Source organism: Piliocolobus tephrosceles, chromosome 12, assembly GCF_002776525.5.
Source record: "Piliocolobus tephrosceles isolate RC106 chromosome 12, ASM277652v3, whole genome shotgun sequence".
NCBI classification, from domain to species: Eukaryota; Metazoa; Chordata; class Mammalia; order Primates; family Cercopithecidae; genus Piliocolobus; species Piliocolobus tephrosceles.
The window spans coordinates 100,527,346-100,597,511 of NC_045445.1; the positions used below are offsets into that span (position 1 = coordinate 100,527,346).

Sequence of the window (70,166 nt, forward strand, 5' to 3'; positions counted from 1 at the left end):
AAGAAAGGAAGAAAGGAAGAAAGGAAGAAAGGAAGAAAGGAAGAAAGAAAGAAAGAAAGAAAAGGAAAGAGATATACCAAATAAATACTGATCCAAAAAAGGCTGATATAGTTACATTAATATTAGATAAAATAGGCTGTAAGGGTAAAAAGAAATGCTGTCTATCCTTGCTGTCTCCAATTATTATCCTTCTACTTTCTCTCTGCCCCATTCCAATGAAGATTCTGTCCCTTTCACTATTCAATCGGTTTTTGACAATCACCAATGACCTTCATGGTGTGAAATCCAATGGTAATTCCTCATCTTACCCGACCTGTCAGCATTTGATAGAATTGATCCCTCTCTTCTTAAAACATACTAATCACTTACCTTCCTAGATTCGATTCTCTTCTTTCTCCTACCTCACACGCCACTCTCACAATCTCATTTGCTGGTTGATCCTCATCTCTGCCACCTGGAAAAGAGGGAGTATCACAGAGGTGAGTTCTCAGGCCTCTTCTCTTTGCTCCCTCTATGCACTCCCTAGGTGACAGTATCCAGTCTTGTGACTTTAAGTACGATTTACATACCCAATACCCTCGGATTTATATCTACAGCTATACCTCTACATCCAGATTCATGGAAAACAGCACACAGACATTTTCCACTTAGATGCCATGCAGGCAATGTCTAACTTAACATTTCAACAACCAAATTCGTCTCTCTACCACCAGCCAAGTCTCCTCCTTCCACAGTGTTTCTACCTAAGGCAATGGAAACTATGATGTTTTCATTTGCTCATGTCATAAACACTTGGCCCCTTTCTTTTGTGTCATTATTATTATTTTGAGAGAGATGGTTTTGCTCTGTCACCCAGGCTGGTGTGCAGTGGCATGATCAAGACTCACTACAGTCTCAACCAGCCAGGATCAAGCCATTCTCCCACCTCAGCCTCCTGAGTAGCTGGGACCACAAGCATTTGCCACCATACCCTGCTAATTGTTTCCTTTTTTGTAGAGATGGTATCACTCTATGTTGCCCAGGCTGGTCTTGAACTCCTGGCCTCAAGTGATCCTCCTGCCTCAGCCTCCCAAAGTGCTGGGATTACAGGCGTGAGCCACCATGCCCAGCCTTATCTCATTCTTCATTTCTTTTTCCCTTATATACCAGCCAACCCATCAGAAAATACCATCAGTTCTATCTTGAAATTATATCCAGAATCTGACAACTTATTGCCCCCTCCATTGCTGCCACCCTGGTTCAAACCACTATTATCTCTCATCTGGATTTCCTAGCAGTCTCCTAACTGGTCTTCCTGCTTCCACCCTCATCCCTCTACGGTCAATTTTAAATATGATAGCCATAAGGATTCCTCAAAAACATAAGTGATATCACTGATATCTCTGATCAAAGCCCTCTAATGCATCCTTACCTCATTGATAGAAAAAGGCAAAGTCCTTAAAATGACTTACAAGGCCTTATCAGATCAAGAACTGCTACATCTCCGATTTCACCTTCTTCCATTCTTGCCTTTATGTGTTCAACTTTGGGCTCACTGATGCCCTTGCAGTTGCTGGAACATCCCAGGCACAGCTTCAGAGCCTTTGCTTTTTCTCAACTCACATGGCTCTCTTTTCAACTATTCCTTAACTGAGAGGTTTTCCTTGCCCACCCTGTACAGAATAGAAACTCCAACCTCCACACTTTTCTGTCTCCCACTACACACTCTTCCATTGCACTTGCTTGTTGGTTTATCATCCATCTCCCACCCTACCCCCACCACTCCTGCTACTAGAATGTAAGCACCATGAGATCAAGGACTTTGTCTTAGTCACTACTGTAGATCCATTGCTTTGAATAGTGCCTGGCACAAAGGAATTGTTCAACAAATTGCACATCAGTGAAGAGCATGCACTATGGGGCTAGAAACCCAGCTCAAATCTGGGCTCTACCACTTAGTAGAGTGGCTTCAGTCAAGTTGCCTCATTTTTCTCTGCCTAATCTTCCTCATCTGTAAAATGGGGATCATAATAGGGTTTTTGAGGGTATTCAATGAAATAATACATGGAAAGCCCTTGAAACAGTGCCTGGCAAATACTTTCTTATTACAAATGAATGAAAAGTTATTGTTAGTGCAAAAAGATGATTGCTGCGTAAGAATAAAAGGAACAAATACAAAAAGGGGAAAAAGAATAAAAAGAACAATTAACCAGAAAGAAATAAAATGTCTAAACTTTTATTCATTTAGTCGCATTGCCTCAAAAAAATAAAGAAAAAGACATCAGGATTATCTAGAGAATTATTTTAAAAATTTAACAACTCATAGTCATTAGAGAAGATTCTAACATGTCTAGCAGTAAATTACACATTATGTCTTAAACCATGTGGTCATTATATTGTATATCCTGGGTTCTAAATAATCCTATTTGTATTATCCATAAGCAAATTTGCTTTCAAAGAATATTTGCCAGTAATCTGAAATATTTTACTTTATAAAGTCAAATAATTGCTATTTTTGTGTTTGCACAAAAACTAAATTTTAAAAATCATTTGGCAAAATCAAATTTTCAAATGAATGTACTGGCAGACTTTTTTTAAAAGCAATTTTTTGATGAATTAACCAAGTGTTTAGTTTCAAACATAATAAAAACATAAATAAAAATAATAAATCAAAAAATGATTTGTATATAACCATTACAGATGGCAACATTTTAAAAAGGAAACAAATTATAAATCATTTATAAAGCCATAAATTGAGACATTTGTATACAAATAACGTCCATCAAAGCATTTTCAGAACTTAAACATGTTGAATAGACTATTTAATGAAAACAGAACTAAGATTCTAAAATTCATGAGTTATGAATTTTAAATATTATAAGATAGATAAGGAAAATCTGCGCCAGGTATTTGTGGTGACAGGAATTACATTTGGCTGAGTGCAGTGGCTCATGTCTGTAACCCCAACACTCTGGGAAGCTGAGGTGGAAGGATTGCTTGAGGCCAGGAGTTCAAGACCAGCCTGGGCAACATGGCAAAATCCTGTTTCTAAAAAAAAAATTTTTTTTAATTAGCCAGGCATGGTGGCACACACTTTTAGTCCTAGCTAATTGAAAGGTAGAGGCAGGACAATCACTTGAATCCAGGAGGTAGAGGCTGCAGTAAGCTATGATCATGCCACTGCACTCCAGCACAGGTAACAGAGCAAAACCTTATCTCAAAAAAAAAGGGAATAATATTTAACTTCTATAAAAACAACAACAAAAAATTTCACCTATGTTAGTAGGAGAATCGTTTTAGACAAAATCATCTTAGAAATAACTATTTTTTAAAAATTAGCTGAGTGTGGTGGTACGTGCCTATGGCCCAAGCTACATGGGAGGCTGAGGTGGGAGGACTGCTTGAGCCCAGGAGGTCAAGGCTGCAGTGAGTCGAGATAGCACCACTGCACTCTAGCCTGGGCAACAGAGGGAGACCCTGTCTCTAAAAACAAGAAAAGAAAAGAAAAGGAATGACAACTTTTAACATTAAAGACTTAAAATTTTTCAGAACATACTAGAATGGGATATGACTTATTCTTTCAGTTGGTTACAGAAAAATAAAACAAAAAAAATTATTCCTGTTACCTAATCTAAGGTAACTAAGAAATTAGTAGTGCAGGAACCTTAAAGTAATGTCTATTTATGTAAGTATGAATATATTTTAAACACCATCTGACTACATTTGTCAAGTTACACCAATGGATTAACCACAGATGTCCATGGTAAGGATGCAATATTTCATCTGCTATGAGGGATACTGTATTAGTCCATTTTCACACAGCTTTAAAGAACTGCCTGAGACTGGGTGATTTACAAAGGAAAGAGGTTTAAATAACTCACAGCTCAGCGTGGCTGGGAAGGCCTCAGGAAACTTGTAATCATGGCAGAAGGCAAAGGGGAAGCAAGACACTGTCTTCACGAGGTGGCAGGAAGGAGAAGTGCCAAGTAAAAGGGGAAGAGCCCCTTATAAAACCATCAGATCTCGTGAGAACTCACTCACTATCATGAAAACAGCATGGAGGAAACTACCTCCATGATTCAATTCAATTACCTCTACCTGGTCTCTCCCTTGACACGTGGGGATTATGGGGATTACAATTCAAGATAAGATTTGGGTGGGGAACACAAAGCCTAACTAAGAATTAAAGAAAGAGGAAAGAAAAATGAAAGGTGGTTCAACAATCAAGCACAGGTTTATTTTAGAGAAAACAAACCTGATAGGGGCTTCTGGCCAAGTGAGATCAGAGCCCACTCTCTTACAGACTAAGAGCTTTTAAGGATTTAGGGTGGGAGGGTTTATCAGAGGCTTGGACTGCTTCTGTGTCTCTTCTTTTGCTTATCTGGGAGGGAGAGTTGTGTGTCTGTTCACATACATCTTCCTGCAGTTGCAGGCATACCCCCCAGTCTACTTTTAGCTTCCCTATCTTGGTGCACCTGAACGGAAAGTAATGTGTTTAGTAAGGCCCACTGTTTTACTGGGGCCCCTTGTATGAGGGTGAAGTTCAGCAGTTACCCAAGAGACTACCTCCCCGCCTCCCTCTATGCCTGAGCTGTCTTATTTGTGTTTTACTGTCTGCTCTTTTCTGGCTGCTTGTAGTTAGAACAGAAGTGATTTCCTTGAAATTCATGAGGCTAGAAAGGGAGCTGGAACTTAAAGTGGCGGTGTTTGTCCGAGATGATGGTGCTCTTGCTCTGTCATTAACTGTATCAGATATTAAAGAAGAAATACATTTTTTTCTAGAAGTGAGAAAAGACTATTAAACAAAAGTGATGGGCAAAAATGACAGAGAACATCATCACTGAAATAAGGGTACCATTAATAGGGAGAGCAATAATAGTACTCATCTATTGCTGCTTCAAACCATTATCTTCTATTGTTGGGAATAATGCAATAACCATTCTTATGTGTCACAATCATCACATATATACAAATACACATGTAAAAATACAGACACTGCATGTTGACTAAGTATGTTTGGAATAAATCAAGAGTCTAAGTCACAACATGCATAAATCGTTTACATCTAAACTGCTAATTCAAGACAGGCAGTGTAGTGTAATGGTTAAGAACATGAATGCCGGAGCCAGATATGTATTCAAATCCTGCCCCTTAATGGCTTCTTAGATATGGCACAAAAATCACACATAAAGAACTCTTACACTTCGCTAAAACAAAATAAATAACCCAACTAAAAAAAATGGGCAAAGGGGCCGGGCGCGGTGGCTCAAGCCTGTAATCCCAGCACTTTGGGAGGCCGAGACGGGTGGATCACGAGGTCAGGAGATCGAGACCATCCTGGCTAACACGGTGAAACCCCGTCTCTACTAAAAAATACAAAAATTAGCCGGGCGAGATGGCGGGCGCCTGTAGTCCCAGCTACTTGGGAGGCTGAGGCAGGAGAATGGCGTGAACCCGGGAGGCGGAGCCTGCAGTGAGCCGAGAGCGCGCCACTGCACTCCAGCCTGGGCGACAGATCGAGACTCCGTCTCAAAAAAAAAAAAAAAAAAAAAAAAATGGGCAAAGGATGGGTGCGGTGGCTCACGCCTATAATCCCAACACTTTAGGAGGCTGAGGCAGGTGGATCACCTGAGGTCAGGAGTTTGAAACCAGCCTGGCCAACATGGCAAAACCCCACCTCTACTAAAAATACAAAAATTAGCCAGGCATGGTGGTGCATGCCCGTAATCCCGGCTACTTGGGAGGCTGAGGCAGGAGAATGGCTTGAACCAGGGAAGCGAAGGTTGCAGTAAGCCGAGATTGCGCCACTGCACTCCAGCCTGAGCGACAGAGCAAGACTCCATCTTAAAAAATAGATAAATAAATAAATAAACTGCTAATTCATATTGGTACACATTTTTGTGAAACATACTAATACTTTTTAAGTGACACAATCAAAACTCTAGTTACAAGAAAGGGAGAGACATCTGGAAAAGTTGACTAAGGAGCTCGGCAATCCTCTCCACAAAACTCAAGACAAAAGTGGACAAAATTGCCAAAAACAACCAGTTAAAGATTCTGGAAATTTGCCAAAGTAATATAACAAATTGAGAAGTGGTTATTCAAGAAAATCTAGTGAGGCTTGGAAGCAGAGCAAGATGGCCAAATAGAAGCCTCCACTGATTGTCCCCCGACAGGAACACCAAATTGAACAACTATACACACAAAAAAGCACCTTCATAAGAACCAAAAATCTGGTAAGCAATCACATTACTTGGTTTTAATATTATTTTAAGGAAAGAGGCACTAAAGAAGGTATGAAAGACAGTCTTGAATCGCCTACAGTATCCCTCCCTCATCAACTGGCAGTGGCCACTTGGTGCAGAGAGAGAATCTGTGTGCTTGGGGAAGGGAGAACACAGTGAATGTGGGGCTTTGCATTGGAACTCAGTGCTGCCCTGTCACAGCGAAAAGCAACATGGGGGCAGAACTCAGCCGGCGGCTATGGAGGGAGCATTTAGATGAGCCCTAACCAAAGGACATCCATCCCAGCAATCAAAACCTGAGTTCCAGCAAGCTCTGCCATCACTGGCTAAAATACGCTGGGGTTCCTATTTCTCCACAGGCTCACCAGCATCTACTGTTTCTTGACTTTTTAATAATCACCATTCTGACTGGTGTGAGATGTCATCTCATTGTGGTTTTGATTTGCATTTCTCTAATGATCATTGATGTGGAGCTTTTTTTCATATTTTTGTTGGCCACATAAATGTCTTCTTTTGAGAAGTGTCTGTTCATATCCTTTGCCCACTTTCTGATGGGGTTGTTTGTTTTTTCTTGTAAATTTGTTTAAGTTCCTTATAAATTCTGGATATTAGACCATTGTCACGTGGGTGGATTGCAAAAATTTTCTCCCATTCTGTAGCTTACCTGTTCACTCGGATAATAGTTTCTTTTGCTGTGCAGAAGCTCTTCAGTTTAATTAGATCCCATTTCTTTGCTTTTGTTGCAACTGTTTTTGGTGTTTTAGTCATGAAGTTTTTGCCCATGCCTATGTTCCAAATGGTATTGCCTAGGTTTTCTTCTAGGGTTTTTATGGCTTCGGGTTTTACATTTAAGTCTTTAATCCATCTTGAGTTAATTTTTGTATAAGGTATAAGGAAGAGGTCTAATTTCAGTTTTCTACATATGGCTAGGCAGTTTTCCCAGCACCATTTATCAAATAGGAGATCCTTTCCCTATTGCTTTTTTTGGTCAGGTTTGTCTAAGATCAGATTGTTGTAGATGTGTGGTTTTATTTTACGCTGTTAGTGGGAATATAAATTAGTTCAACCATTGTGGAAGACAGTATGGCGATTCCTCAAGGATCTAGAACCAGAAATACCATTTGACCCAGCAATCTCATTACTGGGTATATACCCAAAGGAATATAAATCATTCTACTATAAGGACACATGCATGTATATGTTTATTGCAGCACTATTCACAATAGCCAAGTCATAGAACCAACTCAAATGCCCATCAATGATAGACTGGATAAAGGGAATGTGGTACATATACACTATAGAATACTATGTAGCCATAAAAAGGAATGAAATCATGTCCTTTGCAGGGACATGGATGCAGTTGGAAGCCATTATCCTCAGCAAAGTAACACAGGAACAGAAAACCAAACACTGAATGTTCTCACTCATAAGTGGGAATTAAACAATGAGAACACATGGACACAGGGAGGGGAACATCACACACCAGGGCCTATCGGGGGGTGGGGGGTGAGGGGAGGGAACTTAGAGGACAGGTCAATAGGTGCAGCAAACCACCATGTCACATGTATACCTATGTAACAAACCTGCACATTCTGCACACGCATCTTGGAACTTAAAGCAAAATAAAAAATAAAAATATAAACTCTGGGGTTTTAAATAAACTTGAAAGGCAGTCTAGGCCACAAGGACTGCAATTCCTAGGCAAATCCTGGTGCTGTTTTGAGCTTAGAGCCAGTGGACTTGGGGTGCATGTGACCTAGTGAGACAGCAGCTGGGGTGGCCAAGGGAGTGCTTGTGTCACCCCTCTTCTAATCCCAGGCAGCACAGCTTGCAGCTCTGGGAGAGACTCTTACCCTCTGCTTGGAGAGAGGAAAGGGAAGAGTTAAAGGGACTTTGTCTTGTAACTTGGATACCAGCTCAGCCACAGTAGAATAGGGTACCAGGCAGAATTCTGAGGCCCCCATTCCAGGCCCTAGCTCGCAGGCAATTTAGACACACCCTAGGCCAGAAAGGAACCTGCTGCCTTGAAGGGAAGGATCCAGTCCTGGCAGGAGTCATCACCTACTGACTAAAGAGCCATTAGGCCCTGAATACTTAGAGGTGATAGCCAGGCACTGCTCACCATGGGCATTGGGTGAGATTCAGAGGCATGCTGGCATCAGGTGTGACCCAGCACATTCCCAGCTGTGGTGGCTATGGGGAGAGACTCCTTCTGCTTGAGGAAAGGAGAGAGAAGAGTGAAGGGGACATTGTCTTACAGCTTGGGTACCAGCTTAGCCACAGTAGGGTAGAGCACCAACTAAGCTCCTGGGGTCCCTGATTCCAGGCCTTGGCTCCTTGACCTGCCCTGGGCCAGAGGGGAGCCCACTGCCCTGAAGGAAGAGACTCAGGACTGGCAGCATTCACAACAAACTGACTGACAAGCCCTTGGGCCTCAAATGAACATCAACAGTAGCCAGGCAGTACCTTCTGCAAGCCTAGAGTGGTGGTAGCCACAGGGAGAGACTTCCTCGCTTGAAGAAAGGGGAAGCATGAGTAGGAAGGACTTTGTCTTACGGCTTGGGTGCTAGCTCCACCACAGTAGACTAGAGCACCAGGTTGATTCCTAAGGTTCCTGACTCCAGGCCATGGCTCCTGGATGGCATCTCTGAACCTGCCTGGGGCCTGAGGGAACTCGCCACCCAGAAGGAAATATATAAGCCTGGCTGGATTCACCGCCTGCTGACTGTAGAGCCCTTGGGCCTTGACTGAACATAGGCAGTACCCACGCAATGGACACCATGGACCTTGGGCAAGACCCAGGGCTGTGCTGCCTTTGGGTCTGACCCAGCGCAGTCCTAGTTGTCGTAAACACAGAGGTGCTTGTGTCACCCCTCCCCCAGCTACAAGCAGCTCAGCACAGACAGAGACTTCATTTGTTTGGTACCTCTACCATTCTGCAAAAGTCACAGCATTACTGAGGTCAGGGTGCTCTCTAATGCAGCTATGACTGCAGTGACCAAAGACTTAGATCACAAAACCCAAGTTCCTTCAAATACTTGGAAAGCCTTCCCAAAAAGGACAGGTATAAACAAGTCCAGGCTGCAAAGATGACAATAAATACCTAACTTTTCAATGCCCAGACACCAATGAACATCCTCAAGCATTAAGGCCATCCAGGAAAACATGACCTCACCAAATGAACTAAATAAGGCACCAGGAACCAATCCTGGAGAGGCAGAGATATGTGACCTTTCAGACAGATAATTCAAAATAGCTGTTTTGAGGAAGCTCAACAAAATTCAAGGTAACACAGAGAAGGAATTTGAAATTCTATCAGATAAATTTAACAAAGAGATTGAAATAACAAGAATGAAGCAGAAATTCTGGAGATGAAAAATGCAATTAACATACTGAAGAATGCATCGGAGTCACTTAAAAGCAAAATTGATCAAGCAGAAAAAAGAATTAGTGAGCTTGAAGACAGGCTATTTGAAAGTACACAGTCAGAGGAAACAAAAAACCTTACAGGCCAGAAGAGAGTGGCATGACATATTTAAAGTATTGAAGGAAAAACATCTTTTACCCTAGAACAGTATATCCAGTAAAAATATCCTTCAAACATGAAGGTGCAAAACTCACTGGTAATAAGTAAACAGAAAAACACAGAATAGTATAACAATGTAACAGCAGTATGTAAACTACTCCTATCTTGAGTAGAAAGACTAAAAGATGAACCTATCAAAAATAATAATACCACAACTTTTCAAGATAGAAACAGTATAATAAGCTATAAATAGAAACAACAAAAAGTTTAAAAGCTGGGGAATGAAGTTAAAGTGTAGCATTTTATTGCTTTTTGCTTCAATTGTTGGTTATGACAAAAACCGTATGATCATTTCAACTGATGATAAAAAGCATTTGATAAAATTCAACCTCCCTTCATGACAAAAACCCTCAAAAAACTGGGTATAGAAGGAACATACCTCAATATAATAAAAGCCACATGTGGCAGACCCACACCTAGTATCAAACTGAATGGAGAAAAACTGAAAGCTTGTCCTCTAAGATCTGGAACAAGACAAGGATCCCCACTTTCAGCACTGTTATTCAACATAGTCCTGGGAGTCCTAACTAGAACAATCAGACAAGAAAAAGAAATAAAGGGCATCTGAATTGGAAAGGAAGAAGTCAAATTATTCTTGTTTGCAGATGATATGATCTTACAGTTAGAAAAGCCTAAAGACTCCACCAAAAAAACTACTAGAACTAATAAACAAATTCAGTCAAGTTGCAGAATACAAAATCAACATACAGAAATCAATAACATTTCTATATGCCAACAACAAACCATCTGAAAAAGAAGTCAGCAAAGTAATCCCATTTATAATACCTACAAATAAAATAAAATAACCCAGGAATAAACTTAGCCAAAGAAGTGAAATATCTCTGCAATAAAACTGTAAAAGAAATTGAAGAGGACACAAAAAAATGGAGACATGTTCCATATTCATGGATTGGAAGAATCAATATTGTTAAAATGACCATACTACTCAAAGCAATCTACAGATTCAAAGCAACTCCTGTCAAAATACCAATGACATTCTTCACAGAAATAGAAAACATAATCCTAAGCCCGGGCAAACATGATGAAACCCATCTCTACCCAATATATATATTCTAAATTAGCCAGGCATGGTGGTGCATGCCTATAGTCCCAGCTACTCAGGAAGCTGAGATGGGAGGATTGTTTGAGCTTGGGAGGTCAAGGCTGCAGCAAGCCAAGATCAAGCCATTGCACTCCCACTTCGGTGACAGAGTGAGACCCTATATGAAAGAAAGAAAAGAAAAAAGAAAGAGAGAGGGAAAGAAAGAAAATCTGTATATCAAAGAGATATCTGCACTCCCATGTTTATTGCAGCACTGTTCACAATAGCCAAGATTTGGAAGCAGCCTAAGAGTCCATCAACAGATGAATGGATAAAGGACATGTGGTACTATATATACACAATGGAGTGCTATTCAGCCCCAAAAATGAATGAGATCCTGTCATTTGCGACAACATGGATGGAACTGGAAGATATTCAGTGAAATAAGACAGGCACAAAAAGACACACTTCACATGTTCTCACTTATTTGTGGGAGCTAAAAATTAATGCGATTGGACTCATGGAGATAGAGAATAGAATGATGGTTACCAGAGGCCAGGAAGGGTAGTGGGGTTGCAGGAGAAGTGGGGATGGCTAATGTGTACAAACATATAATTAGATAGAATGAATAAGATCTAGTATTTGATAGCACAACAGGGTGACTACAGTCAACAATAATTTATTGTACATTTCAAAATAACTGAGACTATAATTGGATTGTTTGTACACAAAGAAAGGCTAAATGATTGAGGTGATGGATACCCCATTTACCCTGATGTGATTTTTATACATTGTATGCCTGTATCAAAATACGTCATGTACCCCATAAATATATATATCTATGTACCCACAAAAAATAAAATATTTCTAAAAATCAATATATTAAGTGTTCTGGCAAGCTCTGATAGGAAAAAGTAAAAGAAAATCTACTGAATCTCAGATCTCAGTAAGAACAGTAGGTGCCTGTGGTGTTTTAATCTAGAGCTGTTACTATCCCCTCCAGCTCTGAGGCACAGAAGCTCCACCAAGAAAGGACAGATTCAAAGAACCAGCAGCTCTGCTGCAGGAGAGGGCTGACTTTATTTAGAGCAGTGAGGAAAATTCTACGCACAGAAGCAACACTTAAAACAACAGTGATCTCAGGCTGAGGCAGAAGAATTGCTGGAGCCCAGGAGGCGGAGGTTGCAGTGAGCCGAGATTGTGCCATTGCACTCCAGCCTGAGCGACAGAGACTTAATCTCAAAATAAAAAAAATAAAACAAAACAAAACAAAACAACACAACACAACACAACAGTGATCTCAGGCGGGGTGCGGTGGCTCACACCTGTAATCCCAGCACTTTGGGAGGCCAAGCAGAGGTGGATCACTTGAGGTCAGGAGTTCAAGACCAGCCTGGCCAACATGGTAAAACCCTGTCTCTACTAAAAATACAAAAATTAGCCAGGCCTGGAGGAGCACACCTGTAATCCCAGATACTCAGGAGGCTGAGGCACGAGAATTGCTTGAACCCAGGAGGCTGAGGTTGCAGTGATCCGAGATTGCGCCACTGCACTCCAGCCCAGGCAACAAAGTCAGGCTCTGTCTTAAAACAAACAAACAAACAATAAAACAACAGTGATCTCAGTGGCTAACAACCAGGAAAGGTCAATATCAGAGACATTCTGAGGTCTTGATACTGACTGGGGTAAGTAATAAATCAACAGTTCAGTAATAAATTTAACAGGGAGATCCAGCGAATGAGACAGACAAAAAAAGCCTTGATAAGATCCTACTTATCCCAAGTGGGCTGGAAGACTGTACATGAACAAATCTGCATGCATGTTCAGGAGAAAATGGAGAGGGCCTGCTATGGTCTGAATGTGTCTCCCAACATTCATAGGTTGGAACTTAATCCCCAATGTAGCAGTATTAAGAGGTGTGGCCTTTGGAAGATGATTAGTTCACGAGGGCACTGCCATCATAAAATTTCCAAATGAAAATTTTAGAGCTGAAAAATACTGTCAACTAAAGAATAAAATCAGGCTTCTAAAAAATAAAAGCTTGTAGGGTATCTCTGTATATCAAGACAGGGTCTCTGTCGCCCAGGCTGGAGTGCAGTGGCACAATGTTGGCTCACTGAAGACAGACTCCATCTCCTGGGCTGAAGTGATCCTCCCACCTCAGCCTTCCGAGTAGCTGGGACTAGAGGTATGCGCCACTGCAGCCGGCTAACTTTTGTATTTTTGTGGAGACGGGGTTTGGCCAAGTTGCCTAGGCTGGCCTTGAACTTCTGAGCTCAAGTGATCCGCTCACCTCAGCCTCCCAAAGTGCTGGGATTACAGGTGTGAGCCACCGTGCCCGGCCTAAATTAATTTTATTCAGAACTCTTACTGAAGATTGCAACCGGGGAGAGTCTTTCAGAGAGTTTCTGTTAAACTGCTCCAACTGTTTTAGGCCACAGTTTATACACAGATGGTGGCAGGTCTGTATGTAGCTTAGAAGTTACATCAAAAGTGCTCAGAAGTTACATTAGAGCAAAGTCACATTAAGGCTTGGGTATGAGGGCACATCTGGTTGTAGATTACAGAGGCCTAATTATTAATCCTGTCAGACGTTATCTTCTGTCTAGGAAGAGGCAAGGATTGGGATCGCTGAACTTATCTTTTCTAAAACTGCCATGATTCACACAAGAGACGCGGCAGGCTGTCCTCCATCCTGCTGATCATCTTCAGAACATTCTTCCAGCGGGTGGTGCTGAGTCACTGAGTCAGGGGCTTTGTAAAATTCTACTGATAAGGGATTTTGTGAAATTCTGCTGGTAAGCAGAATGAGCAAACATAGCTTCTTACATATGGTACTTTGTCTCACAATAACTGAATCTAAAGCTCAATGAATGGGTTCAAAGGCAGAATGAAGAGGACACAAGAAAGAATCACAAACCATGAAGACAGAACAATAGAAATTACTCCAAACAACAGAGAAAAGTAGACTGAAAACCAATGAATAGAGCCTCAGGGACCAGTGGAACCAAAAATTCAATCATTTGTGTCATCAAAGTCCAGAAAAGAGAGAAGAAAGAGGAAAGAACTGAAAAAGCATTCAAAGAAACAATGTCTGAAATTTTGCCACATTTGGCTAAAAATAAACAGATTCAAAAGGCTGAGCAAACCCTAAACAGGATAAACGTAAAGAAATCCATGCTGAGGCACATCAGAGTCAAACTTTTGAAAACTAAAGTCAAAGAAAATTTCTTTTTCTTTTTCTTTTTTTTTTTTTTTAGAGACAGAGTCTTGCTCTGCTGCCCAGGTTGGAGTGCAGGGGCACTATCTCGGCTCACTGCAACCTCTGTCTCCCGGGTTCCAGCGATTCTCCTGCGTCAGCCTCTTGCTAGCTGGGATTACAGGCAGGTGTCTCCATGTCCAGCTAATTTTTGTATTTTTAGTAGAGATGGGAATTTCACCATATTGGCCAGTCTGGTCTCGAGCTCCTGACCTCAAGTGCTCTGCCCACCTCAGCCTCCCAAAATCCTGGGATTACAAGCCATTATGCCTGGCCTAAAGACAAATAAAAATTCTTGAAAGCAAGAAGAAATGACATCTTATCTACATAAGAAAAATAATTTTAATGACAGTGAATTTCTCATCGGAAAACACGGAGGCCAGAAGGAAGTGGCACAACAGTTTTCAAGAGATGACATAAAAGAAATACCAACCAAGAATTCTTTAGCTGGCAGAAATGTCCTTAGGAATGACGGTGAGATCAAGATATTCTCAGATGAAGGAAACTAAGAGAATGTGTTACCAGCAGACTTACCTTGAAAGAATGGCTAAAGAAAATCCTTACAACAGAAGGGCAATGATATAAGAAGGAATCTTGGAACATCAGAAAGGAAAACAACAACAAAAGGAGCAAAAATATCAGTAAATAGACTTTATTCTCCCTCTCAAGTTTACTAAATGGTGCTTGATGGTTGAAGTATAAATTATAACATTGAGATGATTCCCAATATATAGAGAGGAAATATTTATTTAACATTTAATGTTATAAGGGGAGAGGAAAAGGGACTTAAAAGGAGTAAGGACTTTACATTTTATTAAAATTGGTAAGAGAAATAAACAAAATGTGGTATATATGCACAAGGGACTATCATTCAGCCATAGAAAGGAATAAAGTACTAATAAGTGTTATAACATGGACAAATAAACCTTTAAAATATTATGCTAAGTGAAAGAAGCCAGGCATAAAAGGCCACATAGTGTACATGATTCTATTTATTGAAATGTGCAGAATACACAGATTTATACAGATGAAATTAAATTTGTGGTTGCTTAGGGCTGGGGTGGGGAGAGCACACTGAGGAGTGGGCACAGGAATTCTATTTGGGGTGATGAAAATACTCTAGATTGCTGGACACGGCGGCTCACGCCTGTAATCCCAGCACTTTGGGAGGCCGAGGTGGGCAGATCGATTGGGCTCAGGAGTTCAAGACCTGCCTGGGTAACATAGCGGAGCTCCATCTCTACAAAAAATACAAAACTTAGTTGGCGTGGTGGCACATGCCTATAGTCCCTGCTACTTGAGGGGGTGAGGCAGGGAGGATCGCTTGTGTTCGAGAGATTGAGGCTATAGTGAGCCAAGATCCTACCACTGCACTCCAGCCTGGGACAGCATGAGACCCTGTCTCAAAAACAAAAACAATTATTAAAAAAATAAAGTTAGATTGTGGTAATGTTCATACAACTCTGAGAATATATTAAAAACTGCTGAACTGTATACTTCAAATGTGTGGGTTTTATTGTATGTGAATTGCATCTCAGTAAAGCTGTTTTTTAAAAATAGATCACAGATTTAAATGTCTAACATAAAATTTTAAAACTTTAAAAATAAAACACAGGAGAACATCTTTGGGAGCTAGGGCTTGTGAAGAGTTCTTAGACACAGCAACAAAAGCAGGATCCAAAAAAATGTTTTTAAATCAATAAACTAGACTTCAAAATTAAACATGTTTGCTCTAACAAAGACCTTGTTAAGAGGAAATAAAGACAAACTACAGCCTGGGAGGAAATATTTGCAAACCACATATCTGACAAATAACTCATACCGAGAGAATGTAAGGAACTCTCAAAACTCAAGTTTTTGTTTTGTTTTGTTTTGTTTTTTAAGCAATCCATTTGAAAAATGAGCAAAGAATGTGAAGAGACATTTCACCATAAAGGACATGTAGATGACAAATAAGCACATGGCAAGATGTTCTACATCATTAGCTATCAGGGAAATGCAGCCTCCCCTGGGCCTTAGTCATTTCTTGCTCTTCTTGGGAAAAGGCAAAGACAGAGACCTATGAGTCAGAGCTGGGGGCAGGAAGTTGGATGGAAAGGAGAGAAGATGTAAATGCAGACATAAGAGACACAGTCCATCTCACATCTTGGAGCTGGAAACAGGCTGACTATGTCTCTCCTATCTCCCAGAAGCACCAGCCTGAAAATGCACACCCATAAGCCAGGTTAAGAGGTTGCCAGCGGAAGCCAGGGAGACCTACCTGGTTAGAGCCCCAACCTCTATATTGGTGACATTGTACAGAGCAGGGGTTGGCAAACCTTTTCTGGAAAAGGCCAGATAGTAAATACTTTAGGATGTCCATACCATGTGGTCTCTTTGGCAACTACTCAACTCTGCCCTTATAGCATGAAAGCAGTAACGGACAATATGTAAACAAATGAGTAAGACTTGTGTCCCAAGAAAATTTTATTAATGGACACTAAAATGCAAATTTCATGTAATTTTGATGTGTCACAAAATATTCTCTTTTTACTTTCCTCAAGTCCTTTAAAGATGTAAATAGTATTCCTAGTTTGCAGGCTATAGGAAGCTGTAAAGGGTCAGCAAACAAGGGGCTATAATTTGCTGACCCCTGATGTAGAGCTTAGATGAGGAGGTTCACTATTATGCATACCACTGTCACCCAACACTTGATTTAGAATGCAGTGACCTCCCTTAAATCCATAAATTCAGCCAGGTGAGGTGGCTCATGCCTATAATCCCAGCATCCTAGGAGGTCAAGGTGGGCAGATCACTTGAGGTCACGAGTTCGAGACCAGCCTGGCCAACATGGTGAAACCCTGTGTCTGTTAAAAATACAAAAATTAGCTGGGCGGCGTGGTAGTGTGTGCCCATAGTCCCAGCTACTCCAGAGGCTGAAGCAGAAGAATCACTTGAACCCGGGAGGCGGAGGTTGCCGTGAGCAGAGATCACACCACTGTACTCCAGCCTGGGCAACAAAGTGAGACTGTCTCAAAAAGAAAAAAAAAATCTATAAATTCTACGTCTAGGAATTTATCACAAGGAAATAATCATGGCTCTGCACAAAAATTTGACAGCAAAGACTGTTATCCCATCCTGGTTATAACAATGAAAATATCTGGACACATTCAAACATCCAGTGACAGAGGAGTGGCTCAAAAATCTGAGGCCATCCAAAGAATGGAATGCTATGCAGCCATGTCAACAATTATCCTGCGGTCTGGAAAGAAAGCAAATGTGATCAAATATTAACGAGTGAATCCAGGCTGAGTGCGGTGGCTCACGCCTGCAATCCCAGCACCCTGGGAGGCCAAGTTGGGTGAACTGAGTAAGCTCAGGAGTTAGAGACAGCCTGGGCAACATGGTGAAACCCCATTTCTACAAAAAATTAGCTGGGCATGGTGGCTCATGCCTGTAGTCCCAGCTATTCAGGAAGCTTAGGCGGGAGGATCGCTTGAGCCCAGTGGCGGAGGTTGCAGTGAGCCAAGATCACACCACTGCACTCTAGACTAGGCAAGAGAGCAAGACTCTGCCTCTAAACAAATTTAAAAATTCAAAATAAAACAATTGGCGAACCTAAGTGCAGGGTATATGAGTGTTCACTGTCAACTTTTCTGTAGATTTGAAATGTAAAAATAAAGTTGGAAATATATTTTTAAGTAAAAAATGCTTTTTTGTGAAATGTAAGTTAATAAACTTACATAGACTCATCTCCAGCCCATCAGAACTGTGTTCTCTGTTAAATAAATATGTGTCTTCTTTTCTCTCTTTTCACAGGAAAGTGGTAGGTATAGATTAACTAGATAATATTTGTCTACCTAGTATCTATTCCAATCACACTCAATGTAATTTAAACTATATGTAACATGAGATTTACAGACAAAAAAAATTAGTCTAAATGTTTTCATTTTACAATTATCTCATTCTAAGGGCAAAGAAAAGCTTAACTTTGCCAAGTGTGCTGACTCATGCCTATAATCCTGGCATTTTGGGATGCCGAGGCGGGCAAATCACTCAAGCCTAGGAGTTTGAGACCAGCCTAGGGGACAAAGACTCTGTAAAAAAAAAAAAAAGAAGAGAGAAAAGAAAGGAAGAAAGGAAGGAAAAGAAAGAAAGAAAAAGAAAGAAAGAGAGAGAGAAAGAAAGAAAGAAAAGAAAAGAAAAGAAAGGCTTAACTTGCTTGGGTTTTCAGCATTTGAAAAAAAACTTGCTTTTACATATGAAACACAAATTATCTGGGAAGACTTCCTTAGTAGGGGTGGGTGCTCTAAGCTCTACAGATTGAAATAGCATTTGGGGATTCATCCCATGGTCTGGATTCTTCTCCAGGCAAAGGCCCATTCTTGCTGTTGCTGGGTTATAAGTTCTTGTTTGAAAATCTAACCTGAATTTAAGGCATTTCAGTGACAGACTAGATTAAGCAAATGTGGCACATATACACCATGGAATAACTATGCAGCCATAAGAAAGGATGAGTTCGTGTCCTTTGTAGGGACATGGATGCAGCTGGAAACCATCATTTTCAGCAAACTATCACAAGAACAGAAAACCAAACACTGCATGTTCTCACTCATAGGTGGGAACTGAACAATGAGATCACTTGGACACAGGAAGGGTAACATCACACATCGGGGCCTATTGTTGGGAGGGGGGAGGGGGGAGGGATAGCATTAGGAGATATACCTAATGAGTTAATGGGTGCAGCACACCAACATGGCACATGTATACATATGTAACAAACCTGCACGTTGTGCGCATGTACCCTAGAACTTAAAGTATAATTTAAAAAAAAAAAAAAACTAACCTGAAAAACAAATTCACTCAGTCACTCTAGTGCATAAGAATAAATTCACAAAAACCTTACCATTTAAATAAAAACATGGGAACTATGCCTAACTACAAGATGGCCAATATTCTGCAGAGGACTTCAGCCACCCTCTCCATTTGCCTATCAAACGAGGTGATTAGATATAGTGCGTTGTCAATTTCCGCTTGAGCCTCAGTTATAGGTTGCGGATACAGAGCTGGAGTTATCAAAGATGAATTTTAGAAAATCTGTCTCTGTTTAAAACCTTTTAAGTGCTCATACTCAGTCCCATTGCCAGGAGTGAAACCCAAACCTCCCGTATGACAAATCAATACCCAAGCCGACAGATCACACGGGATCTTCCTTATAGACCAGAACCATGGTCAATTCTTAGGTCCTTTTAAATATTAAACTCTTCACTTCCTCTCTCTACCGCCACCTGTGCGTCGCGCCTAATTTAGAACCGCCAAATCCTATTAAATCCCACCCTCACCAGCGACGCACGGTCTCCATAGGCTCCACGCGCCGCTTTTGCAGTCCCCCATTGGCCAGTTTATTGCCAGATGGCCTGCTCCCACGCCCTAGTCATCTTTGATCTCCTCGGATTCCGTGAAGCCCCGCCCTTCTCTTCTCCCCTTTGGCCTGTCTTCTTCCACTCAGGCCCGCCCCTCCCCAGCTGGCTATTTGGTTGGCCAGCGCGCTTGCCACTTACGTCATTCACCCGCGCCACCCGGAAGCCGCGGTTCCTACCAACCGTTCTTACTGCTGGCGGCCCTGAGGTAAAGGCCGTGCTTGGGTATCCCTGGGTGGCCGGGTCCCCGAGTTGGGAGGGGCGGAAGGCTGAACCCCCAGCTTGAGCCGGACAAGTCGATTCCCAGCGTTGAGAGGGTAGAGATGAACTGTGTGTGAGGCCAAACTGGAGCGGTCAACGTGGTCTTCCCCCTCCCCACTCCCCAGGAGCCCAACATGGCGACGCCCCCTAAGCGGCGGGCGGTGGAGGCCACGGGGGAGAAAGTACTGCGCTACGAGACCTTCATCAGTGACGTGCTGCAGCGTGACTTGCGGTGAGTGACAGCGCGGGGGGCGGGGCGTTTGGAACATTCCACGTGGTGGGTGGGGCGTTCAGAGTTAGGGCCAACCCTTTGGATTGGTGGGCGAGGCGTTCAGAGTCCGGCCCCGCGCTCCTTGGAGCGTGAAGTGGGGATGATATCCGGGGTGCAGTTTGGCTGGGACGTGGCGTTCATAGCAGGGGGCGTGTCAGCGCATGCGCGGCCTCCGATGTTTGACGGCTTAGGGCTTGTTTTCTGGAGCCACAGTTCTCAGGTTCGAATCCTGGCTCGGCCATTCTTCATCCTTGTGAATACGTCATACCTCGCCTTTCTGTGCCCTATAAACTTTTCTGTGAAATGGGGAGTTTTCCGGAACCTTCCCCATGCAGTGGTTTTGAGTTTTTCATATGTCCCATCTTTGTAAATAATTTAGTAGCATGGATGCCTGAAACATAGTAGAGATTTAATAAGTATGAAGAAATATTATTGCAATTTTTGTTAATCTAAGCAGGAAGTAAGGTGTTCAGAACTAGGCCTATGCGCGTCCTGAAAGGGATGGAGGATTTTTCTAGGGTGAGGATGGGACATTATGATTGGAGTTCAGTATTGGGAGTGTAGTAATAGTAATAATAGCTAACACATATATAGAGAGTTTACCATTTGGTAGGCATTATTCTAGATGCTTTGAGTAAATGCTCATTTAATCCTAATGACTCTACAAGGTAATACTGTCATCTGTATTTTATAAATGGGGAAACCGAGTCCCAAACAGGTTACTTACTTGCCAAAGTCACATATCTATAAAGGACAGAGCCCAGATCCAAACCCAGGCAGTCTGACCCAGAGCCCAAAATTAACTTGTACACTAAAAAGCCTTTTCAGCTTTTTAGTCTCAGAGGGTCATGATATGAGGTATACTAGGAGGAATGGGGCTGCCTATTGGTCACCATTGTACTTTCATCCCATCAGAAAGGTGCTGGACCATCGAGACAAGGTATATGAGCAGCTGGCCAAATACCTTCAACTGAGAAATGTCATTGAGCGACTCCAGGTAAAGACTATGGGGTTGGGTATCATTTTTTTGGTGTGTGTGGGCAAGGGAGGGAAATGGGAAGAGAGACTCCAGAGCCAAACCTGTCACCTGACCTAAGAGTTCACCACTGACCCCTACCTCTTTTTCCCTGGCCCCACAGGAAGCTAAGCACTCGGAGTTATATATGCAGGTGGATTTGGGCTGTAACTTCTTCGTTGACACAGTGGTGTGAGTGTCTACCCGCCCCTCTGAGCCCACAGGGTTCAGCTTACCCCTTCCCTCATGCAACATATATTTTTTTGAGTATCTTCTATGTACCAGGCACTATACAAGGTTTTATATCCCAGTAGGATATAAGCTAGGTGCTGGGGATGTGACAGTGAATAAAATAGGACAAAATCCCTGCCTTCCCAGAGCCTCAATTTGGGGAAGGGTGGGGAGCAAAACATAAACTCTGCTAAACAGTGATAAGGACTTCCCCCGCACTTCCTCTAACCTCTCTTTCCTCAGCCCAGATACTTCACGCATCTATGTGGCCCTGGGATATGGTTTTTTCCTGGAGTTGACACTGGCAGAAGCTCTCAAGTTCATTGATCGTAAGAGCTCTCTCCTCACAGAGTAAGTCCATTCCATGAGGATAGTGTATAAAAACACCACCATTTCCAACACTCTTCTCCCTTTCCCCATGGCTGCCTAGAATGATACTTAAGGACTCATCTCCCCTCCTCCTCAGAGCTGGGGCTGAAGAAATGTGGTTGCAAAGCCCATGTATAGCACATAATAAGCATTCAAAAAATGATCTTTGTATCATTCATTCATGCAGACATTTATTGGGAATCTTCTGTATGCCAGGCACTGTGCTTAGCAGTGGGAATGCAGCAGTGAACAAGACAGAAAAGTTCCTTCAAGGCTTACAATCTAGAAGGACTATACTGTTACACATAAATACAATTATGACCAGATCCATGAGGTCTCAGCCTGTTAGAATTGGTAACAAGAAAACTAGTTACCTGTGATTTCACTTCCCGCTAATTTTACTATTCATTCACTGTGTTCCTGCCACACTGACCTTCACATGCTTCTTTCAGCACCCCAAGAATGATCCCACCCCAGGGCAATTGCCGTAGCTGTTCTCTCTGCCTGCACTGCCCTTTTCCCCAGTACCCACATGGCTTCCTTTCTCCTCACTCATCTCACTTAAATGTCACTTCCTCGACGAGGCCCTCTGTAACCTAACTTTAAAATCATAGCCCCTGGCATGCTTGATTCCCCTCCGTCTACTTTTTTCCCTAACACTTATCACCCCCTAATATTTACTATGTAATTTCTTGCTTTCTCATGTTGTCTCCTCCAATTAGAATGTAAGTTTTACAAAGGGGGAGATTTGGTTTATACCCCAGGTGACTAGAGTAGTACAAACATATAGTAGACACTCTGTTTTTGTTTTTAAGAGATGGTGTCTCGCTGTGTTGCCCAGGCTGGAAAGCAGTGACTGTTTATAGCTGCGATCATAGCATACTACGTCCTCAAACTCCTGGGCTCAAGCAATCCCCTTGCTTCAGCCTGCCAAGTAACTGGGACTATAGGCGCACCACTCTGCCTGGCTTTATGTTTGTTGAAATAATTTGAAAGGGTATGCTGGAAGCAAATTAAAGTGGTTATTGAAGCAGATATGTGTTGGTGGTGATGGGGAGAGAAAGTGTGGGCTCCAGCTGAGTTTAAGGCAGGAGTGTCCAATCTTTTGGCTTCCGTGGGCCACAGTGGGAGAAGATTTGTCTTGGGCCACACATAAAATACACTAATGCTAATGATAGCTGATGAGCTAAAAAAAAAAAAAAAAAAGTTGCAAAAAAAATCACATAGTGTTTTAAGAAAGTTTATGAATTTGTGTTGGGCTGCATTCAAAGCCGTCCTGGACCGCATGTGGCCCACTGGTTGAGGGTTGGACAAGCTTGATTTACGGTTTTATGCAGGGAAGGGCAGTTAGGAACATAGATGAGGGATTTGAAATGTAGCTAGGGAAGGCTTCCCAGAGGAAGGGACATTTGAATCATTTGACTGAGTGAAGAAGCCATGGGGCTATCTGGGGAAGAGCATTCCTGGCAAGAGGAATAGTGTGCCTGGCATGCTAGAGAAACTACCAAGAGAGGTGAGCTTGGTTTCAATGGAATGAGCATGGGGGCACTGAGAAATACACTTAAGATTAACAGCATCTCACAAGTGTGAATACCATTGATCTAAACTTCTTTGTTGGTTACATTTATGTCTTCCTACATTCATTTTTTCCAGAGTTGCCTCCCTTAGGGTTTCAGTAATTTTTTTCTTTTCAAACCTTTCCAGTCATGGGAAGGACTAGCAGGTGTTAGTGGACCCAAAAGAACCTCAGACCTGCTGAGATTTCTGATTCTTGGTGTTCAGACCAATTAGCATATAGTTTAATTAAATGGCCTGCTTTCATGGTCAACACAATTCTTAACTGATGGTCATTTAGACCAAGTCCAGTTTGTTTGTTTTTGAGAAGGAATTTTGCTCTTGTCGCCCAGGCTGGAGTGCAATGGTGCGATCTTGGCTCACTGCAACCTCTGCCTCCTGGGCTTAAGGGATTCTCCTGCCTCAGCCTCCCAAGTTGCTGGGACTACAGGCACCCACCACCACTCCCGGCTAATTTTTGTATTTTTAGTAGAGACAGGGTTTTGCCATGTTGGCCAGGCTGGTCTCAAACTCCGACCTCAGGTGATCCGCCCACCTCAGTCTCCCGAAGTGCTGGGATTGCAGGTGTGAGCTACCACGCCCAGCTAAAGTCCAGTTTGTATAAGAAGGCTTTCCTTGTTATGTCACAGGATTTCTGAGCCTATCAAATAGATTTTAATTTTTTTGAGACTCCATGTACTTCTCCAAAATGAAGTATTTAAATTGTCAGTGCCTGCCTCCCTTGCCTGGTCTTTTTGATATACTGACCTGGTCTATTAGTGTGATGAAAAATATGGTTGACTCTTACTGCTTTATTGTAATTAGTAGGACTGTCTAGAAGTTTGATTTTTCTAAGAGGTGAGGATTTGAGTCTATGTAGCTGGCTCTCCTCTTTAAAATATTTGGTTACTTGGGATATACTTTGAACTAACTTTCTGGTCATTCCATGTGATCAAAAGTGTCAGTTCTTCCTGTTCTTAGTATATTTCTTTGTTTGGGAAGTAGAAAGGATGAAATCTCTGTATATTCTTTCCTGGTGACACAGAAAGGAGTACACATCCATATCTCATGAATAGACATGTAATTATAGAAGAAACAGCATAAAGGCTGGGTACGGTGGCTCACGCCTATAATCCCAGCACTTTGGGAGGCTGAGGCGGGCGGATCACGAGGTCAGGAGTTCAAGACTAGCCTGACCAAGATGGTGAAACCCTGTCCCTACTAAAAATACAAAAAATTAGCCAGGAGCGATGGCAGACGCGTGTAATCCTAGCTACTCGGGAGGCTGAGGTAGGAGAATCACTTGAACTCAGAGGGTGGAGGTTGCAGTGAGCTGAGATCACGTCACTGCACTCCAGCCTGGGCGACAGAGTGAGACTCTGTCTCAAAAAAAAAAAGAAGAAGAAGAAACAGCATAACTATGACTATTCACACTGCCTTACATACTAAATCAGTAGTAATTTGCTTCTCCACATAGCAAATAAAAATCAGTAGTGATAAACATCCCTTTTGTGTTACAGCTAGCATTTGGTGAACTCTATTTTTCTCCCTTTTAAAGTGTTGAACTCATAGGTTTTCATAAGCTAAGCTGATACCATTAACTAATTTTGTTCTCTTTTTTGATGTTCAAATAGTCCCTTAGGAGCTGATCAGGTTCATTCTTCCGTTCTTTAAGCATTACCCCCAGAATATTCTTGAAAGTATTCTTGCTCTCTGGCAACAACACCCATACTTCATGTATTTCCTGTTCCTAAACATACACTCAACCAACTTCAGGTTCCTTTGAATGGAGTAATCACTTATTCATTCAGCATACGTTGGGTGCCTGCTCTGTGCCCCACATTGTTCTGGTCCCTGGGGATAGAGCAGGAAACAAAAAAGGCCAAAATCTGCCCTCATACGGCTGACATTCTAGTCAGGGGAGACAAACAATAAATGAATGATGTAGTATGTCAGATGTTGACAGTGCTATGGAGAAAGCATATCATGGAGATCGGAAGCATTACCTGCAATGGAACAGTCGTGATTTTAAGAAGAATGGCTGACTGGATGTGAAGTGTGAGAGAGAGAGGAGTCCAGGTTTTTGGCTGAGCAGCTGGAAGGATGGAATTGCCATTATCTGAGATGGAGAAGATAGGGGAGGAGTAGATTTGGAGGGGAAGGTCAGGAGTTTAGTCTGGAACCTGTTAAGTATGAGGTACTTATTAAACACTGAAGTGGAGTTTTAGAAGATGTCATTAAAACTCCTAGTCAAGTTCAAGAGAGTTCTGGGCTAGAAATAAAACCATGGGAGATATTGGTATATACATGGGTTCATACTACTTGTTTTTCCAATTTAACATCCTGTCTTATTGCTCTCTACTTTTCCAACAGTATTTAGTTTCATTTACCCCTCAAACTGACTCCTACATTGACAGCACAATAAAATCCACATTCCTTATCATTATATCAAGACCCTGCCTGATCTAATCTCCTCCTACCTCTTGGACCTTGTCTTACGCCACTTTGCCTCACCACTCACTTAATTTCTAACGGTCTGACCTCACTGCCTCTCAAACAGCTCTTTGTTGCCTCTTGGCCTTTTTGTGGAAAAGACTTTCCTACTGCTTAACCATTAGGCATTCTTCGGTTCCTTCTCATTCTTCATTCTTCAGAAAGGCCTTCCTTGACCCTTTATATCAATTAGGATTCTTTTGGGTGAGATCTGATCCAAACTGGCTTAGAGAAAAGGAGTCAACTGACTGGTTCATGTAATTCAACCTCCTTCCTCTGCCACAACCTTCCCTTGGCTCCCATCTCACTTAAGGTCAAAGCCAGGGTCCTTACCATGGCCTTGTAAGCTTCACACAGTCTGCCTCCCTCATTACCTCTCTGACCTCACCTCTTACATTCCCCCTTCACTTATTCTCCTTCAGCCAGAGTGGCCTCTTTGCTGCACCTCAAACATGCCAGGCACACACCCACCTCAGTGCCTTTGTGTTTGCTGCCCCTTGTGTGTGGAACACATCCTCCATATAGCCACCCTACTCAAAATTCACTCTTTAAGTCTCTTTACTCAAGTGCTTCTCAGTGAAGCCATCCCTGAGCCCTTTATTTAAAATTGCAGCCCCCCACTCCCGTACTCCTTATTCTCTCATTTTAAAATTTTTTTATTTTAGTTAGAACCATCTGACACATCTTTTATTTCATCAGTTTTTTTGTCTGTCTCTCTTTACAAGAATTTGAAGTCCATCAGGCCAGGAGTTTTGTTTGTTATGTTTGCTGCTATCTCCCCAGTGCCTAAAATTGCCTGGCATACAGTAGGCATTTAATAATCTTTGAATCAGTGAAAACCAGATGGTGGCTTGGCACTTCTGCATAGGAGTGAGCCAGGTGGAAATCATCCAAGATATAAGTAGATCTTGACGTGATAAGGAAGGGTCCTCCTCATACTCATAAGTGGGGCCCATTTTGCCCTTTGTTTCTTTTCTCTAGGCTCAGCAACAGCCTCACCAAGGACTCCATGAATATCAAAGCCCATATCCACATGTTGCTAGAGGTGAGAGCAGCTCACCCCACTACCAGACTCTGTGTTTAGGGTGGTGACCTGAAGAAGGGAGAGAGCGAAAGAAGAGAAGGACCATCTTTCCCTTTAAACTGTAGTCAAGGGAGGGAGGTCAGAGCAAGCCTGGGGGCGTAACCCAGACTCAATCTTTGTTCAGTCTCTTCTGTCCTCTTTTTCAGGGGCTTAGAGAACTACAAGGCCTGCAGAATTTCCCAGAGACGCCTCACCATTGACTTCTTCCCCCCATCCTCAGACATTAAAGAACCTGAATGCCTTTGAGTCACATGGCCCTTCTTTTTCCCCATAAACCCTGCTGGTTGCCACGGGGGCCTGTTCGTAGGGCACAAAGTTACTGAGAGACCCAGAGATCCAGTCTCTCTGTGGAACCTCTAAAATGCCCCAACAGTCCTGCCTCCAGCCTGTTGCCTGGCAGCATTTGCCAGTTGACCTTGTGCACTGCCCTCTCTCCTGTCATTTTGGCAACCTGGGCCCCCACCTCACCCTTCCATTCCTTTTCCTAGACACCACCCTTTGAATTGCCATAGAGAATGGGCCAATTCATGGTGGAGGTTTGTTCGATCCAAAAGGGAACGAGGGCCCTAAGGTTTACCCTTTCACACACCCAATCGTTACCCTAAATCCGTCTCAGCCCTACCTTGTCCTAGCCCCTGCTATTGTAAGTGGTTCCAGCTTCCAATAGGCACGGAGCTGGATCCCGCTCTCCCTAGTCCGGCCCCTATTCTAGGTTGAGTCCAGCCTCCGCCAATCAACGCAGAGCCAGGTTCCTCCCCTTTTTAACTCCGGCCACAGTTCAACCCTGCCCTCTGAAGGCATTTCGTTTCTGCCACTCAATGCTCCTTCGTGTGCCTGACAGCCATCCTGCCCTCCTACCTCCGCTGTTCTAAATTCGTCTTCTACCTAGCTCTATGGTCTTCTCTAACCATAGAATTGCCCTGCCCGCCTACGCGGAGCCCAGCCCGACCCACTCCCGCCGGCTGCTAACGCCCATTTCTATACAAGTCCTGCTTCCGCTGAGCAGCGTGGCGTGCGGCACCACCCCCTTGGTGTTTTGGCAGGGGTCTAGGAGTCCCTCATCCGCCAATCAGAGAAAAACAGGGCTACCCACCCCCGTCCTTGGAGGCTGTCTTCCATCAATCGCATGTAAGCCAATCAGTGTGAGGCAAGCCCCCGCCCCCTACACACACGCCCCGAACCTCGGCAGTTGCTCACAGTCCGTCAGTCCTTGAGCCAATCGGCGTAGAGCACCGGGAAGGCCGGACGCGCCTCCTCGGGACTCCAGGGGCCGTGAGCGGTCCATCATTTCCCCTTAGGCCAATCACGGCACAGCTCTGTGGGGAAGGGCCCGTCCCCCAACCCCCCGAGGCCTTGCGGCCGATTAATAGCGCTTTGGCCAATCAGCGAGCGGCGGGACACTGGGCTCCTCCTCCCCGGGCCCACGTGAGCTGTAGGGAAACGCAGGGGCGGCTTCTAGGTGCTGCCGCCGCCGCCGCCACCGCCACCGCCGCCGCCACCGCCGCCGCCACCGCCGCCGCCGCCTCGGAACCCAGGCCTGGGGGGCGGTGGGGCCGCGTATGGAGCCCCCGCCCCCCGGAGCTGCCAACATTGCCAACGCCACCGCCACGCTACACACAGGTGAGTTCTGGGCCTGGAGGGTGGAGGGCCCCGTCCGTGACCCCACGTATCCTTCCCGCCCCCGCGCAAAGGATGTGGCTTGGCCGGTGGCCTGCTGGTGTTCGACTCCCCGCCGCCACCACCACGGCTGGTGGACCTGCGTGTGGCATTGCTCAAGCCCTTCGTCCCTTGTAGTGGATCTGACCGTGGCCTAACCTCCCCCTCCCGTTGTGTAATGGATCGGTCTGCGTGCTTATGTTTTTCCCCACGCCAACTTAGGGTGGACTCGTCCGTAGGCTTTCCCCCTACCCCCACCCGCCCCCCACCCACCCCCACTTATAGGGAGCCAGCCTGTGACAGTGTTCAGCCCCCTTAATAGTAGGTGTATCTGAGTGTTTGGATTTCTCCTAGCCTCAACTTTCAGAAGACCCGTCCGTGGCCTTGTTTATTCCACCCCTCCTGTACATTGTAGCGAAATCAATCCGTGGCGCCGCACCCCTCCGCATCCCTCTTTAACAGTGAGTCTACCTGAGTTTGTATTCCTGCCTCCTCCAGTCCCCCAATGCATCAGTCCATGGCTTTTTTCAGAACCACCCCCCCCCCCGCCCCCACCACCACCACCATTTTATAGTGGATCAGTCTTCATGTTTGGATTCACGTCCCTTTAGCTATCAGTCCATTGCCCTATCTGCCCTCTCTTTTTCGTAGATTGTCACTCTAGCCCTTGGGGTTCTCTCTTATTTTTAATAGTGGGTCAGTTTAGTGCTTTATATCTCCCTATTTTCAGTAGCTCAGTCCATAGCCTTTTCCCTCTCTGCTTTGAATCAGTCTGTGTGATGGCTTTTCTCTCTCTTCACTGTGTCTGTAAGATTTTCTGCTCCCCTTCCCCTCAGGCGATGAGCCTCATCACCCCTCCCTTTGCAGTGGATCTGTTCATTGGCCTTCCTCCCCCACACCCCTGTATGCTTGCACAGTCCCCCGCATACCCTCCCGTGAGTCCAGTGCTTTGTAATTGGGGGAAGGTCGGCCGTGTACTTTCAATTTCCTTCTTTTTTTTTTCCCTTCCCAGAAGAGAACGTGCTGATCCTCTTTTCCTTGTGGAGCAGTGTATGGCCTTGCCTGTCCCTCACCTCTTAATAGTGGGTCAGCCTGATCACACTAGTAACCACAAAGACGTTCTGCCTCACTACAATAAGTGAATACATTAGCACCAGTGATGATAGTAATGCCAGTAGGAGCTAGCGTTTATTGAGCACCTGCTGTGTATCAGGCAGAGTGTTTCATATGAATGAGTTCCTTTAATCCTCACCACAACCCCATGAGATAGGTAGTGAGCGAGCTGGGCCATAGGGAGGTTAAATTCCTTACTCAAAGGTGGCCCAGGAAGTACTCAGGACACAGCATAATTTTTGAGGCTCCCCTCTTAGACCCCATCCCACCACACATGAGGCCTCAGTCCTTAAAGGGCGCGGTGGCTCAAGCCTGTAATCCCAGCACTTTGGGAGGCCGAGACGGGCGGATCACGAGGTCAGGAGATCGAGACCATCCTGGGTAACACAGTGAAACCCCGTCTCTACTAACAAAAATAAAAAAAATAAAAAAAACTAGCCGGGCGAGGTGGCGGGCGCCTGTAGTCCCAGCTACTCGGGAGGCTGAGGCAGGAGAATGGCGTGAACCCGGGAGGCGGAGCTTGCAGTGAGCCGAGATCCGGCCACTGCACTCCAGTTTGGGCGACAGAGCAAGACTCTGTCTCAAAAAAAAAAAAAAAAAAAAAACCAAATTAGTTCCCACTTCCAAGCTTTTGTTCTTGCTGTTCCCTCTGCCTGCAGAGTGGTCTTCATTCCCCACCTTCTCTCAGCACCCACCCACCCCCCAATCCCAGCAGCTGTGTGACCTTCGATGTGTAATTTAACCACTTCCTCTCTATGCCTTTTTCTTCATTTGTGAAATGGGGGATCAGAACTAGAATCCCCTCCAGTGTAAATAAATATTACCTCTGAATTAAAGGTGAAACAAGTAACCTTTCTAGCATTACCGCCTATACCTTCCCACCCCCTTACTGTGCTCCAGCCACACTGGCTCCACCACACAACTCCTCAAACATAGCAGGCATGGGCCAGCCTCAGGGCCTTTGCATTGGCTGTTCTTTGTGCCTTGAACACCACCCCCGGATGTCTGCATGGTTCCTTTCAGCACTCTGTTCAAATACCAACCCCCAAAGGATGTTTACCACACTGTGGTGTGTGGAATGCAGTATAAAAAGATACATGTATCAAAGATGTTTCTAAGAATGCCAGTTTATATATGAGTAAGGATTTTCCTCCTTTTCAAAAGGATGTGTTCACAAGACTGAGGTATGTAATATGCTCTGCAAAGTTACAAGTATGAAAGCTATTTCTAAGAGTGCTAGTTGTATATGTGAATAAGGACTGTGTTGTTGCATTGAAAGAATGTGTTCACAAAACTGTGGTGTGTAGCTGGGCACGGGTGTGCACCTATAGTCCCAACTACTCTGGAGGCCGAGGTGGGAGGATCGCTTGAGTCCAGGAGTTCCAGGCCAGCCTGGGCAACATAGCGAGATCCCTGTCTCTGAGTAAAAACCAAAAAACAACCACTGTGGTGTGTGTAATACACTCTTCTAAAGGCACAGGCATAAAAGATTTTTCTAAGAGTGATTTGATTTTGTTGTACCTGGGTAGTGTTATTTCAGTAAAGATTGATTGTCACACCATGGTGCTTGGAATATACTATACGAAGGCACATGTATAAAGAAGAAGTTCCTAACAATGCTACTTGTAAAAACAAAAAAAGTCAACCCCTCCCTGGCCATCTGAAGCTGCACACCCAGCAGGGCTCAAGCCAGGTCCCTGCTTTGTCTCGTTGCCCTTTATCACTGTCTGACACACTGTGTGGGTTGTTTGTTGTCTGTCTCTCCACATTAGAATGTGAGTCCCATGAGGACTCAGTTTTTGTCTGCTCATTCACTACTCTGTCTCCAGCAACTGAAAATGTACCAGGTAAACAGCAGATGCTCAATAAGAATTTATCCCATGAATAAATGGGAAAAAGATAATTTCAGACACCAGCATAGGGGTCACATGGGGAAGAAGAAGGGATATGAGAGCTAGTTAGTTGGGACTGTTCATGCAACCAACCTTTACTGAGCCCCTCATGAGTACCAGGCACTCTTCTAGGTGCTGGAATATGGCAAGGAACGAAACAGGCCGAAATATCTGTGCTTGTGGAGCAGACATTTATTAAAGTTGGGGAGGCCGGGTGCGGTGGCTCACGCCTGTAATCCTAGCACTTTGGGAGGCCGAGGTGGGCGGATTGCCTGGGCTCAGGAGTTCGAGACCAGCCTGGGCATCACGGTGAAACCCCGTCTCTACTAAAATACAAAAAATTAGCTGGGCATGGTGGCGTGTGCCTGTTATCCCAGTTACTTGGGAGGCTGAGGCAGGAGAATTGCTTGAACCCAGGAGGCAGAGGTTGCAGTGAGCCAAGATTGCACCACTGTACTCCAGCCTGGGTGACAGAGTGAGACTCTGTCTCAAAAAAAAAAAAAAAAAAAAAAAAAACCAAGTTGGGGAGACAGACTATGTGAACAAAATAAATAAGTTAAATTAGCATAATAGACAAATGCTGAGGAGAAATAATGAAATAGGGCAAGTAGGAATCGAGTATTGGGGAGTGGTTGAAATCTTAGGCACAGGGAAGATGACTCTTGAATTAGGGCCTCACGGTGAAGAGGGAGGGAGCCTTAATGTCTAGGGGAAGAGCATAGCAGGCAGAAGGAAGTGCCAGTGCAAAGGCCCTGAGGTGCAATGGTGCCTGCCATGTTCAAGGAACATCAAGGTGGCCAATGTGGCTGGAGCAGAGTGCGGGGAGGGGCAGAAGGTGAGGTCACACAGGTGATTGGAGCCAGATAGTGCAGGTAGAGGTGATACATAAGATAGGATTGCAGGGGCGGGGGGAGAAGAATGACACACTAGCTAATAGCTAATAGCTGTGGAGTATCTACCACACATCAGAGGCACTTTTTTGTTGAAATACCAACCGCCAAAGGATGTTTACCACACGGTGGTGCCTGGAATGCAGTACAAAAAGATACATGTATCAAAGACGTTTCTAAGAATGCCAGTTTATATATGAATAAGGATTTTCCTCCTTTTCAAAAGGATGTGTTCACAAAACTGAGGTATGTAATATGCTCTGTGAAGGCACAGGTATGAAAGCTGTTTCTAAGAGTGCTAGTTGTATATGTGAATAAGGACTGTATTGTTGCATTGAAAGAATGTGTTCACAAAACTGTGGTGTGTAACTGGGCACAGAGGCTGAGGTGGGAGGATTACTTGAGCCCAGGAGTTCCAGGCCAGCCTGGGCAACATAGTGAGATCCTTGTCTCTGAAAAAAATAAATAAAAATAACCACTGTGGTGTGTGTAATACACTCTCCTAAAGGCACAGGCGTAAAAGATGTTTCTGAGAGTGATTTGATTTTGTTGTACCTGGGTAGTGTTATTTCAGTAAAGATTCATTGTTACACTATGGTGCTTGGAATATGCTATACAAAGGCACATGTATAAAAAAGAAGTTCCTAACAATGGTACTTGTAAAAAAAAAAAAAAAAAAGTCAATCCCTCCTTAAGTCTTTTACAGAAGTATTTTACAGAATTAACACATTTAACCCCCACAGAAGCCTTGGAGGGTACGTGTAGTTTTGAGAATATTTGACTTTGAGAGTAAAATATCCCCATTTTACAGATGAGGAAACAGGCACAGAGAGGCTGAGTAACTTGCCCAAGGTAACCTTGAGCCAGAATAGCCAGTACAGGGGCAGAGGAACATAAGGCTGAAGACCCAGAAAGAACAGATTTGCAAGAGCAGGCAGGTTATTTGGCACCTTTGATCACGCAGAGGAAGAATGAGTTCTTCCTGGAACGCGATGATTGTGTAATTGAGTCCATGAAGTGAGGGAAGAGCTCCCCTGAGGGGAGAGCAGCCCGTGCTTACCCTCATAGGTTGGAACTGTCTCGGAACAGTAGATAGTTCAGGGTGGCTACCTCAGAGCCTTTGTACACGCTGTTCACTCCGCCTGGAGGCCCTCCCCCACAGAGGGCAGCCTGGCTTGCTACCTCCCCTCCTTCAGGCCAGGTGTCACTTCCTTGGGGAAGAACTCCTTGCACACCCTGTGTAAAACAGCATTCCTGTCACTCTCTAGGATCTTACCCTTCTCTGTTTCTCTTCATGGAGAACTGGTGGTGTAAGGTGGCTAGGATTGCTCACTAGAGCCATACCACTTATGTTTTGAATTCCGGCTCTGCCGACTTCCAGCTGTGTGACTTGGGCAGGTTATTTCTCTGTACCTCCATTGCCTCATGTGGAAAATGGAGGAAATGATAATCCCCACTCTTTAATGGTGGTTTGAGGATTCAGTGAGTTAAATGATTCAAAGAGTGTGCAGCACATAGTAAGCATCGTATGCCTGGCTTGCATTTTCAAATTATTAAAATGTATTCATAGCATACCCGTAGGTGTCTGACAGGCCTCTGAAACTGACCATCTCCAAAACTGGCGTGACCCCCCTCAAAACTTACTCTCCTGCGAGGCTCCCACCTCAGCTGACCACAATGCTGTCCTTGTGGGTAATTAGGCCACAAACCTAGACTCACCCTGGACCCGTCTCTCACCTCCCCCAGGCATGCTATCTGTCAGCAAGTCCTATTCTGTGTTCAGGCTTTCTCCAGAACCCAGCCACTTCTCGCCAGCCCCACTGCTACCACCATGGTCTACCGCAGTGGCCTCTTCAGCCCCGATAGTCTATTCTCCTCACAACCGCCAGGGGGATCCTGTTAAAATCTCAGTCACAGCCTGTCATCCCTCTATTCACAACCCTCTCGTGGCTCCTGTCTCACTCAACGTCCTGACAACGCCCGAAAAAGCCTGGCTCAGTCTGGCCCCCGTCACTCTGTTCACCTCTCCCGCTGCCTCCCTGCTCTCCCCCCAACCCATGCCGGCCTCCTCTCCCCATGTCACCTACCAGTCTCTAGCCTTGGGCCCTTCACACTGGCTGCCGCTTTCCCCTGGCTCGCTGCTCTCAGATACTCACGAGCCCAGTTCCTTCACTTCCTTCAGGTCTCTGCCCAGTTGTCCCCTCCTTGGTGACTACTCTCCCCTGACTCTCCATGTGAAAGTAACAACTCTCCCCTGCCTGATTTCTTTTCCCATAACCCTTCCCACCATTCAACGCACTCTTGCACATGTTTGCCTTGTTTCTCACCTGCCTTCCCTGCTAAGATGTGAGCTCCTCTGGAGCAGGGATTGTTGTCTGTTTCGTTCTCGGCTGTATCTGCAGCACCTGGCCCACTCACCAAAAGCTTGCTAAGTGAAGGAAATGGAAAGAAGTAAACATATCTAAGCAAGGCAGATTGCTAGAACTCTTATGAGGGGTCAAGTGGGAGAAATGACAAAATACAAAGCTGTATGTGCTATTGAAGCTGGAAGCCCACCGTGACCTTTCACTCAGCTGATAGGTTCTGTTGCAGCTGAAAGAGGAACTGGTAAAATTGCCTGTCTTTGCCACCAGGAGTCACTCTGAACTCTTTGGGCTTTTGAAACAAGCCTGCCTGCAAAACAAATTCAGTGAGGTCTCTGGTGACAGGACTCTCTAATCGGACACTTCATGGCTTTGTGACTTGTATAATTGAACAGGAAGCTCATGTTTATTTCCAGTTTGCTCTCAGGAAAGAAAGCAGTAATAGGGTGACAGGGAGGATCCTATTCTTTGAGGGACATGCTAAGAGGGAGCAGTTGGTGTGAGGGGCCATTTAGTCTAATGGTGAAATGCTTAGCCAACTGGAACCTGACTGCCTGGCTCCAAATGCTGGCTCTGCCACTTGTGGACTGTGGAAGGTACGTAGACATTTGTGCCTCCGCTGCCTCATTTATAAATTAATGACAGTAAGACTACCTACTTCTCAGAGGCGTAATAAGGGATAAATGAGTCAATGCCCATAAAAAAAATATAACAGTACAGGTGTATATGCCCTTACCCAAAACCTCTGGTGCCAGAGGCGTTTCAGAATTTCGATTTCTTCAGATTTCAGAAAGGTAACATGATGCATATACGATGTTACATAACACCCCTTAGTAAGCTCTGCAGTCGGCTGTGTTCATATTTATGCAGCAAAATCTATGAACACTGTCACACTAAGTGAGAATCAATAAAGACCAGAAAGGGCCTCGTTTCATTTCAAATCAGGTTTTGCTGCCAAAAGAAGTATAAGAAGCTTTCTGCTTTTAGAGCATTTTGGATTTTGGAATAGCAGATAAGGGACTATGAACAAATCAGAAACTAATATTTAGAGCTTATCATATACCTCAGGCATATAATATTTAATCTATACAATATCTCTATGAACTAGGTATTGTTATCCCCATTTTAGCAATGGGCATATCATTATCCCTGTTTTACATATGAGAAAATTGAGGTACAAAGAGGTTAAAGAATATCAGCCAAGCGTGGTGCCTCATGCCTATAATCCTAGCACTTTAGGAGGCCAGGGAGAGAGGATTGCTTGAGCCTGGGAGTTCAAGAGCAGCCTGGGCAATGTAGTGAGACCCCATTTCTAAGAAAAAAGAAAAATAATATGCACAGGGTCACACAGCTAATAAGTGGCAGAACCAGAATTCAGACACTGGCAGTCTGGCCCTAGTGCCTGGGCAGTTGTCCAGCAGGTCATATTGCCTCTGCTTAGAACAGTGCCTGATGTGTATTAAGCTCTCAATAGATGTTAATTATTGCTGTCATCGAGAAAGAGAACATTCAGGGCCGAACGTGGTGTCTCGCACCTGTAATCCCAGCACTTTGGAAGGCCAAGGTGGGAGGTGGGTGGATCACTTGAGGTCAGGAGTTCAAGACCAGCCTGGCCAACATGGTGAAACCATGTCTCTACTAAAAATACAATAGTTAGCCGGGCGTGGTGGTGGGTACCTGTAATCCCAGCTATGCGGGAAGCTGAGGCATGAGAATCACTTGAACCTGGGAGGCAGAGGTTGCAGTGAGTCAAGATTGTGCCACTACGCTGCACTCCAGCCTGGGCGACAGAGAGAGACTCCATCTCAAAAAAAAAAAAAGAACAAGAGAACATTCAGGGATAGTAACAGGACAGAGAGATCAGGCGTTCGGTTTTAGGACGGCTTCATAAAGGAAAGGACCTTCAAGGTGGGACTTGAAAGATGAGAAAGACTGCTAGGCAGAAGAAGGAAGCCCCACGTGGAGTGAGCAGCCTTTGCAAGGCTCTGGCAAAAAAAACCTGAAAAACTTAACATTTATATGGTAGAAGATACAGATAACGCTCAAATAAGGGGGATGGAACTAATTTTCTATTCTTGCTGTAATAAGTTATCACAAATTTAGCTGCTTAAAACAACGTATTTGTGGCTGGGTGCAGTGGCTCACGCCTGTAATCCCAGCACTTTGGGAGGCCAAGGCGGGTGGATCACAAGGTCGGGAGTTCGAGACCATCCTGCCTAACACAGTGAAACCCCCGTCTCTACTAAAAATACAAAAAAAATTAGCCGGGCGTGATGACGGGCGCCTGTAGTCCCAGCTACTCGGGAGGCTGAGGCAGGAGAATGGCATGAACCCGGGAGGCGGAGCTTGCAGTGAGCCGAAATGGCGCCACTGCACTCCAGCCTGGGCGACAGCGAGACTCCGTCTCAAAAAAAAAAAAAATTTTTTTTTAAAAATAATGAGTTATATTTATACCTGTTATACTTGTTGACCTAAGGAGAATTTTGAGAGTCCACAGGAAAAAAAAATTGTTATAGGTCAGAAGTCCCACACTGGTCTCAGTGGGCTGAAATCAAGGTATTGACAGGGTTGTGTTCCTTCTGGAGGCTCTAGGGGAAAATCCGTTTCCTGCTCATTCAAGTTGTTGGCAGAATCCAATTCCTTGAGGTCGTAGGGCTGAAGTCCCTGTTTCTTTAGTGTCTGTCAGCTGATGGCCATTCCCAGCTTTAAGAGGCTGCCCACAGTCCTTGGCTCTGAGCCCCCTTCCTCCATCTTCAAAGCCAACAATGGCAGGTTGAGTCCCTCTCACATTTTGAATCTCCCCTGCCTCTTCTGTCATCACGTCTCTGAGCTACCTTTCTTCATCATCTGCTTTTCAGAGCTCATATGATTAGATTGAATTTAATCAAATAATCCAGAAATAATCTCCCTGTCTTAAGGTTTGTAACCTTAATTTCATCTGCAAAGTTCTTTTCTGCTATGTAGTATAAATAACATACAGGTTCCAAGGATTAGGATGTGGAGCAGGGGTGGCATCATTTGGCCTACCACAGTCTGCCCTCTGATCGCCACAGATTCACATTTGTCCCACATGCAAAATACATTCACACCATCCTAAGATACCCACGAGTTGTATCCCATCACAGGGAGCATCCCAAGCTAGACTGGGGAGCTAGAAGTTAGTCTGGGAATGTTTAGGGAATGATGGTAGGGTTTGAGGACAGAGATGGAGAAAAGATGACAAAAAAAAGAATCCTCCTCCCGCTGACCTCTGCCCCTCCTATGTCCACAGCCTCTCAACTCAGCTGTTTGCTCTCCAGGTACCCCTGGGATGGCGTGAGCACTCCCCCAGCGATGGACCCATCTGTGACGCTGTGGCAGTTTCTGCTGCAGCTGCTGAGAGAGCAAGGCAATGGCCACATCATCTCCTGGACTTCACGGGATGGTGGTGAATTCAAGCTGGTGGATGCAGAGGAGGTGGCCCGGCTGTGGGGGCTACGCAAGAACAAGACCAACATGAATTACGACAAGCTCAGCCGGGCCTTGCGGTACTACTATGACAAGGTACAGTCTCTCAGACCAGGGCTGGGACCCTCCCTGACATTTATATCAGAGATTTTATTTTGTTTTAATTGCCATAGCTATGACTTTGAAAACAATGTTAAAATTTATCAGTTTTTAACCCATCCATTGGTACCGTCAGGCCAGTATTGGGCCCCTAAGCACTATCTCACCTACTTTCTTGTCTTACTGCTTTGGCAAAAACCATCGTTGCATTATTGATACTGACTCCTACTCCCACTCTGAGATTCCCCAAAGTGATTCTGCCCTGCCATGCACATTTCATTTTTGTGTCATATTCCTATAGCCAACATTTTAAAACACGGTTAGTAATGGCTGGTCCTCATTCTGTCCTCTGGAAGCCCTAGACCAGTGCTGGGCTTCCCTAGTTATTTCATAGTCTTCTCTTATTCCAGAATATTTCATATTCCTAGAATCAAAACCTCCCTGACAGTATTATACCAACTTTTGCTTGCTTTGTCCTCTGGGACCCCAACATTTTTAACCAGTTATTTTCTTCTCTTACTCCTTAAGCTAAAACCTCTGCAACTACATGTTTAGTACCAACTTCCACACCCTATCTTCTTAAATTCCCAGAGCAGCACTGGTCTACCCCAATATTTATATCAATTGTTTTCATTATCTTATTCCTACAGCTAAAATTTAAAATTTCCCCCATTCTGCCCTCTCAGACCCCCAGGCCACTGCTGGGTTTCCCCTCCCCCCAATATTTATACAAGTTATTTCATTGTCTTTTTTTTTTTTTTTTTTTTGGAGACGGAGTCTCGCTCTGTCGCCCAGGCTGGAGTGCAGTGGCCGGATCTCAGCTCACTGCAAGCTCCGCCTCCCAGGTTTATGCCATTCTCCCGCCTCAGCCTCCCGAGTAGCTGAGACTACAGGCACCCGCCACCTCGCCCGGCTAGTTTTTTGTATTTTTTAGTAGAGATAGGGTTTCACCATGTTTGCCAGGATGGTCTCGATCTCCTGACCTCGTGATCCGCCCGTCTCGGCCTCCCAAAGTACTGGGATTACAGGCTTGAGCCACCGCACCTGGCTAAGTTATTTCATTTTCTTATTCCTTCTGCTGAAACTTCCCAAACAATATTCATGAATATCCCTTTTTGTTCCTCTTTTGAGAAACACAGGCCCACCCTGTGACATATCTGACCAGCACTAAGACTTCCACAGAATGCCCTAGTGCTCCCACACTCCTCTTGCCCATGCCCCCCAGAACAGCCCTGGACCTATGCTGCACACCCTTCATAGTTTATGGCATTTATTCCATTTTCATATTTTATTCCTTGAGCTCAGCCCTCCAGAACAATATTAGTAATGAGGCTCCCTCACTCTGCCCTCTGGGAACACTAGGTCATCTCTGAGACCCACCAGACCTGAAAAACCCCAAACATGCTCTGTGACCCACCCAAGCCAGCCTTGATATAGGCCCTCTCCCAATATTTATACCAGTATTTTTAATATTCTTGTCTAATTGCTGTTAGTTACTTCATTTTCTTACCGCTTTAGCTTCAACCTCCACAGTGGTATTAATCATGAGGCCTCCTCACCCTCTCCTCTGCAGTGACCTTGCCCTGTTCCACTTCTATGTCATTAGCTTCAAATAATCCTCTGTATTAATAATTCATCGCCCCATCCATCTACATTAATTTACTTTCTTCCAACATTTATACCAGTTACTTCATTTTCTTGTCTTACTGCATTTGCTAGTCTCCAAAACTGTGTCCTGACAGTCACCCACAAGGCCTGGCCCTGTGAACCCCTGGTTCTTGGAGCCAAGAAGACTTGCTCCCACACCTACTACCTTCCCTTCACGGGCCCCATTGTGAAGAGGAGCCACAGTGTGGAGGGGGTGGGAAAATCAGATAGATGGACCTGGAGAGTGACAGAGGGAGGCTTGGAAAGGGGTGGATGGGAAGGGGTTTAAAGAAAGAATTGTTGTGGAGAGAAGAGAGAAAGGGGAGGAACTGGGGAGGGATATAGATAAGGGGAATCTAGGGGGAGAGGAAATGGGCTGATAGGCTGAGACGGGAACTTACAGAGGAGGGACAGGAAAGCCAGAGAGGGGCAAGTGGGAAGAGAGCCACTAGGAGAAGAGAAACACCACTCCACCCCCACATACACACACCCTGCCTCCAGCCTGCCCCTTTCCTCTAAGGCCCTCTGTTCCTCTCCTCCCTTTCTAGAACATCATCCGCAAGGTGAGCGGCCAGAAGTTCGTCTACAAGTTTGTGTCCTATCCTGAGGTCGCAGGGTGCTCCACTGAGGACTGCCCGCCCCAGCCAGAGGTGTCTGTTACCTCCGCCATGCCAAATGTGGCCCCTGCTGCTGTACATGCCACCCCAGGGGACACTGCCTCTGGAAAGCCAGGCACACCCAAGGGTGCAGGAATGGCAGGCCCAGGTGGTTTGGCACGCAGCAGCCGGAACGAGTACATGCGCTCGGGCCTCTATTCCACCTTCACCATCCAGTCTCTGCAGCCACAGCCACCCCCTCATCCTCGGCCTGCTGTGGTGCTCCCCAATGCAGCTCCTGCAGGAGCAGCAGCACCCCCCTCGGGGAGCAGGAGCACCAGTCCAAGCCCCTTGGAGGCCTGCCTGGAGGCTGAGGAGGCCGGCTTGCCTCTGCAGGTAAGGACTGGAATATAGAAATTCAGTAAGAGGAGGCAGTAAAGAGGAGGGATGTGTAATCCCCGGATGATGAGGGAGGCTGGTAGAAGAGACATAGTGCTCCTGTTAAAGGAGATAATGGTGGAAGGAAGAACACAGACATCCTCTTAGAAGGAGGGGTGGGGCAGAGAGCTACACAAATCCTGAGACAGAAAGGGGAGAATACTGTGCTACAGTTAGTAGCTGCTGAACATGTAGGTCCCTGAAATATATTTGTTTAATGCACTAGTTCTCACACTCTAGCGCTCATCAGAATCACCTGTAGGGCTTGTTAAACCACAGATTGCCGGGCACACCCCCAGAGTTTCTGAATATGTGGGGCTGGGGAGGGGCCCAATAATTTGTATTTTTAACTTGTTACCAAATGAGGCAGATGTTGCTGGTTCAGAGGAAGGTAAATTTTTGAGAACTACTGTTTTAATGAATGAGGATGATATCCCTCAGATTCCTACGTGCTTCAGGTTGTCTTACCCCAAGTCCCCTGTCCCATAGGAGGACTTGCCCCAGAGGAAGCCCTACTTCCTTGATGAAGTCCTATGTCCTGTTGGAGAACCTGCTCTGCTGATGTGTAGTCTTGCCCCCAGTACCAAGTGCCACTTTCCCGGGGAAATCACTTGGTACTGGGGGTACCCACAGGAGAATCCTTTGGCCCCAACAATCCTTACCCTCTTTGTACCTGCTCCTCTCCCAGGTCATCCTGACCCCGCCCGAGGCCCCAAACCTGAAATCGGAAGAGCTGAATGTGGAGCCAGGTTTGGGCCGGGCTTTGCCCCCAGAAGTGAAAGTGGAAGGGCCCAAGGAAGAGTTGGAAGTTGCCGGGGAGAGAGGGTTTGTGCCGGAAACTACCAAGGCCGAGCCAGAAGTCCCTCCACAGGAGGGCGTGCCAGCCCGGCTGCCCGCGGTTGTTATGGACACCGCAGGGCAGGCAGGCGGCCACGCGGCTTCCAGCCCTGAGATCTCCCAGCCGCAGAAGGGCCGGAAGCCCCGGGACCTAGAGCTTCCACTCAGCCCGAGCCTGCTAGGTGGGCCAGGACCCGAACGGACCCCAGGATCGGGAACTGGCTCCGGCCTCCAGGCACCTGGGCCGGCGCTAACTCCGTCCCTACTTCCTACGCATACATTGGTGAGTGCCTGCGGAGGGGTGGGATGGGTGGATGCCAACCCCAATGGGACTGGCATGTGGCGGGTGACTAACAGGAATCAGAGGAGGGCGAATGTGGTTGTCCCTGGAGAGGGTGGAGCCTTAGAGTGTGATTGACTGGGCTGACGCTGGACTGGAGGGATGGGGTTTGATTAGTGAAGGGCAGGACTGGGGACTTTTGTGGGTGGGACCAAGGGGCTTTCTGTGGTACTGTTTCTGGGTTGGGGTGTGGCTTAAGGAACCTGAGCAGGGCTTTTGGGTCTGGGATTTGCATATGGGATTTCACGGATGGGACATGAGTTAGAAGTTGACCCTGAACTGCTGGGATGGTGACTTGAGAGGTTTGAGAGCAGCATTTGGATAGGGTCTTGTGGGTGGTCTTGACCAATGAGGTCTCAGTAACCGAGGCTGGGCTCTCGGGAATAGGGAGTGGGGGGTGTCTACGGAGTTTGAGAGATTGTAGGCGTGGCCTCCATAGTTACCATCTAGGTGTGTGCACTTTGGGGAGTGACCTTGGGAGTGTGAGTGGGAAATCTGTGGGGAGGCTAGGCCCAAGTCCCTTCCAGCATCCCACATCTACTCTCTACTCACTTAAGCTCTGACCACCCTCTCCCCACAGACCCCGGTGCTGCTGACACCCAGCTCGCTGCCTCCCAGCATTCACTTCTGGAGCACCCTGAGTCCCATTGCGCCCCGTAGCCCGGCCAAGCTCTCCTTCCAGGTAAGATCCTCTTTCCCCATTTTGGACAGGGTGAGAGACCCAAGAATGGCCCCCATCTGTGACCTCTCCCTCTTTTCACCCCCAGTTTCCGTCCAGTGGCAGCGCCCAGGTGCACATCCCTTCCATCAGCGTGGATGGCCTCTCGACCCCCGTGGTGCTCTCCCCAGGGCCCCAGAAGCCATGACTACTACTACCACCACCACCACCACCCCTTCTGGGGTCACTCCATCCATGCTGTCTCCAGCCAGCCATCTCAAGGAGAAACATAGTTCAACTGAAAGACTCATGCTCTGATTGTGGTGGGGTGGGGATCCTTGGGAAGAATTACTCCCAAGAGTAATTCTCATTATCTCCTCCACAGAAAACACACAGCTTCCACAACGTCTCTGTTTTCTGTCAGTCCCCCAGTGGCTGCCCTTACACGTCTCCTACATCAATGGTAGGGGCGGTTTATTTATTTATTTTTTGAAGGCCACTGGGAGGAGCCTGACCTAACCTTTTAGGGTGGTTAGGACATCTCCCCCACCTCCCCACTTTTTTCCCCAAGACAAGACAATCGGGGTCTGGCTTGAGAACGACCTTTCTTTCTTTATTTCTCAGCCTGCCCTTGGGGAGATGAGGGAGCCCTGTCTCCATTTTCAAATGTGAGTAGAAGAGTTAGTTTGTTTTGTTTTATTATTCCTGGCCATACTCAGGGGTCCAGGAAGAATTTGTACCGTTTAATGGGTTGGGAGTCTTGGCCAAGGAAGAATCACACCCTTGGAATAGAAATTTCCACCTCCCCAGCCTTTCTCTCAGACAGCTTATCCTTTTACAACCAACTTTGGCCAGGGAGGAATGTCCCTTTTGTTCTTCTTCCCCCTGAAAAGCCATTCCTTTGTCTGCCAACCTCCCTGGGGTCCTGCCTGTTTCCTCCCAATGGAGGGTTTTTTTGGGGGGTGGTCCCCGTCTGGGGGGCCCCTCCAGCCAGTTCTCCAGGTCTCCCTGTCTCTCCCCCGCTGCCATTTTGATAGTATAATCTATTTTTAAATGGGGCTTTTCAATAGGGGAGAGGGAGTCATCTCTTCCTATATTTGGTGGGGTGGGTGGGAAGGAAGGGATTTGGGGGGGAATCTTCCTGCCGCCTCCCCCCTCCAAGTGTTTATTTTTGATACCAAACGTGTATTTTCAGTTCCCTCCCTCCCAGCCCCCCAATTTCCTGCGGGCGGGTACAAAGGACCCTTTCAATGTCCCTGGAGTTGGGAGGGAGGAATGGGGGACGTAAAGCCTGTCCTGTCTCTATTCTAGGCAAGAGAGAGTGGATTCAAAAGACTCCTGTGCTCACCTGTTAGCGCTGGCCCAGCCCAGGCCTCGGGACCTGGGGCTTGGTGATTTGGGGGACGGTGCTACACTCGTCTCCACTGTTTGTTTTACTTCCCCAAAATGGACCTTTTTTTTTCTAAAGAGTCCCAGAGAATGGGGAATTGTTCCTGTAAATATATATTTTTCAAAGTGATGCTGGAGGCTGCTGGCACTTTTTCTCTGATGTAAGGACTAGCTGAGTGTGACAAGCATGACTGTGGAGGGTGTGAGGCAGAGGTGGATCGTGAGAGAAATGCTGTGATGGCGTGTGTGAGAAACAGTAGTAGGGACTACATGTTGGTAACTGTGTGTGCCAGAGATGCGGAAAGCTGTGATTGTGTGTGAGAGAGTACAGAAGTTGTGACCACAGACTTTTGATGGTGTGTCTGTGTGGGAAATCGCGGCCGTGTTTCAGAAAATAACTGAGCCTGGACGAGTAGTCAAGGTACTGTACAAGAACCTGTGATGGTATGCACAAAATAATACCTACGAGAAGAGAGTGGAGACTGCGGCCCCATCAGTATTTGATGGTGAGCAAGACAGACTGAGTGACCAAAACCACATGTGAGAGACTACGTGGGCATGAAACTACAGTAGAGGTTGTCAGGGATTGTGGCAAAGATTGTGTAGGTGACAAACCTCATTATAGGTGACTCAACGTTTGAGAAGTAGACAGTGTACAAAACTACTTGAGGCTGTAGTGTCAGCTAAAGCCATAAGACTGTATGGGTGTGAACTTGATTGTACGAGAGAGAATGGCTATGAGACCAAACCAGTGACTGAGACCAAAGATACAAGAAGGTGCAACTGTGTGTACGAAAGCAGGCATGAGAGACTGTAGCAAAGACTGAGAGACAAAATGAATGGCTGTGACTGGGAGAGTGTGACAGGCCGTGTGTGTGTGTGTACACCTGAAACTAGTGGCAAATCGATTTACCATTACTGCCACATTCTGTCCCACAGGTTCAGGAACCGTGAGGAAGTGGGAGAGAAAATGACAGTGAGCCGGACGGAGCCACTGACATGGTGTGAGAGAGCGCATCACTGGGCGTGCCAGGGAGAGGGGCAAGGCTGTTGATGAGAGACTTGCAGTAGCGGTAACTGGGAGTCAGCAACTGTGGGAGAGGAACTTGACAACTGAGTGATGTCAGAGCGTCAGAGAGTTTGTGAAACAGTTCATAAGCAACCATAAATCCGGGGCCATGCAAAAGAGCTGAGCAAATGAGACACAGCGAGTGACCACGTGGCGGTGTGAGAAACTTGTAAAGCTGTGCACGTGTGTCCATGTTGAGCTTCCCATATGAAGAAAATGACGGTGTGCACGACCGAGACAGGGCATGGGTGACTGTGGGTGACTTATCCACGGCCTAGTGGTGACTGTGAAATAGTGACTGAGTATATCAGAAGCTGACTGAGGGACAGTGATGACTCAGACAGTGGCTGAGAAACTGATTATACCATTGGTAAAACCCTTTGCAAGAGACTTCATGAAAGGCTGTAAATCAAGGACTGAGGGTGCTGGAAGCTGACTGAGAAGAAACGTGAGACTAGGTGACGACGGTGTCTGAGATGCTGTGTGATTGTGTATGCGTGTGAATGTCTTCATGGGAGAGGCTGTAATCGGGGATCGTGGGTGTGTGAAAAAGTGGCTTGAGTGAGAAAGGGGTAGGAGAGGTGGTGATTTTTGTGCGTGTGTGGGAAACTTCATGAGATACTAGTTAGTGGTGACTATAAATCAGTGACTATTTGTGTATGTGAGAAAGTAACAGGCCAAATGAGTGGCTAAACATTTCATGAGATTGTGTGACTGTGCATGCGTATGTAAGGAACTGACTGGTGAGAGAAAATATTGGCAATATTGACTGAATGAGACAGGCTGTTAAACATGATTGTGTGTGTGAAACTGTTAGTAGGAGACTGTAGTAAGGCTGGAATCCATGACACAGAAAATGACTGTATGAGTGACAGAATGTCTGAGAGGCTGTGTGATTAAGAGAATATAGTAGAGGTTGTAAATCCAGGCTGGGTGTGGTGGCTCACGCTTGTAATCCTAGCACTTTGGGAGGCCGAGGTGGGAGGATCACTTGAGACCAGGAGCTTGAGACCAGCCTGGGCCACATAGTGAGACCCCATCTATACTAAAACCTTAAAAATTAGCATAACGTAGTATTGTGCACCTGTAATCCCAGCTACATGGGAGGCTGACGTAGGAGGACCACTTGAGGCTAGGAGTTTGAGTTTGAGACCAACCTGGGCAACATAGCAGGACCCTGCCGCTACTAAAATGAAAAACAAAAATTACCCAGGTATAGTGGTGCACGCCTGTAGTCCCAGCTACTGAGGACACTGAGGTGGGAGGATCACTTGAGCCCAGGACTTTGAGTTCGAGACCAGCCTGGACAATGTGGCAAAACTCTGTCTCTCCAAATAATTTTAAAAATTAGCCAGGTGTGGCGTGTGCCTGTAGTCCCAGCTACTCGGGAGGCTGAGGTGGGAGGATGACTTGAGCCCAGGAGGTTGAGGCTGCAGTCTGCGATGACGCCACTGCACTCCAGCCTGGGTAGCAGAACCAGACCCTGTCTCAAAAAGAAAAGAAAAGAAAAAACAGAACTGTGTAGACAGGTTTTAAAAAAAGAGAGAGAAAATAACAGACCAAATGAGACTGTGTGAGAGGCCACAAGTCAAATGTTCCAGGCCCTGGAGAAAAACCCTCTTCTGTTTTTCCTCTTCCTCCACAGGCCCCTCCTGCTCAGTCCCCTGGGCCGGCTTCTCCTACTTCTCAAAAACTTGAAATACTGGGGTTCCCCAGGGCAAAGCCCTGGGACTCCTTTCTCTCTTCTCATATATCCCCTCTAGGTCATCTTATCCCGGTCTTCGCACTTGAAATACAACTTACCCTCCATGGAATGCCCACATTTTTTACCTCCAAGTCAGACTGTCCTTCTGGCGCTTACCAGAATCTCTAAAGTTTTGTTTGTTTCATTGATTGATTCATTTAGCAGATGTTTATTGAGCATCTACTGTTTGCTGGTGCCTATCTAATGTCCTGCAGACCCAGCAGTTAACAAGCCAGACCAAAATCCCTGCCCGTGTGGAACTGATATTTAGGGAGTGAGAATAACAAGAAGCAGGCAAATACATAGTAGCAGGTAGGGATGTAATAATTAAATAAGACAAGACTCTCACTCTTTGTTTAAGAAATGTGCAGTCATTTTATTGCCTAAATGTGTGGGAGAAGATAGAGTGCTGACAGTCCTCTTCCACAGGGAATCCTATGAGTATTTATACAGTTTAAAAACAAAGGAAATATTGATAATATTATTACCAGGGCAACAGATGGTTAAATAAAGCAGCCAGCCAGAATTTCAGATTTTTTTTTTTTTTTTTGAGACAGAGTCTCACTCTGTCACCCAGGCTGGAGTGCTGTGGCACAATCTCAGCTCACTGCAGCCTCCGCCTCCCGAGTTCAAGTGATTCTCCTGCCTCAGTCTCCCAAGAAGCTGGGATTACAGGCGTCCACCACCACGCCTGGCTAATTTTTGTATTTTTAGTAGAGACGGGGTTTTACCATGTTGGCCAGGCTGGTCTCGAACTCCTGACACCAGGTGATCCACCTGCCTTGATCTCCCAAAATGTTGGGATTACAGGCATGAGCCACCGCGCCCAGCCAATTTCAGCTTTCTTGGAGAGTTTGTTTTCATAGGATAACACAGCAATGATTGTCTTGAAGTCTTAGAATCTTAACAAGACTCCTTTGTTCAAAGCACATTTTCAAGGATAGGCTTATGTTATCAGAGAACAGAGTACATCTGTAATGGATACAGATATTAACACATACCTTACTGCCCGTAAAACAAGTGTTCCTGAAGAACTTCTGTTTTAACAGCTGACCAAATTATTACATTTGAATTTGCAGAATGGTATCTCTCCCTGCCTCCCTGAGAGCAGAGGAAATTAGGCATTGCCTTCCTATCTTTCTTATGCTTCTTTTTGTTAATTAAAAGCAAAATAAAATTTTAAAACAGGCCCTGGAGTTTCATTAGGGTTTATTAAAAAAAAAAAAAAAAAAAAGAAGGGCTGGTGTGATGGCTCATGCCTGTAATCCCAGCACTTTGGGAGGCTGAGGGTTGGGAGAAAATCTTGAAGCCAGGCATTTGAGACCAGCCTGGGCAACACAACGAGATCCCATCTATACAGAAAATAAAAACATTAGTTGTGTAGTGGTGTGTGCCTGTAGTCCCCGCTACTTGGGGACACTAAGGTAGGAAAATCACTTGAGCCCAGGAGTTTGAGGCTGCAGTGAGCCATGATCAGACCACTGTACTCTAGCCCAGGTGACAGCAAGACTCTTGTCTCTTAAAAAAAAAAAAAAAAAAAAAAAGTTTGAAAGCTACTGGGCTAGAGAGTGACAGGGATGCCAGACAAGGGTATGGGGAAGGCCTCTGTGAGGAGGGGGAACATTTATTATCCATCTTCTCGAGGGCCAGGATTTTTGTCCTGTTCTCTGCTCTAATGCTGAGAACCACATCTGGCATCCAATAGGTGCTCAATAAATGTTGAATGAATTTATCAAACACAGAGCACCTACTATACGCCAGGCACTGTTCTAAGGACTTTCCAAAAGCTTAACTCCTGACCGGGCACTGTGACTCAACGCCTGTAATCCTAGCACTTTGGGAGGCCGAGGCAGGTGGATAACCTGAGGTCAGGAGTTCGAGACCAGCCTGGCCAACATGGTAAAACCCTGTCTCCACTAAAAGTACAAAACTCAGCTGGACATGGTGGTGCATGCCTGTAATCCCAGCTACTTAGGAGGCTGAGGCAGGAGAATTGGTTGAAATTGGGAGGCAGAGGTTGCAGTGAGCCGAGATCATGACACTGCACACCAGCCTGGGCGACAGAGTGAGACTCCATCTTGAAAAGACAAACAATGCTCTGGTTTCTCTTCATAACGAATAAATCTTTCGTCTTTTACTAAAAAAAAAAAGAAAAAAGAAAAAAGAAAAAACAAACAAAAGCTTAACTCACAATCTCTGCGACACACCCTACCTATGTTGTAGGTGCTGTCTGTGAGCACATTTTACAGAGGGGAAACAGGCTCCAAAAGGAGGGTGTTATCTGCCCGAGGGTTCTCTGATGGAACATGGCCCCGCTTGTTCCCTCCTAATCACCCCAGACCCTGGTGTTGTCCCCAGCTGGGCCCATGGGGCAATGGATAGCCCCTATTCCCTCCTGAATCCCTCCCCAGGCTCCTGCCACTTCCCTTTCTCACTTCCCTTGTGCTGACCACCCCCACCACAAGCTGACCACAGGGAACCTCTCAGGAAACGAGGGCCGAGGTTAAGGCTGGAGGTTAAGGCAGGGTGGAAGATGGAGCAATTGCCTCGATGCCTCCTCCACCCCCATGAGCAGGGACACACTGAGCATGGCACACTCAGTTCACCCTGGTTCAACACCCCCACGAGGTTGACCCTGTCATTATATTAGAGATTATGCATTTTCCACATAGGGAAACTGAGGCTCAGGGATGTTAAGTGACTCACCCAAGGTCACACGGCTAGGAAATTGCTGCATGCTCTATGTCCTAGGAGCTTCAGTTGAACACTGAGAGGTTGCTGGGAGGAGCGTGAGGTGCTGGGGATACAGCAACAAGCAAAACAAGACCAAGAGTAAGACAGGAAATGGGGAGGGGAGAGTAGAGGAGGAGGCAGAGGGGACAGGGTGGGGTCAAAGCACGATGGCCTCCCAGTTCCTCCTGCCTCTAGGTTCCTCTTTCCCTGCTGACTCCAGGAGCAGATCAACCCAGATAAAGCGTGACCTCCTCTCTGGTAGAGGTGCAGGGGGCAGTACTCAACATGATCACAGAGGGAGCGCAGGTCCCTTGCTTGCTGCTGCCGCCGCTGCTGCTGCTGCTGCTCACCCTGCCAGCCACAGGTGAGGGGGTGAGGGCCCAGCTGGCCCCAGGGGTGTCCAGGTCCACCACATCCCTGACTGAGCCCCACCCACCCATCCCCTGGCCCTGTTACAGGCTCAGACCCCGTGTTCTGCTTCACCCAGTATGAAGAATCCTCCAGCAAGTGCAAGGGCCTCCTGGGGGGTGGTGTCAGCGTGAAAGACTGCTGTCTCAACACTGCCTATGCCTACCAGGAACGTAATGGCGGGCTCTGTCAGCCTTGCAGGTTAGGGGGAGTTTGGGACGGGGGATGCGGGGAGGGAAGGACTGTCTGTGGGGGTCACCCAAAACGGGGTACTTTCTTTCTCTAGGACTTCCAAGGGTGGCCCTGAGGCCCTGATCGTGACCATACCTCAGGGTTTCTCAACCTTGTTACTACTGACATTTGGGGCTGGAAATTCTTGGTTGGGGGAGGGGATTGCTTACCTGCGTATTGTGGGATGTTTTGTAACATCCCTAGCCTTCCACTAGATGCCAGTAGCAATTCTCCCCACCAGCTGTGACAACCAAACATGTCAGCAGACATTGCCAAATGCCCCCTGGGGGTCAAAATCACCCCTGATTGAGAACCACTGATATAGCTCACACATACTGAGCACCTCCTGCACACTGGAAGCATTGCAGGGGGCGTGCAGCTTGGTATTTTCCTAACTTTGATGACAGCTCATGTTTATTGAGTGCTTACTGTATACGACACACTGTGGGGGCAGGAAAGTTTGGGGAATTCTGAGGGCAGCTCTAGGCCCCTAATTATGATGACAGATCACATTCATTGAGCACTTCCTGTATACCAGCTGCATGGCAGGGTTGGGAGATGAGCTTGAGGATTTCTGAGGGTAGCTCTAGTCTCCTGATCATGATTTCCAGCTTGCATGGATGGAGCCCTTACTGTATGCCAGACCTGTTTTCTACTTGCTTACTATATATCCCAGATACACCGTGGGAATGGGAGCTTGGGGATTTTTGAGGGCAGTTCTGGGCCCCAAGTCATGTCAACAGTTCACATCTATTTGGCATGAACAGCACACCTAGGGCTACGAAGTGGGTTGGGGATAGATCTAGGGTATTTCTGAGGAGGCCTCTGAGGCCATAGGGATGATGGTTCAGATTTATTAAGCACTTTCTATTTATCTGCTACTGTGTAGTGTGGTGACCTGGTGGGTTTCTGACATCTGCCCTTGGTTCCTAGTCCTTACCTTTGCTTACTGCAGGCCTAGTGTTGGCCTTGCCAGCCTTCCAATGGTAACTCCAGATGCCTGATTTCGAAGGTAAATGACATTTTCAAGCACTTACTGTATATCCACTGCTTCCCATTCAGTATCCCAATATCCCTAAAAGGTAGGGACTTATCAATCCATCGCACACACACTTGCCTAGCAACCCCTCGTGCCTGCCCACGCTCTGGAGTCCCACATGCCATCCTTGTCAGCTCATGCCAGGATGGGATATGTGTGCTCTTCTCCACAGGTCCCCACGATGGTCCCTGTGGTCCGCATGGGCCCCCTGTTCGGTGACATGCTCTGAGGGCTCCCAGCTGCGGTACCGGCGCTGTGTGGGCTGGAACGGGCAGTGCTCTGAGAATGTGGCACTTGGGACCCTGGAGTGGCAGCTCCAGGCCTGTGAGGACCAGCAGTGCTGTCCTGGTGAGGAGGATGCTCAAGGCGGGCACTCCCTGTCACCCAGCACTGGTGGGAACGATCAGTACAGAGGTCCTCAGAGTGGGCCCATCCCCAGTGTTTGTAAGGACCTAAGGAGGAGAGTGGCAGGAGGTGAGGTCAGAGAGGTGAGGAGGGCCCGTTGCCTGGGGGCCATGGAGAGGACGTTGGCTTTTCGTCTGAGTGATTCAGACTGTGGGCAAGGGAGGAACGTGATCTGACTGGGCTTGGGAGGAGAACAGACTGTGCATGGTGGGGGTGAGAGGGGAAGCAGAGAGACCCACATAAAGGCTTCTGCGGCAGGCCTCGTGAGCGGGGACGGTGGACCCAGTGTGGTGGCAGAGGATATAAGGACAGGATTAGCTCATGTGGGGCACTCGAGGAAGCAAAGAGCCCTGAATGACACCCCACCTCCATCCCATTACCCTCTCTTCTCTCCCACAGAGATGGGCGGCTGGTCTGACTGGGGGCCCTGGGAGCCTTGCTCTGTCACCTGCTCCAAAGGGATGCGAACCCGCAGACGAGCCTGTGATCACCCTGCCCCCAAGTGTGGGGGCCACTGCCCGGGAGAGGCACAGGAATCAGAGGCCTGTGACACCCAGAAGGTCTGCCCCAGTGAGTGAGGGAAGCCACAGGACGCTGATGGGTGCGCCCAGTGTGGATCTGCAGGGTTACAGCAGGGAACTGCCAGGGTGAGAGGACTTTAGCACGCATGACCACACCTGCATCCCTCCACCTCCCACCCCACCACAGCACATGGGGCCTGGGCCGCCTGGGGTCCCTGGAACCCCTGCTCAGGATCCTGCCACGGTGGACCCCACGAACCTAAGGAGACACGAAGCCGCACGTGTTCTGCACCTGAGCCTTCCCAGAAGCCTCCTGGGAAGCCCTGCCCGGGGCTAGCCTATGAGCAGCGGAGGTGCACCGGCCTGCCGCCTTGCCCAGGTACGCCAGGATGAGGCCGCTGATGTGGTTGGTGGGGCTCTTGATTGAGGGCATAGATGCTCTGCCATTTCTAGAGTTCCTAGACCATGTGACCACGCAGCCCTTCATTTGGGGACAGTCTGCTTCAAGGGTCTAGGAGCTGAGAGGAAGGATTGAGGAGGCCTTTCTCCTCACTCCCTTTCCTCCTCCAACAGTGGCTGGGGGCTGGGGACCTTGGGGCCCTGTGAGCCCCTGCCCTGTGACCTGTGGCCTGGGCCAGACCATGGAACGACGGACGTGCGATCACCCTGTGCCCCAGCATGGAGGCCCCTCCTGTGCTGGTGATGCCACCCGGACCCACATCTGCAACACGGCCGTGCCCTGCCCTGGTCAGCATCTCAGGGTTCACGATTTGCATGCCTAAGCCCCCCATGCCCTTCTCTGCTGCCCAGTTCCTGCTGCTGAGGCCTTGCTCCTGTCTCTGATTCCTCCTTTCCTGGCCCTGATACCTTGTTTCCACCCCGATCCCCCGTTCGCACATCTGATCACCTCTACTCCCTCCTACCGCCCTCATTTCTTCCTCTGAACCCCTTGCTGATTCCCTGCTTTGTTCCAATCTCCTGTTGCCCTGTCTCTGCAGTGGATGGAGAGTGGGACTTGTGGGGGCCGTGGAGCACATGTGTCCGCCGGAACATGAAATCCATCAGCTGTGAAGAAATCCCGGGCCAGCAGTCACGCTGGAGGACCTGCAGGGGCCGCAAGTTTGACGGACATCGATGTGCCGGGCACCAACAGGATATTCGGCACTGCTACAGCATCCAGCACTGCCCCTGTGAGTGTCCCCCAGACTGTGCTCTGAGGGTGGGGTGGCCCATGCAGGATAAGGGGTTTCCAGCTCTCTGCTGTGGACCTCACGTCTCTGCAGCCTCCCTCTCACCTTCCCACCAAGACCTCCAGTTCTGACTCTGTGACCCCTACCTCTCATTGCAGTGAAAGGATCATGGTCAGAGTGGAGTACTTGGGGGCTGTGCATGCCCCCCTGTGGACCTAATCCTACCCGTGCCCGCCAGCGCCTCTGCACACCCTTGCTCCCCAAGTACCCGTGAGTGAGAGGGCAAAGTATGCCTGGGAGAGGGTCATGATATTACAGGCGGGAGAGTCAGCTACCCCTGGAAACCAGGGCTTCCACTGCTGAATCTAAGGTATTTGCCTTGCCGAGTGCCACCTCTCAGCTGCAGGAAGTGGGGAGAAACTAAAGAAGATGAGAAAGAAGCTCTTGGGGAAGAATTCATAGCCTCTGTGCCCCTCAGTCACTCATTCAGTCACTCATCCACTCTCCCATTCACTTAGTCCTTCATGTGTCATCGACTCCGACCTTCAGTTACTCATGCTTTTAGCTGCCGCCACTCAGGCCTCCATTCACTACCTGGCTCCCACAGTCACTCATGCCTCCATCCACTTTGTCAGCATCTCACTGCCCTAAGGCACTCCAAGGCTTTTTCAGCAACAGTTTCAGATACACACAGCCCAGATCCTGTGGATCCTCCAAGGGACCCAGCTGAGCAGGCCCCTGACAGGAGGCATATGAGGAACAGCTGGTGCATGCAACAGGTGCTGCCACCTCAACCTAGGTCCAGGAAGCTGACTGGGCCTCCCAGGGCAGGTAGTGATTGAGAAAGGCGTTCCTGGCATCAAGACTGTGAACGGAGTCTTGGAGCTAGGTGATTAGCTGCCATAAGTGTTTCCAGGTGCCAGAAGGTCCCAGGTGTTAAATGTTCATCCATTTAACATCCAGGTGCCAGAGGGTTAAAATGTTCATTCCTTTTCTTCCTTCCACATACACCAAGCTACTAGATTAAGTGGACTATTCCCAGCTCATGGAAGGCTGCCATCTGGGAAGAGATCTCCCAGCTGGGGGTTTAGAGTGGGGCCTGAAGATAAATTAGAGGTGTTGAATGGAGAGGCACAAAGGACTTGAGTGAGTGAGAGACTGAGAGGAGGAAGAAGCAATTGAGAAAACGGATGGGAGTGAATGGAAGGCTTGCCTAGTGGGAGAAACAACCCAGGTAAAGACCTTTCTGGACATGGACTGAGCTTGAATAAAGTGGAGGACAAAGACAGAGAGAGATTGGCTTGGGGCAGGGATTTGGGCCCAACGATAAGGCCTTGAATGTCAGGACGAGGCATTGGGTTTTTTCCTGGAGGCAGTGGAAAGAGATATAAAGGGTATATATTTTGGAGGTAAGAGAAAGTAGCTCATGCCAACAAGTAACATTCACCAGCATTTATTGAGCACTTGCTGTGTGCAAGGCACTGCTCTGAGCACTTTACCTGAATTAACTCATTTATCCTCACTCAGCCCCGTGAGGTGAGTATTAATATTACTATTCCTACCATTCTCATTTGCAGATGAGGGAAACTGAGGCACAGGGAAGCTAAAGAAATTGCCCAATATCCCATAGCTAAAAAGTAATGTTGGGAGGCCAGGCACAGTGGCTCACGCCTGTAATCCCAGCAACACTTTGGGAGGCTGAGGCAAAAGCATCACTTGAGCCCAGGAGATTGAGGCTGCAGTGAGCTATGATTGTGCCACTGCACTGCAGCCTGGGCAACAGAGTGAGACCCTGTCTCAAAAAAAAAGAAAACAGAAAAAACAAACAAAAGGTAGCGTTCGGCACATAGCAGGCACTCAATAAGACTTGAATGCATTCTTGCCTTCCCTGAGCTTCTCCCTTCCGTTCCTTCCCACCCCTAATGCCTCAGGCCCACCGTTTCCATGGTCGAAGGTCAGGGCGAGAAGAACGTGACCTTCTGGGGGAGACCACTGCCACGGTGTGAGGAGCTACAGGGGCAGAAGCTGGTGGTGGAGGAGAAACGACCATGTCTACACGTGCCTGCTTGCAAAGACCCTGAGGAAGAGGAACTCTAACACCTCTCTCCTCCACTCTGAGCACCCTGATCTTCCAAACCTCAATAAACTAACCTCTTCGAGCTCGTCTACGATTCCCTAAAGGAGGAAAAACAACCCATCCCCTTTCCCAAAAGTAGGGTGATAGCATCCCACAGGGCAAAGGGCACAGTACGGGCCAAGACACAGCAGCCTGTTGCGGAAAACAGTATCTTCCACTGTGGTCGCAGATTGGCAGGAGTGAAAGTGAGTGTGCAGCCCCAGCCTCTCCCCGCCGCTGCCATAACCCCAGTGTCTGGGCCCTGCGCAGCCCCCCCTTAGTGCTCCAGGGCCGCCCGGCACGTTCCTCTGCAGAGCGCCGCGTTACGGGTTCCCTGATTGGCTACTTGTCTTGGCAGGCACTTCTTGATTGGCCGGCGTGCTGGTTCGTTGTCTCCCCGCCTCCTGGACCTCCCTAGATTCCCACCAGCTGGAGCCTCGGAGGAGCCTCTGCTGGCCGACTCCGACTCCGCGTCGGTGGAGGATGAACGGCAGAGGCGTGGCCGAGGCTGGCACCCTGCCGCCCGAGCACCTGCACCCACCCACTCCCGACAGCCTAGCTCCAATGCCGCAATTACCAGCGACAAATAGCTCGGCGAGGCGGGGGGCGGGCCGAGGAAGTGCCTGTGTTGCGCTCTGAGCTGAGGAGGGGGCAAAGAAGTTAGAGTCAGTGTCTGCCCGGAGGAGCCCCCAAGACAAATCCAGACACTTTCCTCTGGTATTTGTTCATTCATTCAACACTTATTAGCGCCTGCTGTATACTAAAGCTAAGCCTGAGCATCTAGGGTGGAGGAGGGCTGGTAGAAAGAGGACATCTGAGTGAGGGAACGGACTCAGAAGGTATTCCTTTCGTGTGAACATCTATTCAACACTTAACGCCTACTGTATACTAACAATAGTGCTGGACATCACGGGGAATAGAAAAGAAGACGAATCAGAGCGTTACGTGTCTCCGCAGTAAAGGGAACAAAGCCAGACACCAGTGCTCTTAGCATTTGCTCATTCATTTACCACTTACTGAATGCCAGGCCCCTTGTGAAGAGACGCATCATAAGAATCATAATAATCATGGTAATAGCTGCTACTTAGAAAGTACTTCCTGTGTGCTTAGTAGTGTCTTAAGGCTTTCCATAGCATGAACTTATTTCGCCCACAGCAGACCCATGTGGGTCAGTATTATTATCCCCATTTTACAAAGGAAACACGCACAGAAAGGTAGTAGGCTGGGCATTTTTGAAGCATCATGGATTGTGGTGAGGTCTTAAATATCAAGAGTGCTGTGGGTGGGGGGGACCCCTCTGTGTGGGAAGGTTTCGGGTGGGAGGTTTGTGACATGCACACCCAGAGTATATCGGTACACTTACTTGACTTCTCTGGGTCGTTTTCCCCTTATTCAAATGGACCAGTCAATGAGTTGAAGTGAAGTTGAAGTTGATGAGTACTTACTGGTCATCTTGGGAAGACTGAGCCAAAGTGAGGGGTTCTGGTTGCTACTACAGGGTATGAGAGAGGTATACATTTACAATAAAGTGGGAATTCAGCTGTGTGTGTGTGTGAGAGAGAGAGATGCAGACCTTTGGGGCTGTGCAAGAATTAAGGATGTATTGATATGTGGCATGTGTGTAAGGTTACAACTGTGTGTATGCCATAACAATGCAGAAGTCATGCGTGTATGCACATACACATGAAGGTGCCATGGATATCTATGTGTGAGTTACAAACATGGGTACAATACTGAATGTGAACATATGTCAGGGGTGTGTGTTTGAGAGTCATTGCTCACCAATGTACAGCAAAATCATTCTTGGGGCCCCTTTTGTACGCCTATTCCTGCTGAAGAAGATGGAGACAGTTTGGGGGAGCCTTACCTTTGCCTTAGTGAACCGAGGCATTCCTGAGGTGATTCCTCATTCCTTTACAAAACAATCTACAAAAAATTAATTTCTGGAAATTGAGCCAACTGGAAAAAGGAAATGGTGCTAGGGCCACAAGTACTAGGAACCTAGGAATGGGGACCCTAGGAAGAGGCGCAGCCTGGAGATAGTTTCCTGAGGAACCTGAATTCAGACCTAAAGGAGCCAGAAGGATCTGTAGACCTGCAGCTGTTCCTGTCTCCAAAGAGGGCACCGCGCCCTGCACAGCTTGTTTGCTTCCGTTACTGGGCAAAAAACCAGGGAGCACATACTTCAAGACACTGGAAAATATCTGATTTGCGGGGAGATCCCCATCTGGGGAACACTGGGATTTGGAATGCCAGAGAAGGAATCCTGAAGGGAGGAGGAAAGAGTGGCCAAATCAAAGGCCTGGAGGTGGGACTGAAGCTGGCTGGGTTGGAGGAGGGAGTAGAGGATGGTTTGGGAAATGTTTGACTTGGGTACTGTGGAAGCCTAGGGGAGGAGGGGATGGAATCTGAGACCTGGAAGTGAGGGGTTCCTGCAGACAGTGGCCAAAGGTAGCCCTCGAGAAAGGGAAGGAGAGGGCATTCCTGGCAGAAGTTACAGCACATGCAAAGGTATGGAGGTTGCCCCCTTCCTACCCCTCTCCTTAGAGGTGGGTTAGAGATGTACCCTTTTTACAGATGAAGAAACCAAATCTCAGAAAGATTAAGTCACTTTCCCAAGTGTGTGGTGGAGGCCCCACTTGAACCCAGGCACTGTGTCTCCAGACCCCACACTATTACTGCCTTGTTTAAACCAGCCAATGATTTAATGAATAAAGGATGAACAAATAAATAAGTGGATGATTCACCTGAAAATTCTGCAGGCAAAAGAGACTCCATATCTATTTACTTCTTGCCTATCTTCTGCCACCGCTCCTAGTCCGCCATCACTGCTCACTATGGTCAAGGTCCTACCCAATCTGGCCCCTGCTACCACAACCCCCTTCAGCTTGTTCCAGCCACATTGGCACTGGATGTTTTCTCTTCCTGGCACATTCTTAAAAGAAAAAAATGTATTGATCATAAAGTGAACATGACCCTTTGGGAATTAATTGGAGTTCTTGTATTCCCTCATCTATAAAATAGAAATTATATTATCCACCCCATTGGATTGTTGTGAGGGTTGGATGAAATGATGCATGTAAACAGCTTAGTTAAGAGTTGGGTACGAACAGGGAACAAATGATTATGAATTAGTGATTTTATTGTAGTCAGAATCATAAAGATTTGACAGGTTCCCATATCCCACCTCTGCTTGGGCTACCTCATTTGCTCATATGCAAACATTATTTGGTACCTACTGTGTGTGCACCATGGGATGGGCCTGCCTCTGTGGAAAGCTCTTGGGTGCAGGGGGAGACAGCCATGGGCACTGATGACATCAGGTGGTTATCATGGGTTTTGGCTGTGTCCAGAGCAAAGGGATGGTGGCGTATATACCAAGTGTGTTCTGGTGTGGGGGTGGACATGCACCAGGGCTGGGGCTGCGGAGAATGTCTGTGTTGCAGATCTAGGTTTCTCCATGATCATCGGTGGGAATGTGTTTTGTTTGCGAGCGTATTCTCATATGAGTTTCCCTGGGTCTCTGTGTGTCAGTGTGTTGCCTGTGTATGTGTGTGTATGGGTGTATGCATGCTTGTATGTAATATGCCCATATGTGTTACCCTGGACTTGTATGTCTGTATGTATACCTAGACTGGCGTGTGTTCTCTGTCTGTACATGCCCTTATATGTTTCCTCACTTTTGTGTGTGTTTATATGTGTGTCATTTCTTGTGTGCCTCCAGGCCCTCCTTGCCACCTTGGGCAAGGGTGTGTACACCGCCCAAGTGTCCACCTCCGCTTGTCTGATGCTGTCTACGACGCCCCCGCTCTCTGCCTAGCTGAGCCTGTGTGGACGTGGGAGACTAATCTCCCCACGAGCACTGCGTGTGACCTCACCCCCTCTGTGAGGGGGTTATTTCTCTACTTTCGTGTCTCTGAGTGTGCTTCCATTGCCCCCCCCAAAAAAATGCCTTCTGAGTTGAATATCAACACTACAAACCGAGTATCTGCAGAGGGCCCTGTGTATGAGTGCGAGTGGGTGTTAGGACCAGGATGAGGCGGAGTGGGGGTGCCTACCTGATGACCGACCCCGACCCTCTGGACAAGCACCCAACCCCCATTCCCCAAATTGCGCATCCCCTATCAGAGAGGGGGAGGGGAAACAGGATGCGGCGAGGCGCGTGCGCATTGCCAGCTTCAGCACCGCGGACAGCGCCTTCGCCCCCGCCTGGCGGCGAGCGCCACCGCCGCCTCAGCACTGAAGGCGCGCTGACGTCACTCGCCGATTCCCCCGCAAACTCCCCTTCCCGGCCACCTTGGTCGCGTCCGCGCCGCCGCCGGCCTAGCCGGACCGCACCACGCGAGGCGCGAGATAGGGGGGCACGGGCGCGACCATCCGCGCTGCGGCGCCGGCGACTCAGCGCTGCCTCAGTCTGCGGTGGGCAGCGGAGGAGTCGTGTCGTGCCTGAGAGCGCAGCTGTGCTCCTGGGCACCGCGCAGTCCGCCCCCGCGGCTCCTGGCCAGACCACCCCTAGGACCCCCTGCCCCAAGCCGCAGCCATGAACTACCTGCGGCGCCGCCTGTCGGACAGCAACTTTATGGCCAATCTGCCGAATGGGTACATGACAGACCTGCAGCGTCCGCAGCCACCCCCGCCGCCGCCCGGTGCCCACAGCCCCGGAGCCACGCCCGGTCCCGGGACCGCCACTGCTGAGAGGTCCTCCGGGGTCGCCCCCGCGGCCTCTCCGGCCGCCCCTAGCCCCGGGTCCTCGGGGGGCGGTGGCTTCTTCTCGTCGCTGTCCAACGCGGTCAAGCAGACCACGGCGGCAGCAGCTGCCACCTTCAGCGAGCAGGTGGGCGGCGGCTCTGGGGGCGCAGGCCGCGGGGGCGCCGCCTCCAGGGTGCTGCTGGTCATCGACGAGCCGCACACCGACTGGTAAGCCACTGCCGTGGACGTCTCCCGTGGGCCTAGGTCCCCCAGATCGTTCCTCTGCAAATGAGCAATTATCGAGCGCCGCTTCTGTGCCTGGCATCTGCCCTCTCACCTAAATCTTTTTCCTTTAAATTATTAAGCTGGATGCTTCCTCTGTGCCCCGCCCTTGTCGCCCCCCCTTCGCCCCTTAAACCTTGATGGATCCAGGGAGCAATTATCGGGCACCTGCTGTGTACCTGTTCCCTACTCCACCTCCCCCAAAAGTCTTTGGCTTCAGTGTATCCTATGAGCCTTCAAAAACCGAACGTGTCCTGCCTACCCTTCCCAACCCTTGCCCCATAGGCCTTGTCCTCTAAGGGATCTTGTGAGCACTTATCTAGTACCTGCAGTATGCCTCATCCAAGAGCCCTTCCCCAAGGCCTTTGATTTCAATGAGCTTTGTGAGCATTTTTTGAGAGCCTGATACTGTCCTGTTGTCCTCAACCCTTGCCCTAAGGCCTTCTCTAATGGGTCTTGTGAGCATGTGTCCAGTCTATGCTATGTGTCCCACCCCAGCTCCGTCCTTAAAGCCCTTTTAAACTCTTTAGTAAACATTGAGTACCTGCTGTGTATCCCACCCCAGCTTTTCTCCAAAAGCTTTGCCTTTCATGGATCCTGTGAGTTTTGATTGGATGCCTTCTCTGTGCCCCAACTCCAAGCTCTCTCCCTGAGGGCCTTTTCTCCAAAGGATCTAGGAAGCATTTGTTAAGTGCCTGACACATGCCCCACCTCCAAACCCCTTCTCAAACAAATCATTTTCCTCCAGTGAGTTCCATGAGCGGTTTTGTGTGTGACTCATCTTCAGACTGTCTCCTCAAAGACCTTTCCCTACAGTGTGTCTAGAAAACATTTATTGAATGCCTCTTGTATCCCCCGTTCTCCAGCTACTTCTTCAAAGACCTTTCCTTTGGTGGATCCATCTAGCATTTATCAACTGCCTGCAGTGTGAGCCTTCTCTAAAAGTTCTTTCCTCCAGTGTATTCAGCAAGCATGCATTGAGTGGTGCCTGCTGTATACCCCACCCTCAAACCCTTTCTCCAATACCCTTTCCTCCGGTGGCTTCAGTCTGCATGTATTGAGCACTTTCTGCATGACACAACCTGAGACCCCTCCATAAAGGCCTGTGCCTCCAGTTAATACAGTGCTCAGATATCTGACACTTGCTCTGTGTACCATTCCAGTCACTCTTTCCAAAGACCTTTTCTTTTAATCACTCCTTGGAGTACTTATGGAGCACCTACTGTGTACCTGATTGTGTGCCTTCTTCACAAAAGCCTTTTCTCTTATGGATGAAGAATGAAGCTCCCATAGATCAACTTTCTGCACTCCTATTTCCCGTCCCCAGAGGGCTTTTCCTTCAAGCATGCAGTGAGCATTGATCAGGTGATTATATGTCCATCCCCAGCCCCACTCCCCAAAGGCCTTTTCTTCTAGTGGATCCAGTGAGTATTTATTCCTTGTCTGCCATGTGCTCCATTCTAATCATCCTCCCCCAAAGACCTTTTCCTTCAATGGCTCCCCTGAGCATTTATGGAGTGCCTTCTGTGTGTTCTGTATATTCACACCTCCTCCCCAGAATTGTTTTCTTAACAGTAGATCCAGTGAGCACATATGCAGGACCTGTTGTTTTGGGGAGTACGTTCTTCTTCCTTACCCCTAGGAGAGCCTGCTCCAGTCACAAGGCATCTCCCAAGGTCCTTTCCTGTGATAAATCCAGAGCTGAGTTTATAATGATCACCCCTTTCCCACTCCCTTCAGTACCCCTAGGATTCCCTCTACCAACTTTAATTCCATACCCCCAAAGGGCTTTTAGTCTATTTAAGTAACACTTATTTAAGTAAAAACTTTTACTTAATAGTTTTCTTATTTACTTAATTTACTACATTTACTAAATAAATTTAGTAAATTTACTAAATTTACTGTTTACTTAATAGTTTTTAAGTAAACACTTACTGAGCACTTAGCGTGTAAGTCACTTTCAACTTCCTGTTTCCAAGTCTCTAGAAATCCCTGCCCCTGCCTCAAGAGCTCTCTCTCCAGGGGTCTACTTCAGCCTAATTGTATTGAGTACCAGCTGTTTACTGGTCAGATTACCTCTCCCCCAGGAGCCTTTACCCAGTAGCTTTTCTCTCTATTCAGAGCAATTTATTCATTCTACAGATATTTATTGAATCCTTTCCATGAAAGTGTGGGAGGCATTTATTATGCACCATAATATACTAGGAATAACCCTTCTTCGGCTCCCCTTCCTTCTTTTTTTTCTAAATGCAGGCGTACTTGAAATCCTCAATTGCCAGCTTGCCTTGCTATACCTTTTCCTCCACGCAACCCCACAATCATTTAATGAGCATTTATCGTATACTACTAAGAATCCTGCATTAAATGCCTCTTATCCCCTTCTTGCAGTTCTAATTTCCCTTCAACAATCTCCATCCTGCCTTTCACACAACACAATCCTGAAAGCTCGCAATGTGTGCTGTTTTCCATTTATTCTAGCTAGGCCTCTTCCTCCACTTAGTAGCCGTCTCCCCAGCTGCCTTTTTCTCCCCGAATTAGTCCAGAAAACACTTATTAATCTCTTACTCTATTATTTTCAAACAGCCACATTATCATCCCTGCAGCAGGCTTCTCTGCTTTTTTCTCTATCAATCTGTAAAGCGTTTATGGAGCACGTGCTGTAATTCCTTCACCAATGTCCACTCACCAACGTGTTATCTTCCTGGTTAAGTTTGCTCCATTGAAGTCAGCAAACATCAATGAGACCTCTGCTGGATGTAGGTAACCACCCTCCTTTAGACTTCCCGTCTCCACTCCAGCCTTCCACACAGGTCCTTTGCGGCTGCTTCCTTCTTTCCGTCAAGCATTTATTATGTATGGAATACTGACAAGTTCCTTCCCCTTTCTATAATCACAAATCCAATGTTTTCCATTTTTTCTTTGTCCAGAAAACATTTATTGAGCACCTGCTGAATTCAGTGAACGATCCATCCCTTCCCCTTCTGCATCTCAGAAGCCCCCCTTTATCCCAGCATCCCTTCCAGTCTTTTTCTTCCAGGCAATCTAACAAATATTTATTTAGTGTCTACTATATGTGGGGTGGGGTGGACAAAGGGAGAGAGCCTATGTATGTACGCCAGGCTCAGTATGGGGAACAGAGACCTGTTTCACCAACTTGCAGACACTCAGAACCACACAAGCTTCAGGGATTTCAGCCCCGAATAAAGGAGGAGTTGTGCAAACGCTGTGATGGAATGTACACCCAAATACAGTCTGACGCCTTTCCCACCAAACCTCACCACCCTCATTCCTTACTGGGTCTCAATTCCTCTGTGGTTTAAAGTTGAAAACTCTAAGTTGAGACTCATCTCCCCCATTTTGTGGATAATTTTGTCCTGTGTTTTTCTTCCTTTTTTTTTTTTTTTTTTTTTTTTGAAACGGAGTCTTGCTCTGTCGCCCAGGCTGGAGTGTACTGGCGCGATCTCAGCTCACTGCAACCTCCGCCTCCCGGGTTCAAGCGAGCCTCCTGAGTAGCTGGGACTACAGGTGCATGCCACCATGCCTGGCTAATTTTTGTATTTTTAGTAGAGATGGGGTTTCACCATGTTGGTCAGGCTGGTCTCGAACTCTTGACCTCGTGATCCACCTGCCTCGGCCTCCCAGAGTGCTGGGATTACAGGCGTGAGCCACTGTGCCCGGCTGTCCAGTGTTTCTCAAACTATGGGTCACCTATTGGCTTATGACCAACATTTCACTTTCTCCATGAAGTAGGATAAATAAAAATAGAGAATAACAGCATATTGCACATAGTAAATGGAGTTGTTGTTTAGCAAAACATATAATGTTATTCCATTAAGATATACAATCTATAATGTATATTATATATGACATACAGTATATAATACATGTGTTATATAACAGCTTTACAGTACATAATACATCTACATGTATATGTTCTTCTTCATGAAATGAAATAAAATAGCGTAGAAAAATCAGAATGCATTACCCATAGTAAAGATAATTATCTATTGAAACTTTAATTCCAATTATGCATATGTATTTATATACATTCTAAATACATATACACATAATATGTAATATACAACATTTTATATGTTACATAATATATAAGACATTCTATATCCTCATATTTGCTGTACAACATATGTGTCTTATATAATATATATTACATATATAGGATGGGTTATTATGCAAATACATATATAGTGGGTTATATAAGCTTTATTTCTTACTGTGGCTTCTTTTCTCAGATAGATTTCCCTGGAAGCAGACCCCGAGACTCTGAGATTTGCGTGCAGGAGATTTACTGGGGAGAGTGCTTGGGAATAACACCTGTGGGGGAGGTGGCGAGGGAAGCAGGATTGTGCAGAGGGAAAAGTTGAGCTGTGATGCAACCACAACAGAGGCCTCAGCCAATCCTCTGGGGAGCTCTGGCACTGGAATGACCCTTCAGAGTTGTCCCAGTTGAAGCGGGGTGGCCAGGCTTTGAATTCCTACGTCAGTCATTGGCTGTAGGCTGCCCCCTGGGAGGAGGCATAATCTTGGGTGAGGCAAATCCCTGTTGCAGAGGCCAGTGCCCAGTAAGGGACACCTGTGAGCCATCAGCAGCAGATAATTCCAGAAGCTGGGGATAGATGCAAAGGCCTGGAGCAAGGAGGTAAGGATCTGGGGAGAGCATATAGTCCACACCTTGCACTGCTCTGATCCACTTCCTTCTTATAGTAAGTTCACCCCATTGGGGAACGGCATTTCCAGAATTCTGATCGGTCTTGTTTTCTCAGGGACACTTGAAAGAGCACAGTAGTGAGATGAGCCATAGTCTCTGCTGCTGCAGTTGATTTCAATGTCATAAATGATATTCATCCTCTCCTTCCTGCATTGCACATTCTAGATTCCCACCCCGCCCCCCCGCCCCCACCCTCAGCTAGCACCTCTCTTGGTCTGGGTGGCTCCCATCCTGCAGAGATCCCTGAGCCTTTAGTCCCCATGCCCTTCTCAGGCTGTAGCTGCTGTACAAACAACCACATTGCCCATTTACTATCAAAGTTGAGCAAGGAGTACCAACAGATGCCCAAGCAGATCCCCTGGGTGCCAAACATACTCCTCCCTGCCTCCACTGCATACCAGCAGCTCTACCTCCTCCTGAGGAGTAAGGTCGGTCATGTCCCCTGCCAAGACAATGACTCCTCTTTATGTGCCTCGGCATGAGAAACCCGAAGTGCCCTGAGGGCAATCATAGCTTACAGTTTAATGGGATTCTTGCTGTGTCCCCTGGTAGCAGTGTTCCCCCTTGGAGAACCAGGACCTCTAACCTTGCAGAGCCCTGAGGGAACAGGAAGCCCAATTTCAAAAGTGGATCACTGGGATTGCTGGTAAGCTGGGTCACTCCTTCCTGACCTCTGTGTCCCCACACCCGTGTATTCTACCTGTTAGGAACACAGCACCTACAATGGCCATTGATCTTAGGGTTGACACTGTTTTGGAGGATAGTGCCCATTCTTGCATGGTCTCACCTCCAACCTGGGGTCTTAGCTGTGGCTGCACCAAATTGGTCCATCATTCCGTCAGGCCAGCAGCTCCTGGGTGGCGTGGTGTGTAATACCATCAGTTAATTCCATGGTCATGGGTCCACTTTTGCACCTCCTTTGCCTTGCATTCCTTTGCTTTGCTGTAAAGTGTGTCCTTTGGTTTGATACAGTGTTATGCGGGGTCTCCTGCTGGTGGATCAAATGTTATGTAAGCCCTTAGACAGTGAGCTGGCTGAGGTCCTGCAGTAAGAAAAGGCAAACTCAAATATGGAGTATTACAGTCAAAATCGATTACTGCTCTTTGCAGGATGGAAGGGGCCCAATGTAATCAGCTTGCCACGAAGTGGTTTGTTGGCCTTCTGGTGGGATGGTGGCATGTCAGGGATTCAGTATTAGTCTCTGTTGCTGGCAGGTTGGACATTCAGCAGTAACACTGCTGCCCCCACACATAGCTTCTTTCTCTGCTGCTATTGCCACTTATTCATGTGCCCATCTGCTAGCACTGAGGTGGCTGATTAGAGCCTGGCTGACATCATTGGGCTGACTCATGCTGTCTACCTGGTTGCCTAGTGTCACTTCCATGGCGCCATGGCAGATGCTGTCTGATGGCAGATGCTGTCTGGTGGGTGTTAACACACGATCCAAAGATCTTCACTCCTCTTTTTCTTTTTTTTTTTTGGAGACGGAGTCTCGCTCTGTCACCCAGGCTGGTACAGTGGCGCAATCTCGGCTCAGTGCAACCTCCACCTCCCGGGTTGAAGCGATTCCCCTACCTCAGCCTCCCGAGTAGCTGGGATTACAGGTGTGCGTCACCACGCCTGGCTAATTTTTGTGTTTTTAGTAGAGATGGGATTTCACCATGTTGGCTAAGCTGGTCTTGAACTCCTGACCTCAGGTGATCTGCCCACCTCGGCCTCCCAAAGTGCTAGGATTACAGGCGTGAGCCACCACGCCCAGTCTCACTCCTCACTTCTTACCCACTCCTAGGTGTCTGCCCACATTTCTGTATCCCAGACCTCTTTGTCTGGATCTTCCAATCTTTTTCTTTCCAGGCCCCTGACCAACCAGCCAAACCATTTACCACTGCCCATAAGTGGATATATGTATTCTAATCTTGAGGCACTTCTCTTTCTGCACAAAGGAGATGAGCAGGTGCACAGCCTGAAGCTCTGCCCACTGGGAGCTCTGCCACTGTCTTTCAAGGCCATTCCAGTTGGGTTACAGTGCAACCACTGCCCATTTTTGGCTTCCACCTACATACTAAGACAACCCATTTGTGAACCAAGCTTAGACCTTTCCCTCTTTCATCAACTAGTTTTAAGGAGTCCCCTTAGTGAGATAGGCACTAGCACAGCAGTTGTGGAAGACATGGGGATCAGGGTTATTTACCTGCTCATGCACCTTGCTTGGTCCTGCTTGGGCTCAATCCTGACTGCCAGGCCCACCTGACTTTATTATTTGGCAGGCCTAGCAGGACCCAGCTCATAATGGGAACTTCTGGATGCACAATCATTTGGTGCCTGGTCAAGCATTCTGTCTCTATCAGGGCCCAGCACCTCAATGGGATGTCTTTCTCAAAAGGCGTAAAATTCTCTGCTGCAGATGGCATGGCTTTGCTCCAGAACCCCAAGGGCCTCCCACTCAGGCTTCCCATAAGCTCCTCACTGCATCTTTCCCCACTACTGACACCTCCAGCGTCATAATATCTGCCAGATCATCTGGCCTAAATGGCAGGACTGCTTGTACCACAGCCTGGACCTGCTGCAGAGCCCTTTTCTGCTCTGGCCCTCATACAAAGCTGGTGGCTTTACATGTTGCCTGGAATATGGGTCAGAGCAGCATTTGTGCATGGGGGATATGCTGCCTCCAGAACGGGAAGAGGCCTGCTAGGTATTGTGCTTTCCTCTTCATGGTAGAAGGTGCATGATTCAATGCTTTGCCCTATTCTTTGGAGGGGCCGTCCTGATTTACTGACCTGGACCACCGGATTCCTAAAAATTTTACTAATGCAGCAGTCCCCTGAGTCTCTGTGGGGTTTATCCCCCACCCCCTGGAGTGAATGTGTCCTACCAGGGCAATATGCTAACCCTCTCTTGTTCATCTCACACAATCAGTATGATGCAATCGGTGTGGTGGTCCAGTGTGCTATTCCATGGGATGTCCAGATAGTCCAGGTTTCTTTGAACTATATTATGACACCAGGTGAGAGAGAGAGCATAGCCCTATGAAAGACCATTTACGAATATTATCATCAGTCTCATGTGAGTGTGAACTGTTTCTGATCCTTTTTCCTAATCAGAATAGAAAAGAATTCATTTGCCAAGTCAGTGGCTACCTGCTGTACCTGAGGTCTTATTAATCTGCTCTGACAATGACGGCATGTCCAGTATGGCAGGTACAAGCAAGGGTACTACTTGATTGTGCTTGCAGTAGTCTGCAAGCATTCTCCGGGACCCCTTTGACCTCTCCAGGGGCCAGACCACTCAATTCGATGGAGATAAGATGAGACCAACACCCCTGCACCCTTTAGATCTTTCAATGTGGCATTGATTTCCATAATCACCCATAGGATGCATACAATATTGTTTGTGGTTTAGTGTTTTGTTCAGGGCATGGGGGTGTGCACCATTTTAGAAGCTTCTATTTGGACTTCCCTACTGAAACAGCTCTTACCCCACAGGCTGAGGAGCCCATGTAGGGGTTCTGACAACTACAAAGTATGCCATTGCAATTACACATTTGTGAACTGAGGAAGTGATCACTGGATGGGTCTCTGGACCCCCCAGACCCACTGTAAGCAGGACCTGGGCCAGGACTCATTTATCACCTTACCACTACTGTGCTTCTCAGCGTGACTGGTACCACCCTCACCAGCATATTTCTTATTGATTTCGTAAGTTGAGTGTATCCTCCAGGCCTTAATCAGATGGTGGGTTTTCCAGACTTCAGTAGTATATCTACTCCAACATGTCTGCTCCTTTGAGCCCTTTAATCCTTCCCTGTGCAATCTGCCATGGAAGTTTTGCTTCACTTAGTGTGGGCCATTGTTTTACTCCAGGTTTCCAAATACCAGTGTGTTAGTAACACTTCCTAGAGTCCTCACCAGGGTTTTAAGTTCCATATCCTGGGAGAGCGCGCCAACTTCCTGTTCTACCTCCTTCTCCCATTGTCCTCAGGATCTAGTCTCATTCATACCTTCTCAGCCCCTGCCAATACATACTAGCCAGATTCTTTAGGTTCTTCTACAGATCATTTATCTCCTTCCTTTGCAAGCCTAGAACCTGTCCAGTCAGGTTTCACTAGGATTTCACCCTAATTTTTGGTCTGGTTTCCAGGAGGGGAGGTGGAGTGTAAACTCTGAGGGGGCAGGCATTATCTTACAAAGCGCCTGCATCATCTGAGGCCTCTGCATTATCTTTAAGCAGAAGGTCTATATTCTGACTCAGGGGAGTAGTCTACTTCAGCAGGCCCAGTGGATGCAGGTGAGTCTGTAAGTTCAAGGTGTTTAATTGCATCTGCCCAAATATCCCCATCTCAGAGTCCTACTCCTGTCCTATTAGGGACATGAGCATGGCCTAGGAGATGTGCTGGGCCTGAGAAGTCAGCTTTCTCTGAAGCTCCGCCACCACGTAGAATTGAATTCTGAGCCTGGCCCTCCCTTCTGTCTGCCCTCTGACTGCAGGAGATGAGGGTTTCCTTAAATGGAGTCACGGAGGTGCTCTGGCTTTCACATTTTGCCTTGAATTCACCCTGAGCACGTCAGGTCTTTCTTCAGCTACTCAGTGGCATTTAGGGAATAGTCACCAAAGTCTGGTTACCATTTCCCTGACATCACTCATGTTCCAGGAGTATTTCACCAGCCAGTACATTCCCTTCCACCAGAATCCCATTACAGCCCACCATCAGGAAAAGTCACTGCTGCTCCAAAACCCTGGGGGCCTGCACTGTATTCTCCCACCTGGGAGAAGAAATTCCACACAGCGTCTTTTCCTACTACTGACACCTCCAGTGTCATAGGATCTGCCAGATCATATGGCCTAAGTCACATCCTGCTTGCA

The 70,166-nt window shown here is 47.0% G+C and overlaps 4 protein-coding genes across 6 annotated transcripts in view; all 4 read left to right on the forward strand.

The window, feature by feature from the left end:
- Positions 1 to 19,586: 19,586 nt before the first annotated feature.
- Positions 19,587 to 27,034, forward strand: UXT (ubiquitously expressed prefoldin like chaperone). The gene is made up of 7 exons (XM_023201978.1): positions 19,587 to 19,718; positions 19,897 to 20,003; positions 20,958 to 21,039; positions 21,182 to 21,249; positions 21,532 to 21,639; positions 26,686 to 26,749; positions 26,935 to 27,034. Exons 2-7 carry the CDS (start codon positions 19,906 to 19,908, stop codon positions 26,986 to 26,988), a joined length of 474 nt encoding a protein of 157 aa, XP_023057746.1. The 5' UTR covers positions 19,587 to 19,718; positions 19,897 to 19,905; the 3' UTR covers positions 26,989 to 27,034.
- Positions 27,035 to 28,195: 1,161 nt separating this feature from the next.
- ELK1 (ETS transcription factor ELK1) lies at positions 28,196 to 44,283 on the forward strand. Of its 2 annotated transcripts, XM_023201977.1 has the most exons (7): positions 28,197 to 28,408; positions 28,799 to 28,905; positions 38,002 to 38,245; positions 40,444 to 40,887; positions 41,618 to 42,049; positions 42,687 to 42,788; positions 42,874 to 44,283. In XM_023201977.1, the coding sequence occupies exons 3-7, from the start codon at positions 38,036 to 38,038 to the stop codon at positions 42,970 to 42,972; spliced, it is 1,287 nt and encodes a 428-aa protein (XP_023057745.1). In that variant the 5' UTR covers positions 28,197 to 28,408; positions 28,799 to 28,905; positions 38,002 to 38,035; the 3' UTR covers positions 42,973 to 44,283. The 2 variants fall into 2 exon arrangements, with proteins under 2 accessions (XP_023057744.1, XP_023057745.1); XM_023201976.1 differs by lacking the exon at positions 28,799 to 28,905 and having other exon boundaries at positions 28,196 to 28,408.
- Positions 44,284 to 49,843: 5,560 nt separating this feature from the next.
- On the forward strand, positions 49,844 to 55,652 carry CFP (complement factor properdin). Its single transcript, XM_023201975.1, has 9 exons — positions 49,844 to 50,063; positions 50,158 to 50,308; positions 51,550 to 51,725; positions 52,182 to 52,352; positions 52,491 to 52,682; positions 52,877 to 53,050; positions 53,302 to 53,493; positions 53,652 to 53,763; positions 55,425 to 55,652. The coding sequence occupies exons 1-9, from the start codon at positions 49,985 to 49,987 to the stop codon at positions 55,588 to 55,590; spliced, it is 1,413 nt and encodes a 470-aa protein (XP_023057743.1). The 5' UTR covers positions 49,844 to 49,984; the 3' UTR covers positions 55,591 to 55,652.
- A 4,497-nt stretch (positions 55,653 to 60,149) lies between these two features.
- SYN1 (synapsin I) overlaps positions 60,150 to 70,166 on the forward strand; it is a 59,737-nt gene continuing 49,720 nt past the window's right edge. For both annotated transcript variants that reach the window (XM_026451537.1, XM_026451538.1), the window contains exon 1: positions 60,150 to 60,526. In XM_026451537.1, coding sequence (XP_026307322.1) covers positions 60,150 to 60,526 — 377 coding nt within the window. The remainder of the gene's footprint in view (positions 60,527 to 70,166) is intronic.

Excerpts from the sequence above, each read along its gene's own strand:
- UXT (XM_023201978.1), top strand. The coding sequence starts at position 19,906 with ATGGCGACGCCCCCTAAGCGGCGGGCGGTGGAGGCCACGGGGGAGAAA. Across the intron at positions 20,004-20,957 it reads GTGCTGCAGCGTGACTTGCG|AAAGGTGCTGGACCATCGAG; the intron begins GTGAGTGACAGC and ends TCATCCCATCAG. Across the intron at positions 26,750-26,934 it reads ATATCCACATGTTGCTAGAG|GGGCTTAGAGAACTACAAGG; the intron begins GTGAGAGCAGCT and ends CCTCTTTTTCAG.
- ELK1 (XM_023201976.1), top strand. The coding sequence starts at position 38,036 with ATGGACCCATCTGTGACGCTGTGGCAGTTTCTGCTGCAGCTGCTGAGA. Across the intron at positions 38,246-40,443 it reads TGCGGTACTACTATGACAAG|AACATCATCCGCAAGGTGAG; the intron begins GTACAGTCTCTC and ends CTCCCTTTCTAG. Across the intron at positions 42,789-42,873 it reads CGGCCAAGCTCTCCTTCCAG|TTTCCGTCCAGTGGCAGCGC; the intron begins GTAAGATCCTCT and ends TTTCACCCCCAG.
- CFP (XM_023201975.1), top strand. The coding sequence starts at position 49,985 with ATGATCACAGAGGGAGCGCAGGTCCCTTGCTTGCTGCTGCCGCCGCTG. Across the intron at positions 52,353-52,490 it reads CACCCAGAAGGTCTGCCCCA|CACATGGGGCCTGGGCCGCC; the intron begins GTGAGTGAGGGA and ends ACCCCACCACAG. Across the intron at positions 53,051-53,301 it reads CACGGCCGTGCCCTGCCCTG|TGGATGGAGAGTGGGACTTG; the intron begins GTCAGCATCTCA and ends CTGTCTCTGCAG.